The 70,212-nt window shown below is 54.4% G+C and overlaps 1 protein-coding gene and 1 pseudogene across 1 annotated transcript; one reads left to right on the top strand and one right to left on the bottom strand.

The window, feature by feature from the left end:
• The first annotated feature begins 18,032 nt into the window (after positions 1 to 18,032).
• Positions 18,033 to 37,617, top strand: LOC140912225 (RING finger protein 112-like). Its single transcript, XM_073346356.1, has 15 exons — positions 18,033 to 18,281; positions 23,645 to 23,860; positions 24,244 to 24,381; positions 24,648 to 24,752; positions 24,968 to 25,018; positions 26,115 to 26,171; positions 26,368 to 26,454; positions 27,426 to 27,555; positions 27,710 to 27,840; positions 28,047 to 28,100; positions 35,269 to 35,343; positions 35,649 to 35,924; positions 36,217 to 36,489; positions 36,774 to 37,046; positions 37,333 to 37,617. The coding sequence occupies exons 1-15, from the start codon at positions 18,033 to 18,035 to the stop codon at positions 37,615 to 37,617; spliced, it is 2,400 nt and encodes a 799-aa protein (XP_073202457.1).
• A 13,965-nt stretch (positions 37,618 to 51,582) lies between these two features.
• Positions 51,583 to 69,151, bottom strand: LOC140912305 (RING finger protein 112-like; annotated as a pseudogene).
• Between the last annotated feature and the right edge of the window lie 1,061 nt (positions 69,152 to 70,212).

Here is a 70,212-nt window from a genome sequence, read left to right as displayed (position 1 = left end):
TTCTGTGATTGTTCCTGTCTGCTGTATAATTAATTTTGCTGGGTGTAAACTAATTAAGGTGGTGGGATATAATTGGTAACATAATCATGTTACAATATGTTAGGATTGGTTAGTTAAATTTCAGGAAAATGATTGGTTAAGGTATAGCTAAGCAGAACTCAAGTTTTACTATATAATCTGTAGTCAATGAGGGTGTGGGTGTGGGAGATGGGAACAGGGAATGGGGGTAAGGAAATTGCAATCATGTTTTGCTAAAGGGGGAAATGGGAACAGGGAATGGGAGTAAGGAAGTTGGAATCATGTTTTGCTAAAGGGGGAAATGGGAACAGGGAATGGGAGTAAGGAAGTTGGAATCATGTTTGGCTAAGGGTAGGAATGGGAACAGGGACACAGGTGTAAGGCTCTGTGGTGTCAGAGCTGGGAAGGAGGATACTAAGGAAGGAAACTGGAATCATGCTTGCTGGAAGTTCACCCCAATAAACATCGAATTGTTTGCACCTTTGGACTTCGGGTATTGTTGCTCTCTGTTCATGCGAGAAGGACCAGGGAAGTAAGTGGGTGAAGGAATAAGCCCCCTAACAAACCTCAGGGATGAATGATGCCAGAACCTCCTTCAGCACGTTCATTCTTCTCTTCATCACTCTCCATATGTCACTGTGACCCCCCTTACATCTGTCCCTCTTCCATTCATCCAATAATGAAACTCCATTGTCTGGGGGCAGCGTGACATGACTACAGGAGAGGATCTGAGATCTACCAGCAATGCCCACAAGCCTGAGTCTGCAGAGAGCCTGAGCCAATTGCTCTGAGAAGGAGGAGCTGCTCTGTCATAAATATAAAGGGAAGGGAAAACCCCTTTAAAATCCCTCCTGGCCAGAGGAAAAATCCTCTTATCTGTAAAGGGTTAAGAAGCTAAAGGTAACCTCGCTGGCACCTGACCAAAATGACCAATGAGGAGACAAGATACTTTCAAAAGCTGGGAGGAGGGAGAAAAACAAAGGGTCTGTGGCTGTCTGTATGCTGCTTTGGCCGGGGACAGAACAGGAATGAAGTCTTAGAACTTTTAATAAGTAATCTAGCTAGGTATGTGTTAGATTATGATTTCTTTAAATGGCTGAGAAAAGAGCTGTGCTGAATAGAATGACTATTTCTGTCTGTGTGTCTTTTTTGTAACTTAAGGTTTTGCCTAGAGGGATTCTCTATGTTTTGAATCTAATTACCCTGTAAGGTATCTACCATCCTGATTGTACAGAGGTGATTCCTTTACTTCTATTAAAAGTCTTCTTGTAAGAAAACTGAATGGTTTTCCATTGTTCTAAGATCCAAGGGTTTGGGTCTCTGGTCACCTATGCAAATTGGTGAGGATTTTTACCAAACCTTCCCAGGAAGTGGGATGCAAGGGTTGGGAAGATTTTGGGGGGAAAGACGTGTCCAAACTACGTTACCCAGTAAACCCAGATAGAGTTTGGTGGTGGCAGTGGAAGTCCAAGGGCAAAGGGTAAAATAGTTTGTACCTTGGGGAAGTTTTAACCTAAGCTGGTAAAAGTAAGCTTAGGAGCGCCTGCACTCTGCCATCCCACAGCTAATGCCAAGCCGCGGAGCCCGTGGGAGGCTGTGGCCGTGGCAGGACTGGCCCTAGCGGGAGGAGGCACCGGCTGCTGCGGGGCAGGTCACGGTTGCCACCAGGAGGAGACAGAATTTGCAAGGCCGATTTATTGACGATCTTCAGAGCACAAGTCCTGAGATCAGAGTAACGACAGGGCCCTTCCCCATCGACTTCCCAGTCACCCAAGGGGGCGCTGCAGAGCTGCAGGAAGGGCTGGATATAACCCCCTGCCCCCTGCCCTCCCCACCCCTGTAGCACCCCTGTTCTTCCATCCACCAGCCTCTCCCAGCCACGTCCCGCAGACCCCAGCAACGTGGGGCCCACACCCAGTGCTAAGGGGGGGGGGGTCTATACACACCCCAGCTGGTGGGGGGCTGCCAGCTCTGCTTTCTCTGCAGCTCATGCTCAGGAGGGGGGTGCTGCTCCCATGCTATCTGTGCTGGGGGGGTTGGCAATGGGGCAGGTCACAGGCCCGTCAGCAGGAGCCCAGCAAAATGGGCACCTAGGCTCCCTGCTCTAACCCACCAGACCCCACTCCCCTCCCAGAGCTGGGGATAAAACCCGTTTCCCTCTCATGCCATGTCGTGCTGCAGTGCTGGGGCAGAGCTACCATCCTTGTTAGGTTTGTTTTCTCTGGCATTAAGCTCAGGTTAAGTTTAACCCTCTCAGTTCAGCAGGCCCAGAGCTCAGAGAGTCTCCCCCCATCCTAGGGTGATTTGTGAGATGTCCCAGAATGCACTGCTGTGGGGCGAGCTGCTTTCTCTATCAATGAGATGCGGAGGAAGATCAAATTAGAACATCACCCACGCGAGCCTTTTTTGAGAGTGGGGGAGGAAGGGCCAATATTTGCAAACAGAACAATGGGCCAGATAGTTTCTAGGAGCACCAGGGCTGCCCCCCTAAGCCAAGAAGCCTACCTGGCAGGGGCCACTAGGGTCACCTCTGGACCCAGGGCATAGCATGTCATTTTTGATCCAATGGCTGCATTTCCCAAAGCGTTCTCTGCAGGTCGGCACAGTGATGAGAGGAACCGGCAGCTCCTGAAGGGTCTTGGGCGGCTTCAGTGTATCTGGAAGGAGAGAGCCGGGGATGGAGCATAGTGGGAGGCCGAGGGAGCTGGAAAGGACAGGGGGGAGCTGGGAAAAATCTCTCCCAGTGTAACGGACTGGCCAAGCGCGTGAGCTACATCGCCGTCTAGGGGCTGCAACTCACAATGCACAGAAACGTCACAGATTCTTTGTGTGGGTGTGTGCTCTTGTGGCTACACAGCCTTGTGTGTTCAGAGCTCCAGGGAAGGCCTCTCCGACTCTGGAGGCATCAGCCACCCCCGGGAATACGGGCTGAATAGCAGCCCCCTCAATCACCCCTTAGATCCATCACACTCCCATCCCCCCTCACCATCACAGCCCCATCCAATGCGGCCCCAGCCCATGACCCAGACTTTTCCCCTGCTGGGAACGGGGTGGAGAGGCCCGGCAGGGCGATGGGGCGGATGGTGTCCGTGAAGGTGACAGGTTCCGTCAGCTGCACCAGGGCGATGTCGGCGACAGACGTCTTCTGGTTGTAGTCGCGGTGGACGACGATGCGACGCATGGGAGAGGCGCTCCCGGTTGGGAGGGAGAGCTGGTACTCTCCCAGGTGCATGCGATACGCAGAGTCAGGGAAAGAGCTGGGAGAGGAGGGGCAGAAAATACCGATCAACACCCCCTTCTGGCCCGGGCCCCTCCCTCACTCCACCTCTTCCCCTAAACCCCCACCCATCTCTTCCACCCCCTCCCACAAGCGACACCAGGAGCCGGCAGGATGGAGCAGAACGGGGTGGGGTGGGCTGCGGCTGGGTCGCTCACTTTTGCCAGCACCAGGCGCTCCGCTAACCCCCCAGGCCAACCTGGACCTCACATCCAGAAGCACGGGTCCCCCCAAAGCACAGGGCACGGGAAAGTTGCCCCACTCTATCCTATGGATGGGATGGCTCTGACTAACGTAACACAAGGTAGCTCACATCGACCTGACTCTGGAAGTGTCTTCCCTAACCTTTTGCTGCTGCCGATGTAAGGGCCCCACTGCGCCAACTTAATAACTCCACCTCCACGAGCGGCCTAGAGACAAGGTCGATGTAATTAGTTTGATACATGTCAATGGTGACACTGCGCTGCTTACGTCAACTGTTAATGGCTTTCACGAGCCTTCCCACAATGCCCCACACTGACAGTACAATCGATACAAGCCCTGCTGATAAGGACACACACCACCGACACAAGGAGCAAAGCGTAGCCACGCACAAGCGATGTAATTACTGCGGTGGCTGTATGCTGACGTAGGTTAACGTCAGTGATGCTGATGTCTTATCAGACCTGTATGTTTGCCTGAGATAGACTTTTTTGCCCTTTTGACTTTTGATACTTTTATATACTTACTAATGTAAGCGGAGTCTGAATGAGCTCTCCCCTGACATCTAGCGGTGAGCTGTGTGAAAGGACTTCAGGAGCTGATCTCATTTGCATGGACACACCCACCCTGCCTAAGTGCTCAGCATGATGGGATTGCTTGCCCAAATGATCACTTGTGTCTGGTGTTGGATCCCCAGTCTCCTTGTTATTGGGGCAGGAGTAATAAAGGGTTGTGTTACCCTTGTTGTGTGAACCGAGGGCAGCAGAACTGTACCTGGCATACCCTGATAGAAGGACTCACCCTCAACTGAATGGCACTTGCTAGGCTGGGGACATGGGTTCCAAAGTGCCATAAGAAGAAAGAGTTGGTGGTAGGTACTTGTACTTTGGTCTGGTAGACACACTATTTGACCTTTCTCTTTCCATGATATAATAAAAGACATAATTTAGACTCTATTGAGAGCCTTGTTACATGCTGCAGAGCTAAAATCACTGATAACCAGGTCTAAATAATAAACCTTCTTTGAGTCAGTGTCTCTATTGTAAGAGACTGCCCAGTGTACACTAGGAGTGAGGCTCCCTGACTAAGCTAAAATCACTGAAATCTGTGTGAAGTGGGGGACCCTGAAGACATCTTGGTGAGCGGCCAGCAGGGAAGTTGGCAGAGAGGGGTGTTAATCGGCCATTGGGGCAACTAGCGAGTGCTTGAGCAGCAGAGTGTTTGAGGTGCCTCCTTCTCCCCCCACTTCCATCCAGGGTGGGAGGTGAACTCGGCGGCTGAACCTCTGAACTCTGGGACTGCACTGGCCAAGGACAGCAACTGTGAGTGGGGTGCAGAGAAGGGACGGGCACGTTAAAGGGACTTTTGGGTTGCTGGACTTAAGAACCTGAGGGGAAAAGGACAGTGCCCAACTTACTTGGGGGTGGGTCTTTTGCTCATGGTTTATGTTTATGAATCCTAGTTGCGATGTTTCCACAAATTAATGCAGAGTTAAATCCCTCCTTTTATTAAAAGGTTTTACTACACTCAGACTCTGTGCTTACGAGAGGGGAAGTATTGCCTCTCAGAGACACCCAGGGGGTGGTGTGTAATTGTCCCAGGTTACTGGATGGGGGCTTGAGCCGGTTTTGTGTTGTATTGTTGAAAAGGAACCTCTAGCTATTAAACCAGGCCCTTGTCCTGCTGGCTCTACCTGGCAGAAGGGTGACACGAATCTGTGTGAACAAAGAACCAAGACGCTGTGTGTTGCTTCTGCCTAACTAGTTGGGGGTTTTAGCACAATGACAAAAGATAAGAAACAGAGTTAAAGTGTTACCAGGTATGGTGGGAGTGGAACTTCCCCAGGCCACTGGCTAAAGTGACCTCACTCCGTTCAGTCTCAAAGGGGGCAGAGATGTGACGAAGTGGGGATTTTCCCTTGTTATGTTGTATGTGAGTCTTACTGTTGAGCCGATGAGAGTTTTACTGTTTTGCATGAATACGGTGTGTGGCTCAGTTTCCCTGTGTGCTGCACCAGTTCCTCGGTGGTGGGAATAGAGGTGTGTGACTTTGGCTGAGACCTCTGGGGCAGGTGAGGCTGCTCCAGCGGCCTGCACCTATGCTGTGACCAGTGCCCTTCGTAACCTGAGACCCATGAGGGGGATGCAACCAGGTGATGACCAGGAAGTGAGGCAAAGACAAGGAGGAGGAGCAACGGGCGTGTTGGAGGTTGGGTCGCTGGAAGCTGGAAGTCTGTTTGGGGGGACTGGAAGATGGGGAGTCCAGGCTGCCTGGTCCAGGACTCCCCAAGATGGATTTGGCTGAAAGTCACTGATGTCTGTGCCACAAGTCCTCCTTTTCTTTTTGCGAATACAGACTAACATGGCTGTTACTCTGAAACCTGTGATATCAAGGTCTGTTCTATGCTGTGTTCCTGTCAACTTATAAACTTTTACCAGCTGGCTGAGAGTCACTTTTGACTGTGGAGTTGGAGTGCAGGGCCCTCTGTCTTCCCTAGAGCCCAGCCCGGGCAGATTCATTGCAGGAAGTGCACAGCATGGAAGGGGATGCTGAATGCTCTGAGGTCAGACCCAGGAAGGTCAAAGCTGTGTAAGCTTCTTGCCCTGGCACAGGATGCTCAGAGAGAGGAGGCATGCTTTCCCAGAGTCCTGACTGGCTTTGTATGGAGTAGTTCCAGAGCATTGGTCCAGTGACTCCATGAAAGTGGTTTGTCAGACAGAGCCCAGAAAACATAACCCTCTGGTCTCCCAGAGGATATGAACCGCCTTTGGGTTACGGGGTCCCACAATTAGGGTGTAATGTTACCATGTGTAATCATAATGGTACATCCATAAAGGAAAATCCCTGAGCTTGCTGTTATGTACATAGAATCATAGGACTGGGAGGGACCTCGAGAGGTCATCTTGTCCAGTCCCTGCACTCATGGGAAGACTATTCTCTAGACCATCCCTGACAGGTGTTTGTCTAATCTGCTCTTAAAAATCTCCAATGGTGGAGAATCTACAACCTCCCTAGGCAATTGATGCCAGTAGTTAATCACCCTTAGAGCTAGGAAGTGTTTCCTAATGTCCAACCTAAACCTCCCTTGCTGCAATTTAAGCCCACTTGTCCTATCCTCAGAGGTTATCAGTCTGGGCATAAAGTCTCCCCTGGGATGTTGGGTCGATGACATTTAACCACTTTGCAGAATGTAACCTACAGGTAATATGAATACCAAGCTAAAAAAAAAATACAAATTTAAGCTGGCCACAGCCAGGAGCTGGAAATACTCCCTGATGGGTGAATGTATGGAATCCTCTGTGGAAGCAAGTGCAACCCGCACTCTCCAATGTGTCCTTTCAGACCATTACATGGGTGGTGCACCCCAAAGAACGGTGGGTGGACTGAGTACATCCCAACTGCAGCACATACACAGAAGGGTTAAAGCAGTAATTTAGTTGGTGGGTGAGGGGACACACATGGAGTCGTCACCAGAGAAGGGATTCGCGGGCAGCAGGAAACACAGGGTTGGGTGCATGGACCCTGGGGGACAGCTGGGTACCCAAATAACTGATAAGCCAAAATGTGAAACTTCAACAACAAATCAATGAACTACTGGCTCAGCAAGTGTCTGCAATGGTGACAGGATGGAGAAGGGCAGCAGAGGTGAACTGGCAGTTAACTCAATGGACAGGAAACCTGGTAATTTTGGTGGGGGACGGTTTCAGAAGGCTAACCTGGCGGGAGGTGTATATGCTCAGCTAGCAATGTTAATGAATGTCATGAGGGACACATGGGTGGGACGATGTCCTTCAGCTTTAAATCGTGAAGCTAGTCCATAGTTATCCACACTTGCCCGACACACCCATCTGCATGGAAAATAACATCCTCCACCTGTGGGTTTAGCACCTGGGTAATAGTCACCATGATACTTTGGAACAGGACGGTAACAAAGGTGGTCCCCAGGAGCCCTGTGGGAGTAAGGAGAAAGGGATTAGCTCACTGGGAACCATTGGGGGATAGAGAGGGAGGGTTGAATGGTGTAAGTTGGACAATAATCAAGTAGAGCAATGTATGTCCATGAAAGATATTTGGATGTGCCCCTCCTCAGTGGCCACAGAAGAGGAGGATCAGTGGCCTGTTGCAAAAGGGGAGTGATTAGGGTGTTGTAGATGGGGTATGATGTGTTTTGCTGGGAATGTACACGATCCTGTAATATAACACTAGGGGACACAATTATACCAGCACATGATGAAATTACACACATCTACACACTGCCATCAGTGCATGAAAAGGGGTGGCTTTTGAGAGTGCTTGTGGTGATAATGTCGTATTCAGGCCTGTATATTTGCCTGAGATAGAGTTTTGCGTCTTGTTTGCCCATTTGACTTTTCATATTTTTATATCCTTCCTGATATGTGTGTGAACAAAGACACTGTGTGTTGCTTCTGCCCAACCAGATGGGTTTGCTAGTACAATGAGAAAAGATAAGGAATAGCGTTAAAGCATTGCTGGGTTTCGTGGGAGTTTAATATACGAGTGTACACTTGCAGGACAGTCCTGCCTCAACTCCTTTCCGGAGATAAGGTCAATCTACCAGTTGGGAGGGGCGAGTGGGATGGGAGGGGTGGGGTGGCATAAGAAACACTAAAAGCCAAACAAATGCCTAGCCTTGTCCAGTACACAACCTCACTCCTTACCTCTCCCATGGGATACAAAAAAGGTGGTACCAAAGCCCCCAGACTCAAGACCCTCCAGAACAGAATATGACCACAAATTGTAAGGGGGTGGGACCCAGGGCCTGCGCTACAGGTATAATTAAGCCTGCTAAGAAGGCGGAGGTGGGGAAAAAGGAGACAAGGGAAAAAGGCTCTGTCAGCAAGCAGAGCTATTGATATGCTTGCTTGATTAACCCCAATAAACATTGCCTTGCCTGCACTTCAGATGTTGAAATGCCAATCATGATCGTGGGAAACCCAGCCTACCCCTTCCTACCATGGCTCATGAAACTGTACACAAGCAGCCTGGAAAGCAGTAAGGAGCAGTTCAGCCATGGGCTGAACAAGCGCAGAATGGTGATGGAATGTGCCTTTGGACATTTAAAAGGTCGTGTGCGTTGTTTGCTTCCGAGGTTAGACCTCAGTGAAAGCAATATCTCCATTATTATTTCTGCCTGCTGTACGCTCCATAATATCTGTGAAACAAAGGAAGAAAAGTTTCTGCCAGGGTGTGGGGTTGCAGCAGATCACCTGGCAGCCGATTTTGAGCAGCCAGATACCAGGGGAAGAAGAAGAGCCCACCGAGCAGCTCTGCATCTCTGTGAGGCTTTGAAAACCAGTGTCAGCAATGAGCCAGAATAAGGTGACACTTATCTGTGTTGTTCCTTACCAATCTGTCTCATTCAGTGCATTTTCTCCCTTGTTGACTCCACCCCCACAAACCACCATGTGTGGAATGAATAAAGAGCTTTTTTCCCCCTCAGTCTATTTTGTTTTATTATGGACACAAACATACAGACAGCAAAGAAAAGTAAGAGAGTCTTGAGCAAAAGGGCTGATAACACTATGAATCAGTGACCTGTCCTCTTCATTATTTACCACGTCCCCAAATTTTGTGTCATCAGCAAACTTTCTCAGGGATGATTTTATGTTTTCTTCCAGATCATTGATAAAAATGTTAAATACTGTAGGGCCCAAACCAGATCCTTGTGGGATGCCACCTGAAATAGCCCAGCTCAATGATAATTCCCCTTTTACAGTTACATTTTGAGGCTTAACAGTAGCCCAATTTTTAATCCATTTAATGTGTGCCATGAGAATTTTTTAATCAGAATGTCATGTGGTATATTCATTACTATCACCTTCCCCTTTCTTCCAAATGTTAGATATTATTTTTATTATTATTTTTACAGGTGCCTTCACTTCCCCTCTAAACCGGGTCAGTTTGTTAACTAGTACAACCTTCTTCCTCAGTTGTGGTATTGTGGCTTTTTGGGAATCTAGTTAGGTCTTCTTAAACGATTCCCAATCATCATTCACATTTTTCTGATTAAATTTTTCTTCCCAGTTGATTTGGCTCATAATTTGTTTTAGCTTTGTGAAATTGGTCCTATTAAAACACTATTACTGTTCTGGACTTTATTCCGCTCGCACATTAGAAATGTGATCAAGTCATCAATAACCATTAACGTTTAGTTCTTGCGATCCATTCCTCTTTATCTGTTAGGACAAAGTCTAACATAGAATTCACCCATGCTGGCCACAACACTTTTTGAGTTAGGAAATCGTCTTCTGTTATGTTCAGACATTCCAAGGATGTTTTAGTCCTGGCAGTGGGAGACCTCCAGCATATGTCACTCACATTGAAGTCCCCCATGATCACACAGTGTTTTTTCCTACACATTCCTTCCCCATAAGGAAGCAGTTGTCCTGTTCCCTCGTGTGCTTTGGTGGCTGTAGAAGATGCCAACTAGTACCCTATCTTGTGCTTTTATCTATAAGGACTTTAATCCGTAAACATTCAAAATCATTTTCTTCTGAGTCATGAGTGATGCAGAAACAGATAATGCCATATTAAAGGTAGAGTGCTCCTCCCCCGCCCCTTTTCCCCATTTGCTTCTTCCTCAGTTGATTTTAGCATTACTATTGTGTCATTCATTCCAACGGCTTTCAGATAGAATTATAAATGAACAATTCCAATTCCTCTTGTTTATTATGCAGGCTCCTAGCATTGGGTCACAGGCAATTAAAGAATTTCTTCTCTTCAAGTCCTTTGGTTTCTTGTCCTTTGTTCTGAACATCTCAGTTTCAGAGCTAGCGGAGTGCTCTTGTCGTCCCTCTTTTTACCTTCCCTGTTTGCTAGTAGTTTAACCCCCCTCCTGACACTTCTAGCCAGTCTGTCCCAGAGCAGATTGGTCCCCCTTCTGCAGAGATGGAGGCCATCCAAACTGAATAGCCCCCTGTCACTATAGACGGTGGACCAATGTTCCACAAAACCAAACCCCTCCACCCTACACCACTTTCCTAGCCAGTGGTTCTGTTGTCTGCTTGTCCCTTTGTAGAATCTTCTTCCAATTCTTCTGAGAATTGATTCTCCAACAAGCATTGTCCATCTTGCTTGGACGGTTGGAGGACTCTTTGTGGGTGAGCTTGATTTCTTTACAGTTTGGGCCAAGCTGCCATTTGATACATCTCTCCATTTCCTCAGACCAGCTGGATCTTCAGAGGGATCTTCCCTAGTTTCAACATAGATGACCTAGAATTGATTGAAACTTCCAGCAGTGTGCAATTTCTCCCAGTTCTCTTCTCTGTGGTGGCCACAGCCTGCCCATCCTCATCTATCTCCAACGGTGTAGAAAGCCACCAAGACCTCCTGCCTGTGGTGGTTATGAGTCACCAGGCCTCTTCTCTGATTTCCTCTCTCTCAGATTCCTTGGTGGCCAGCTCCTTTCTTCCTTGAACCTGGGCTACTGGTGTTTCCCGAACACGGCTGTCTAGCTGCTCCTCAGTTTCTCTGACTCTTAGCATCTCAGTTTGTCCCTCAAATCCAAGATTCGTGTCCTCCAGCCACCAGCATGGACTCCATGCACATGTAAGCTGGGGATTTGTCCCAATGTAGTAGGGGGATTTCTCTACGTACACACATCCTGGCTGAACTGAGTGACGAAAGGATCTGTGTCCCTGACCAAAATCACTTCACCCTGATCCCTGCCCACCCTTGACTTTCCCTTTGGGCACCAGGTGAACAGGACTCGCATCACACAGGGAGATCTCAGCCCAGAAGATCCTGGGAGTTTATCTCAATCTCTCCATGGGCAACTCTGGCCAGGGACAAGGGTGCCCCTACTCCAGGACATTCCTAATTCACCCTTTCAACCCATAATCACTGCAGTTCACTTCAACATGGACAAAACATACTTACCGCTAAACCGTTTCTTTGGGGCTTGCAGGGTAAACCCCACGATGAAATGGCTTGGGTGAGGTTCAGTGAAGCAGTCTGTAAAGTGCAATGAACTTTACAGTTAAAACAAATTTATGAGTCTGGTTTCTTTTTCTGGGGGCTGGATGTGCTGCTCGGACATTGCTGGGGGGCACCCCCAGTCTACGGAGGCGGTGAAGCTGTGTGACTTAACCTGGAGGAAAAGTGAGACCCCCCAAGGGGGTCTGGTACGCTGACAGGTTCTTCCTAGAGATGGTTCCAAAACTGGGGCCAGAGCACAGATACTGGGGCTCCGTGACACGGCTGTCCTGGCAGGACCTCCCCCTGCACCCCAGCTGTGGCCTTTAGTGCCCTCTTGACCAGCCACATCCCCCTCAGAGGTGCAGAGCCATGGAGAATGAACTGCAGGGGACGATTCCACCCCCCGGAGGGTGGGACAGACAGGAACAGGCATGGGCAGTGTGCGCTGAGCAGGGGCTGGGTTTGCAACGTAGCCCAGTCAATCCCCAGTCAGGTGACGCAATGTCCAGCACCTGCAACGTGATGTGTAAAGGGGTACAGAGGAAGAGGTTTGCTGTGTGTGACGAAGTGGGAATGTTCTTAATGTTTTCTCTGAATACTGTGTGGGTGCCTCAGTTTCCCCCGGGCATTTCTTAAGTATCTAGGTGGTGGGATAAGGGGGTGTGATTGTTGCAGAGCCCTGGAGGGCAGATGTGAGGCCGTCTGCACAGAGACCCTGTCTCCTGGCGACTGATGGCCTGGCCCTTCCCCCCTGCAAGGTGCCAACTGAAGGTATTGGAGAACAAAGAGATCAGGTGGCCTCCTGGCCCGGGACAGAGAGAAAGGCCGGAGGAGGAGATGGAGAGGGTTGTCAGTTTCGAGATGGCTGGGGGGACGGGGGGAGGCCCAGAACCTGGGTGTGGGCTCCCCGCCCCCCAAGATGGACCTGACGGAGTGGTCCTGTTCTCTGCACCTACAAGCTCTGTTTGGGACTGTGTTCCTGTCGTCTAATAAACCTTCTGTGCTCCTGGCTGGCTGAGAGTCCCGGGGAATCGCAGGAAGTGGGGGTGCAGGGCCCTGACTCCCCCACACTCGCTGACACTGGGTGACCTGGGATGTCTCTGCATCTAAAGAAAAGCTCATGCTCTGTTCCTGACATGGAAATGGAGATAAATGGAAGGGGGCTGTTGTTCCCTCACGGAAGCTCAGGAGAAAGGGGCAGGGCTGAAGAGAACTCAGGATCCCGAGACTGACAGTCCCCAGGGCCAATGGGGTGATGCAAATGCTCCCGGTGAGCCTGATGGACAGGGCAGCAGGCCAATGAGGGAGTCAGGAGCCCAGGGACCCCTCCTCCGAGTGAGCTGGGGCTGCCTGGGGCAGAGAAGGGCAGAGTTAAGGGGACAGCAGCAGCCGAAGCTGGGCTGAGGGCAGTGCTGGGGAGCTGGAGCTGGGGCAGGGCAGACCAGCCGTGCTGGCAAGGAGCCAGGGCTGAGCTACAGCGGGAGCCGTGGGCCCAGAGCTGGGATCGGGGGGCAGAGCCATGCGACACCACACCAGAGCCAAGCAGCTGAGGAGAGCGAGGGGGGAAGGGAGCAGAAGGCCCGACTCGGGGGTGGGGGGCGTGACCCAGATCGGGGGCTGATGCTGGGGAGAAGGGTCCTGCCACCTGCAGCCTGCGGGGGTGTAGCCGGGGCCAGAGCCGTGTCTGACCCCGGTGTCACCGCAGTGCAGGAAGAGCGGGGAGGCCTGGGATGGGTGAGGAACAGACGCTGACCTTTCCTTACGCCCCAGAGACAGATGTGTGTGGTGTCCCCATGCCCACAGGGCGGGGCCCCTTGCTCCTTTAACCTGTCTCACTTTACCTGCTTTTCCTTATTGTTTCTTGCTGTTTTAATAAATTGTATTTGGTCTGAACTTACTGCAGGGACAGTGGGCCAGGGAAGTGGCTTTTGTGGAGCGAGCACCCTGGAGTGGGGACACCCTGGCCCTTGCCCTAAGTGACCGTGACAAGATTGGGGGTCGAGCCCCCCAGGACCTCTGGGCCCAGCTCTGTGGGGTTACGAGAACTCTGGCGCGTGGGAGAGGGGAAGGGGAGCCCTCGAGGGCAGGCAGGCCTCCGGTTGAAGGGATATAGGGTGAGGACTAGGATCCTTTCCCTGTCCGATTCCACCGGGGCCCTGCAGAAGCCAGGAAAGTTCTCCCCAATCGTGGGACCATTCCCCCGCTTACACAAGCGCCCCCTTGGCAAAGGGCTCTAGGGAAAGCCCTCAGTCATGCCCACGGTATCCAGTGACCGAACCCAGACGCTGAAAATGAAACTGAGTGGGGAGTGGCCAGCCCGTCACTCTGCAGAGAGACTTGCAGAGAGCCAGGGAGGCAGAGGGGAAAAGTCAGAGACAAACGGCGAATTAACCTCGGAGTCTGTGCTCGCGTCTGTTCACCAGGGTGAGATACAGGAACAGAGCTGGCTGAGGGGGAGCCCAGGGGTGGGCTAGCAGGGGGCTGTGGGTCAGGAGTGAGGGGCACCGGCAGAGGTTGGGGGGAGCCCGGGGCTGGGCTAGCGGGGGACCGTGGGTCGGGAGTGAGGGGCACCGGCAGAGGTTGGGGGGAGCCCAGGGCTGGGCTAGCAGGGGACCGTGGGTCGGGAGTGAGGGGCACTGGCAGAGGTTGGGGGGAGCCCAGGGCTGGGCTAGCAGGGGGCTGTGGGTCGGGAGTGAGGGGCACCGGCAGAGGTTGGGGGGAGCCCAGGGCTGGGCTAGCGGGGGGCTGTGGGTCAGGAGTGAGGGGCACCGGCAGAGGTTGGGGGGAGCCCGGGGCTGGGCTAGCGGGGGGGCTGTGGGTCGGGAGTGACGGGCACCGGCAGAGGTTGGGGGGAGCCCAGGGCTGGGCTAGCAGGGGGCCGTGGGTCGGGAGTGAAGGGCACCGGCAGAGGTTGGGGGGAGCCCGGGGCTGGGCTAGCGGGGGGCTGTGGGTCAGGAGTGAGGGGCACCGGCAGAGGTTGGGGGGAGCCCGGGGCTGGGCTAGCGGGGGGCTGTGGGTCGGGAGTGACGGGCACCGGCAGAGGTTGGGGGGGAGCCCAGGGCTGGGCTAGCAGGGGGCCGTGGGTCGGGAGTGAGGGGCACCGGCAGAGGTTGGGGGGAGCCCGGGGCTGGGCTAGCGGGGGGCTGTGGGTCGGGAGTGACGGGCACCGGCAGAGGTTGGGGGGAGCCCAGGGCTGGGCTAGCAGGGGGCCGTGGGTCGGGAGTGAGGGGCACCGGCAGAGGTTGGGGGGAGCCCAGGGCTGGGCTGGCAGGGGGCTGTGGGTCAGGAGTGAGGGGCACCGGCAGAGGTTGGGGGGAGCCCGGGGCTGGGCTAGCGGGGGGCTGTGGGTCGGGAGTGACGGGCACCGGCAGAGGTTGGGGGGAGCCCAGGGCTGGGCTGGCAGGGGGCTGTGGGTCAGGAGTGAGGGGCACCGGCAGAGGTTGGGGGGAGCCCAGGGCTGAGCTAGCAGGGGGCTGTGGGTCAGGAGTGAGGGGCACCGGCAGAGGTTGGGGGGAGCCCGGGGCTGGGCTAGCGGGGGGCTGTGGGTCGGGAGTGACGGGCACCGGCAGAGGTTGGGGGGAGCCCAGGGCTGGGCTAGCAGGGGGCCGTGGGTCGGGAGTGAGGGGCACCGGCAGAGGTTGGGGGGAGCCCGGGGCTGGGCTAGCGGGGGGCTGTGGGTCGGGAGTGACGGGCACCGGCAGAGGTTGGGGGGAGCCCAGGGCTGGGCTAGCAGGGGGCCGTGGGTCGGGAGTGAGGGGCACCGGCAGAGGTTGGGGGGAGCCCGGGGCTGGGCTAGCGGGGGGCTGTGGGTCGGGAGTGACGGGCACCGGCAGAGGTTGGGGGGAGCCCAGGGCTGGGCTAGCAGGGGGCCGTGGGTCGGGAGTGAGGGGCACCGGCAGAGGTTGGGGGGAGCCCAGGGCTGGGCTGGCAGGGGGCTGTGGGTCAGGAGTGAGGGGCACCGGCAGAGGTTGGGGGGAGCCCGGGGCTGGGCTAGCGGGGGGCTGTGGGTCGGGAGTGACGGGCACCGGCAGAGGTTGGGGGGAGCCCAGGGCTGGGCTAGCAGGGGGCTGTGGGTCAGGAGTGAGGGGCACCGGCAGAGGTTGGGGGGAGCCCGGGGCTGGGCTAGCGGGGGGCTGTGGGTCGGGAGTGACGGGCACCGGCAGAGGTTGGGGGGAGCCCAGGGCTGGGCTAGCGGGGGGCTGTGGGTCGGGAGTGAGGGGCACCGGCAGAGGTTGGGGGGAGCCCGGGGCTGGGCTAGCGGGGGGCCGTGGGTCGGGAGTGAGGGGCACCGGCAGAGGTTGGGGGGAGCCCGGGGCTGGGCTAGCGGGGGGCCGTGGGTCGGGAGTGACGGGCACCGGCAGAGGTTGGGGGGAGCCCAGGGCTGAGCTAGCAGGGGGCTGTGGGTCAGGAGTGAGGGGCACCGGCAGAGGTTGGGGGGAGCCCGGGGCTGGGCTGGCAGGGGGCTGTGGGTCAGGAGTGAGGGGCACCGGCAGAGGTTGGGGGGAGCCCAGGGCTGAGCTAGCGGGGGGCCGTGGGTCGGGAGTGACGGGCACCGGCAGAGGTTGGGGGGAGCCCAGGGCTGGGCTAGCAGGGGGCCGTGGGTCGGGAGTGAGGGGCACCGGCAGAGGTTGGGGGGAGCCCGGGGCTGGGCTAGCGGGGGGCTGTGGGTCGGGAGTGACGGGCACCGGCAGAGGTTGGGGGGAGCCCAGGGCTGGGCTAGCGGGGGGCCGTGGGTCGGGAGTGAGGGGCACCGGCAGAGGTTGGGGGGAGCCCGGGGCTGGGCTAGCGGGGGGCTGTGGGTCAGGAGTGAGGGGCACCGGCAGAGGTTGGGGGGAGCCCGGGGCTGGGCTAGCGGGGGGCTGTGGGTCGGGAGTGACGGGCACCGGCAGAGGTTGGGGGGAGCCCAGGGCTGGGCTGGCAGGGGGCTGTGGGTCAGGAGTGAGGGGCACCGGCAGAGGTTGGGGGGAGCCCGGGGCTGGGCTAGCGGGGGGCTGTGGGTCGGGAGTGACGGGCACCGGCAGAGGTTGGGGGGAGCCCAGGGCTGGGCTAGCGGGGGGCTGTGGGTCGGGAGTGAGGGGCACCGGCAGAGGTTGGGGGGAGCCCGGGGCTGGGCTAGCGGGGGGCTGTGGGTCAGGAGTGAGGGGCACCGGCAGAGGTTGGGGGGAGCCCGGGGCTGGGCTAGCGGGGGGCCGTGGGTCGGGAGTGACGGGCACCGGCAGAGGTTGGGGGGAGCCCGGGGCTGAGCTAGCAGGGGGCTGTGGGTCAGGAGTGAGGGGCACCGGCAGAGGTTGGGGGGAGCCCGGGGCTGGGCTAGCGGGGGGCCGTGGGTCGGGAGTGAGGGGCACCGGCAGAGGTTGGGGGGAGCCCAGGGCTGAGCTAGCGGGGGGCCGTGGGTCGGGAGTGAGGGGCACCGGCAGAGGTTGGGGGGAGCCCAGGGCTGGGCTAGCGGGGGGCTGTGGGTCAGGAGTGAGGGGCACCGGCAGAGGTTGGGGGGAGCCCGGGGCTGGGCTAGCGGGGGGCTGTGGGTCAGGAGTGAGGGGCACCGGCAGAGGTTGGGGGGAGCCCGGGGCTGGGCTAGCGGGGGGCTGTGGGTCAGGAGTGAGGGGCACCGGCAGAGGTTGGGGGGAGCCCAGGGCTGGGCTAGCAGGGGCCGTGGGTCGGGAGTGAGGGGCACCGGCAGAGGTTGGGGGGAGCCCGGGGCTGGGCTAGCAGGGGGCTGTGGGTCAGGAGTGAGGGGCACCGGCAGAGGTTGGGGGGAGCCCAGGGCTGGGCTAGCAGGGGGCTGTGGGTCGGGAGTGAGGGGCACCGGCAGAGGTTGGGGGGAGCCCAGGGCTGGCTAGCAGGGGGCTGTGGGTCGGGAGTGAGGGGCACCGGCAGAGGTTGGGGGGAGCCCAGGGCTGGGCTAGCAGGGGGCTGTGGGTCGGGAGTGACGGGCACCGGCAGAGGTTGGGGGGAGCCCGGGGCTGAGCTAGCAGGGGGCTGTGGGTCGGGAGTGACGGGCACCGGCAGAGGTTGGGGGGAGCCCAGGGCTGGGCTAGCAGGGGGCTGTGGGTCAGGAGTGAGGGGCACCGGCAGAGGTTGGGGGGAGCCCAGGGCTGAGCTAGCAGGGGGCTGTGGGTCGGGAGTGAGGGGCACCGGCAGAGGTTGGGGGGAGCCCGGGGCTGAGCTAGCAGGGGGCTGTGGGTCGGGAGTGAGGGGCACCGGCAGAGGTTGGGGGGAGCCCAGGGCTGGGCTAGCAGGCGGCTGTGGGTCGGGAGTGAGGGGCACCGGCAGAGAAGGGGGCAGGGCTGGGATAGTAGGGGGTTATGGGTTGGGAGTGAGGGGCATTTGCAGAGCTGGGAGGGGGACAGGGCTGCACTCCCGGGCTCCAGGTAACCCAAAACCCCATGAGCAGAGAGGCACTTGCCAGCCCTGCCCCAAAATGGGAGTGGCCAGCGCACAACCGTGATTGGAAACTTACCCAGCCAAGTGGTGAAAACTAACAGTAGAGCCCAGGAGTCCTGGCTCCCAGCCCCTCTGCGGTAGCATCTTAGCCCCGATGTTCCCATGTGCTAGCTCTTGACCCAGTGGATCTCCCCAGGCCTGCGGGATCAGGGGGATGGAACAACTCCGGGAGGACGTCACCTGCTCCATCTGCTTGGACGTCTTGAAAGACCCCCTCTCCATCGAGTGCGGCCACAACTTCTGCCGGGGCTGCCTCTCGACTCACTGGAGCCAGATCTCAGCCCAAGAGCACCGCTGCCCGGACTGCCGGGCTCCCTGCTCCGGGGATAGGATGATCCCAGACACACACGTCAAAAACCTAGCGGAGAAAATCGCGAAGCCTCTGCAGGAAGAGACTGAGTTGGTGAGACCAGACAGGCCGGATAAGGGGAAAAGGAGCTTTCTCTTGTAGGGGATGCTGGGCCCAATCCATCCGCAGGGCAGGGACTGGCTGACTCATGGGGGCAGGGGATGGGACACCAGGCCTTTCCCCTTTAGAGGGCACCAGCCCTGATCTGGGCCCAGGGTGTGGACTGGCTGTCTCAGAAGGGTGAGGAATGGGACACACAGACTCATAGACTGGTAGGCCAGAAGGGACCATCATGATCACCTAGTCTGAACTCCTGTACATTGCAGGCCACAGAACCTCATCTACCCGCTCCTATAATAGACCCCGAACCTCTGGCTGAATTACTGATGTCCTCAAATCATGATCGAAAGAATCCAAGTTACAGAGACTCCACCATTTACTCTAGTTCAAACCTGCAAGTAACCCGTGCCCCGTGCTGCAGGGGAAGGCAACCCCCGCACCCCAGGTCTCTGCCAATCCGACCTGTGGGCAAATTCCTTCCCAACCCCAAATATGACGATCAGCTAGACCCTGAGCATGTGGGTGAGACCCACCAGCCCGACACCTGGGAAAGAATTGCTTATAGTAACTCAGAGCCCTCCCCATCTAGTGTCCCATCACTGGCCCTTGGGGATATTTGGTACGAGCCTTCACACATGAGCCATATGCCTTTGTAGACAACCTCATCATACCATCCCCTCCATAAACTTGTCACGCTCAGTCTTGAATCCAGTTAGGTTTTTTGTTCCCCTTGGGAGGCTGTTCCAGAACTTCACTCCTCCGATGGTTGGAAACTGTTGTCTAATTTCAAGGCTAAACTTGTTGCTGGCCAATTTATAGCCATTTGTTCTTGTGTCAAGGTTGGTGCTTAACTTAAATCACTCCCCTCCCTCCCTGGTATTTATCCCTCTGTTGTGTTTCTAGAGTGCAATCATAGCTCCCCTCAGCTTTCTTTTGGTTCGGCTAAACAAGCCGAGCTCTTTGAGTCTCCTCTTCTAAGGCAGGTTTTCCAGTCGTTGAATGATCCTAGTAGCCCTTCTCTCTACCTGTTCCAGTTTGAATTCATCTTTCTTAAACGTGGGAGACCAGAACTGCACACTCTGCTCCAGATGGGGGCTCACCAGTGCCTTGTATCATGGCAATAACACTTCCTGTCTCTGATGGAAATACAGTACCTCACCTGGTACATCCTAGGGTTGCATCAGCCTTTTTCACGGCCACATCCCATTGGCGGCTCATAGTCATCCAGTCATCAGCCAATAAACCCAGGTCTTTCTCCTCCTCTGTCGCTTCCAACTGAGATGTCCCCACCTTGTAGCACAAATTCTTGTTGTTAGTCCCAAAATGCATGACCTTGCACTTTTCACTATTCAATTTCATCCCATTTTTATTATTCCAGTTTCAAGGTTGTCCAGATCGTCTGTACGATATTCCGGTCCTCCTCCGTACTGGCAATACCTCCCAGCTGTGGGTCATCCCAAAATTTGATCAGCACACTCCCACCCTTTGTGCCTAGGTCATTAATGAAAATGTTAATAAGATTGCTCCCAAGACCGATCCCCGAGGAACTCCACTAGTAACCTCCCACCAGCCTGACAGTTCACCGTTCAGTTTGACCCATTGTCGTCTCCCTTTTAACCTCTCCTTACCCACCTTTCGATTCTCATCTTAATTCCCATCTTCTCCAATTTAATTTTCCATGTGGCACTGTATCAAATGCCTTACTGAAATCCAGGCAGATTAGATCAACTGCGTTTCCTTTGTCTAGAAAATCAGTTATCTTCTCAAGGCAAGAGATCAGGTTGGTTTGGCATGATCTACCTTTTGGAAAGCCAGAATGTATTTTATGCCAATTACCATTTATCTCTATGTCCTTAACTCCTGTCTCTTTCAAACCTTCGTCCAAGACCGTGCATACAATTGAGGTCAAACTCATGGACCTGTGGTTTCCTGGATCACTTCTTTTCTCCCTTCTTAAATATATGTACTATATTAGCCATTCTCCCATCATGGGATACAAGCCCTGACTTTTACAGATTAATTACAAATCCTTGCTATTGGGCTTGCAATTTTGTGTGCCAGTTTCTTTAATATTCTTTGGTGGAGATGGTCCTGACCCCCCAGTTTGGTCCCATTAAGCTGTTTGAATTTGGCTTCCATTTCAGCCAATTCAGTGACAATTTCTACTCCCGTATTCTTGTTCTCATTAGCCATCTTGCCACAAGCATCTCTATAAGCTTATTAAAATCGGAGGCAAGATATTTGTTTAGCTGTTGGGCCAAACCCATGTAACCCTTCTTCCAGGTGGAGCCAGCAGCAACCAGGGCCGGGTTCAATATCTCGGGGTTTCTTTTCAACAATACAACACAGAACTGGCACGAGCCCCCACCCAGTGACCTGAGAAATTTACACACCACCCTTGGGAGCCTCTCAGAGGCAAAACTTCCCCACTTGCAAGCACAGAGTCTGAGTGTAGAAAAGAAACTTTGAATAAAAGGAGGGAAGTACCTCGGCATTAATTTGGGAAAACACCACAAACAGGGTTCATAAACATACACCATGAGCAAAAGACCCACCCCCAAGTAGGTTGGGCAGTGCCCTTTTCCTGCAGGGTCTTAAGCCAGCAACCCAAAATTCCCTTTAACGTGCCCGTCCCTTCTCTGCACCCCATTCACAGTTGCTGTCCTTGGCCAGTGCAGCCCCAGAGTTCACAGGTGCATCTGCAGGGTTCACCTCCCACCCTAGGTGAAAACGGGACGGGGGAGAGAAGGAGGCACATTACTCGCTCCGCGGCTCGGGCACTCGCTTGTCACCCCTATGGCCAATTGCCGTGCCTCCCTGTGGGGCTCTGCTCTCTGGCCCTCTCTTCCAGCCGCCCTGCTGGCCGCTTGCCACCCCTCTCCGCCAGCCGCCCTGCTGGCCACATCAAGCTGACTTCTGGGCCCCCCACTTCACACAGCTCTCAGTGATTTCAGCTGTTCGTGGGGGAGCCTGACGGCTGGGGCACACTGGGCAGGGTCTTGCATCAGAGACACTGTCCCAAAGCAGATCTAATACATTGACCTAGGTATCAGCGATTTCAGCTCTGCAGCCTGTAACAAGACTCTCAACTGAGTCTCACTTAGCTCTGTTATTACACAGTGGAGAGAGGAAGGGACAAGTGGTGTTTGGGACCCTTAGGCAAGGCCCACAACACACATACATGTGTGTGTGAGTATGAGTGTGAGTGTGTGTGTGTTCCATCGGGGTCGGCCAGGTACAGTTCTGCTGCCCTTCATGCCCCAATGACAAGGAGACTGGGGATCCAACACCAGCCAAAGGTGACCATTTGGGCAAGCAATCCCATCATGCTGAGCACCTAGGCAGGGTGGGTGTGCCCATCCAAAGGAGATCAGCTCCTGAAGTCCTTTTCCACAGCTCACCACCCGATGTCAGGGGAGACCTCATTCAACCTCTGCTTACACCTATATCTGTAATCTCCACCCCACCCTCAGTGCTTAGTGGTCCCACTTCTTCTTTCCTTGTTTTCTTTTTATTTATAAGGCTAATTAACCTTTTAGTGTTTGTTTCAATTCCCTTTGCACGGTCTAATTCTGCTAGGCCTTTGGCAGTTCTCAGTTTTCTCTCCACTTTCTGACCTCCAGAAGGCAGCTTTCCTTGCTGATCCATCCCATCTTCCATTCCTCGTAGGCTTTCTGCTTTCTCTTAATTTCTCTTTGAGATCCTGGTTCATCCAGTTTGGTCGGCAACCCTTTTTCTGGATGCAGACTCCAGAGAGTTTCTGCAATTTTGACTTAAAGTAATTCCAAGCCTCTTCCACATCCAGATCCTTGAGGTTTGCAGGCCATCCACTTCCCTAATTCCCTTAATGTTTTACAGTTTGGCCTTTTGAAATCCAGGACCCCTGGCTGCCAACCTGATTTCCTTTATCCTTCCATTTAATTTAACCTGAATAGCTCATGGTCACTCGAACCACGGCTATCCTTTACAGCCAGTTCTTCAGTGCGGTCCTCGCTACTTACCAATACTAAATCTAAACTGATCTCACTTCTTGTTGCTTCGGTGACTACTTGGTGAAGAAATCTGTCAGCCGTCACATACAAAAATATCCAAGCCCTACCATTATTAGTAGCTCTTCTCCCCCAATCTCTGTCTGGAAAACGAAAGTCTCCCATAATCACACAATTCCCAGTGGTATTTATTTCATTCAAACTATCCATGGGGTTTCTATCCACCCCCAAACCAGATTCTGGGGGTCTGTAGCAGACCCGAAGCACTGTCCCTGGGGGCCTCTGGTAGCTTTCTTCCCCACAGTGATTTTGACACAAACTGATTCTGTTTTATCCATTCCATCCCTTCTCGTTTCTTTCCACTCCACCTCGTCATGAGCAGACAATGCTACTCCACCACCTCTGCCTTTCTTCTTTCTTTCCTGTAATCCAGCCATGGCTGCTACTGCCCCATGGTTCTGCTCACCCGATAATATCTGTTTTCCCGTCCCGCACCCATAGTTCTACTTCCTCCATTTTGTCACCCAGGCTCCTGGCATTGCTGAGCAGACATCTTGCTGATTCTGCTTGGCTTTGCTCAGATTTCTCACGCGGGTAGGTACAGTCATTTTACTGCCAGTATCGGCCACCTGACTGTTAGTGTAGGTGCTCTTGGCACTATTGATCTTCTTCTCATGCGTTCTCCTTCTCTCTGTCGTTCCTTTCTCCATTGCTGCGCCCTCTCCTACTTGATTTGCCTCCCGCTCAGTGTGAGAATCAGGCCTGGAGGTTCCATGAGCATCTCCCAGGGTTCCTAGTTTAAAGCCCTTTTCCTCAGCTGTCCCAACCTCCACCCCAGAAGTCTATCTCCCTCCCCACGCAGGTGGCATTCGTCCCATAACCAGTCATCTGTCTGTGAACGCCTCCCAGTGGTTGAACATCCCCAAGCCCTCGTTAGTCCCAGTGCCTGAGCCATCTGTTGATTATCGGCATCTTGTCTAGGCTTCGCTCTCCTCCTCCAGGGACAGGTAGCATCCCACTGAAGATCACTTTAGCCTCCATTTCTTTATATGTCTTCCCTAGCCTGGCACAGTCTCCCTTGATGTGTTCCAGCAAGAATCTAGGGGCATTTCCCCTCCAGAGAGTTCTGGCTCTGATGCAGCCCCAGGGCAGGGGGACTGACTGGTTTGGGGGGGTGGGAATGGGGACCGGGGCTCTGATCTCGGGCACTGACTGGGTTGGGGCTTGGGAAGGGTCACGGGGCTTTGGTGCAGGGGACTGGCTAGCTCAAGGGGGTGGGAATGGAGCATGGGGCTCTTATCAGGGGGCCATGGGACAGTCTCTCTTGGAGGGCGGGGTCCCAGGTCTGACCCTGCTCTCTCCCTGCAGCAGGGGCCGGGGGCTCAGCCGGAGCCGGGGCACCCGGTGCAGCTGGTGCGTCTGGACGAGGAAGAGAACCTGATCCTGGATGAGGAGGCCCTGAGCCGCTGCCTGGAGCAGGGTGGGGTGGGGGATGCCCCCGTCTGCCTGGTGTCCATCATCGGGGAGCAGCGCCGGGGCAAATCCTTTCTTCTGAACTACCTGCTGCGCCGCCTCCGGAGCCCGGTGAGTGTGAACGGGGCAGGAGTGAGCTGTGGGTGTGAGCGGCCCTATCCTGCCCCCTGCTGGCAGGCTCAGAGCTGCACACGTGGTTGTGAGCAGCCCGCCCCCCACCATGTCCAGTTAGCTCGGGCCATGGCTGGACCCTAACGCGTCTGTCGGCCTGTCTGGAACACAGCGTGTCTCTCTCTCGTCTAGACAGCCGTGGGTCTGTTTGTCTATCAGATTACGATCACACCCGTCACCACGTATTCCTCCCTGCCCCACACTAGCACAATTAACCCCTGCCCCCCTCCCAGGGTTTGCAGCCCAGGGTAGGAGGGGGGTATCAGTCACTCTCCTCCCCCACGCTGCACTGACCTCTCCCCCACCATGTTCCCTCCCAGCAGGACGCGAGGGACGGGTCATGGATGGGCCGGGAGGATGAGCCCCTGGAGGGGTTCGAGTGGCGTGCGGACGAGGAGCGAGTCACCAACGGGGTGTGGGCGTGGAGTCAGCCCTTCTGGGTCCCGGCCAAGGCGGGGAAAGTAAGTGGGGGCATTGGGGGTGCACAGGGAAGGGGGAGGAGGCCATGCGGGGGCTGGGAGAAGGGAACCAGGTGGAGAGAGAACAGGGGGGAATGGAGAAGAGACAGAAGTAAGGAGCTAACCCTGGGGGACTTCTGGGGAAGTTGAGAAGGAGATGCCAGGGGCCATGGGGCCTGAGCAGGGGGCAGGCTCTGGGGGCAGAGGGGCCGTGGGTGGCTGAACAAAGCCGGGAGCTGACCTGGGGCTCTCACTCTTGGCCCCCCCAGGTGGCCGTGCTGCTGGTCGACACCGAGGGCTCCATGGACATTGAGAGCAACAAGGAGACCAGCATCAAACTCTCCGCCTTTTCCATGCTGCTCAGCTCCTACCAGGTTGGGGGGCTCCCCGGGGGGTGCTGTGCTGCAGGGAGCAGGGTGGAGGCTCAGTGGGGGGTGCTCTCCCCTGGGGGTCAGGGCCGGCCCCAATGCCCCAGTGAGGCGCTAGGGGGCGCTGTGCTGCAGGGAGCGGGTGACGTGGCTGGGAAGGGGCCTGGGGCGGCCGTCCCTGCTCGTTGCTGTAGCTCTGTCTGTCTCGTGATTATCTGCAGATACTGAACACTGGCTGTCGGGTGAAGGACCCGGATCTCGAATACCTGGAGGTGAGGCCGGGCAGTGCAGAACGTGGCCGGGCCAGGTTCTCCCCTTATGCCCACAGCGTTATTATCCCTCCCCATAGCTCCTGTGGGGAAACTGAGGCCCAGAGAGAGAAACCGACTCTCCCACGGTGACGTGGGCCTCTGGAGTCAGCACTGTCACCACACGGCCCAGCCTGGCTCTCTGCTCCCAGGTATCCGGCGTGGGCCACTGGGCCAAAGTTAGGACCCCTCCCTCCCCTCCAGCCCAGCTCTGCCATTGGTGGGAAGCTGCTGGGGCCAGGTCCTGGGGCGGTCGCTCTGTCCCCCTGCACTGCTTTTCTTTTCTCTCCAGCCTCTTACCCAGCCCCAGCCCCGCTGGGTCGAGCCTCTGTCAGTCGCACCCTTAGCAACATCACTGCCACCTGTGGTATATGGCGTGTCCTGCCCCTGTACTGAGCCCTGGGGGGATTCTCTGTTCAGGGGAGGGGTTGGCTTGGGAGGGTTTTATCTGTCCTCGCTGCCCCGGGTTCTGTCATTGGCAAAAAACTGGTTCACGCAGAGATATGGAGGCCTAGTCAGAGCTCAGGGAAATGCTACGTGCTGACATTGTTCAAGGCGTGAGCAGAGCCGTGGTTTGACCCCTGGGGCTGTGCAAAGGAAGTTGGAAGCGTCCATCAGCCCTAGGCAATGGGGTGTTTGTGGAGTGGAACCCCTTTGTAAAAGGACCCCAAATTTCGACCACTGACTCCCCCCCGCATTCCTCCCTCACCTCCATGGAGCACCTTGAGAGAAGGAGAAAGCCCTGAAACCGGATAGAGGAGGGGTTGTGCATTGACAGTCCTCCCCGCCCGTGCCAGACCCTCATGTCCCACAGCCTCCCTCTCACTCCCATGGCCGGGTGCAGCTTCTTTCTCTCTGACCCACTGAAATCGTCTCTGTCCATCTCACATTTTATTTTGCGCTCGCTGGGCCTCGCTCTCTGCCCTGGGCAGAGGAAGAAGCTCAGGTGTGGGGGTGGGGGGTGATCAGGCCCCTTTCTGTCCACAGGCAGGATCATTTCCCCCCAAACTAAACACCTCCCAGGTCCCAGACTCACCCCGCCCCTCTTTTCTCTCTGCAGATGTTTGTGCAGGTGGCCGAAGTGGTGGGAGAGGCCTATGGACTGGAGCCCATTCAGGTGAGACGGCTTTTCCCCCATCACCTGCTCTGCCCCATGTATCCCCACACTGCACCCCTCCTCCACTCCACAGCATGCTCCTGCCCCTTGCACCCCAGCCCCACTCCTGAGGGGTTGAGGTTTCCCCAGCAGACACTGTCCTTCTCCACGTCCCAGTGTCCCCCCACCCTCAACTCCCCTTCTGTCTCCCCTGCAGCACCTGGACCTACTGGTGCGGGACTGGAGCAGCTCCCGGGTCCTTGGAGCCCAGGGTGGGGAGCAGCATCTGAGACAAGTCAGACAGGTGAGTGTGGGGCTTGGGGGGGATGGGGAATGGGACCCAGGGCCTAGTTGTGATCCAGACCCAGTGTTGGGGACTGGCTGGCTCAGGGGTTGGGGAATGGGACACGGGGCCTTTCCCCTCTCAGGGGCTGGTAACCCCACCCTTTGTAATGGTTGTGTGACAAATCCCATTATAAGACCCCTTTAAAGTTGCTTATAACTTTGCCAAACTTTAACTGTTTGGGCTGAAATTTTCCATGCTTGTTCTCTGCCGCCAGCTCAATTCGCGGATGCTCCCTCCAGCTGTTTCTGAGAATGAGGCTAAAAAAAACTAATTGTTTGGCAATATTGAAAGAAAATTCTGATGTTCCTTTTTTTTTTTTAAACATCTCTATCCTCCCCGCCCTCCCCGCTGCAGAGTAAGGACTCTAAATTTGGTGGGGGGTGGGGTGGCCAGTGTGTCAGGCATAGGCAGAGTCCATCTACACAGACCATGCTCCACCCCTCCCAGCTCCACATGCCGCCCAGACTGAGCATGGCCCCGTCCCCACAGAGCGACCCAGCACGCTCCAGCCTCGGGCTGCAGGAGCAAAGCTGGACTTTCCCTGCAAGTGCTGCTCCAGGCCAGGCACCAGAACTGAGAGGGGACCTCCTGTCTCTCCCATGCTCTCAGTGAGCCCAGGTGGCGGGAGGAGGAAGCTGCTTGATTGCAGTGTGGAGGGGAGAAAAGCCAGAGCAGGAGGAGGGAAAGGAGCAGGGTGGGACAAGGCATCTGGATAGACTGGGAATGGGGTAGGGGGTGCGAGGAGGCTGAGCCCTGGGACTCACTCCTTTCTCTTCCTGCCGTCCCCTGCCTTGTTCACTGCACCCCTTCCAATTCCTACCGCAAACGAGGCCGGGCTCCTCCAGACCCTCTCTGACTGCCTGGCAGGTCTGGCTAATGTTAACACAGGTTTTTGTGTGTGAATGTAACGATTCCCCCTGTCTCGGCAGAAGCTGGAGGCGAGGTCCCCTTGCAAACACCCCAAGGCCCTGGAAGCACTGAAGAGAAGCAGCAGCTGCTGTTATCTGATGCCCTTTCCTGGCGAGCGGATCACGATGGGGAGCGAGGGAACTCTCAGAGGTAATGGACCCTGGTCATTGGCTCTAAGCCCCCTGCCATGTGCAGAGCAATGTGATTGGGGCGCTGATCATGCCTACATGTGGAAGGTAGAAAGTAGGGGCATCAGACAGGCCCTATATTCCACCACCATTGTCCATCTCTCTCCCCTTTGCAGACATGGGTGAGAATTTCCGGGAGAGCCTGAGGGACTACGTCACCACCCTGGTGAGCTCGGCCAGTCAACATGTCCAGACAGACCGGCATCGGGAGATGCTCACCGGGACACAGCTCGCTGCCAAGATAAAGGTGAGGACTGGCCAGCTGTGCTGGAGGGAGCAGGAAGGGGATGCTCTCCCCTTGCAGTCAGTAATGACCCCAATACCCCCAATTCCCCAGCTGCCCCACCCCAGAGGTGGCTGCATCTCAGCTCCAGGGGAGCCATCTCCATGTTCCCAACCTTTCTAAGCCTTGTGGAGTCTGTGACATGGTGATTTCTTTTGGTTCCTTTTCAGAATTTATCTGATGTGATGAAGAAACATCGCTTCGGCTTCTCCTCTCCCTGTCAGGTATTGTCTCTGCCTCTGACCTGATCGCAGGGTGTCTCCCCTCTGTCGTCCATGCCAGGGCTGGTGAGGTGCTTGGAACTGGGGCCATCCTACTGGAGGTGACTGGGAAAGGGTCTCGGGTTCTCGGACTCCAAGGTAGAAGAATTTGACTAGACTAGAAGGTGGCTGATGCTGATGCTGGTGGCTGATGCTGGAGGGTGTGACTGGTTCGGTCTCAGAGACCCCCTTGGGACTGTCACCTGACGTGCTGGAATTACCTCTGAGCCCATTTTCCACTGCCAGCCTGGGCCTCCAGAACCCTGCCTTCTTGAGCTAGACACACTAGCCTGCTGCAACACAGACCCAGGTCTGGGTCCATGCCCCCAAAGCTGCAGACTTTAACCAAAAACTGCTCAGCAAGTCACCTATCTCCAGCACCCAGACACCCAGCTCCCAAAGGGATCCAAACCCCAAATAAATCTGTTTTATTCTGTATAAAGCTTATACAGGGTAAACTCATGAATTGTCTGCCCTCTATAACACTGATAGAGAGGTATGCACAGCTGTTTGCTCCCCCAGGTATTAATCACTTACTCTGGGTTCATTAATAAAGAAAAGTGATTTTATTAAGTAAAAAAAGTAGGATTTAAGTGGTTTTAAGTAATAACAGACAGAACAAAGTAAGTTACCAAGCAAAATAAAACAAAACACACAAGTCTAAACCTAATACATGAAGAAACTGAATAAAGGTAAATCTCACCCTCAGAGATGTTCCAATAAGCTTCTTTCACAGACTAGACTCCTTCCTAGTCTGACACCAATCCTTTTCCCTGGTACAGTTCTCGTTAGTTCCAGCTCAGGTGGTAACTAGGGATTTCTCATGACTGGCAGCCCCCTTTGTTCTATTCCACCCCCTTTTATATCTTTGGCACAAGGTGGGAATCCTTTGTCTCTCTGGGTTCCCACCGTTCCTTCTAAATGGAAAAGCACCAGGTTTAAGATGGATTCCAGTATCATGTGACATGTTCACGTGTCCTGTGAGACTTCAAGCCTCCATTCTTCCCGGCCTGACTTATAGGAACACAGGAAGGCTTTCAAGTAAACAGAGCCATTTACAACCAATTGTCCTAGTTAATGGGAGCCATCAAGATTCCAAACCACCATTAATGGCCTGCCCTTTGCATAGTTACAATAGGACTTCAGAGTAAAACTTCATAATTCTAACTTCAGTTACAAGAATGATACGTTCATACAAATAGGATGACCACACTCAGTAGATTATAAGCTTTGTAATGATACCTTACAAGAGACCTTTTTGCATGAAGCATATTCCAGTTACATCATATTCACTCATAAGCATATTTCCATAAACATATGGGGTGCAATGTCACTAATACTGGAGGGGTTGCCCAGTCTACGGATATATCTCCAGTTCATGAGGCCCGTAACATCAACACGCCTGTCCCCAGGCATGGAGACACACCAGCCCTGTGTGTGTCGGCATGTGAATAACAGCAGTTTATCAGAGCTGGCCCAAAAGTGACGATTTTGGTTTGGTTTTTCATGCAGAAACCATTGAGGTGCCCACAAACCCCCCAAATGTTTCCATTTGGCAACGCTGCCAAGGTGGCTCCTGGGAACTGTTGTTCATGCTCCTCACATGCCCCATTCTCCTCTATGGGTTGGTGTGATGAAGGAATAGTCACCTCTCATGAGTGCCTCCTGCCAGCTGGGGCGATCCTGCATTCTTCCCATTTTCTGTTCCCGGTGCTCCCTGTTGGCAGTTGCCTTAGTCAGGGGTGGCTCAGCCCTCCGGCTAAGTCACACATAGTCTGAGATACACGAAGGAGCCCCTTTCAGGGTAACACAGTCCAACAAACGGCTGGCCCTCTGTGGGGGCTTGAGCCTCATCTCTGGGCCTGTTTACACTCTAGCATCTAGCCCCTTTCTCAGGCTCTAAAACGAAACTTGCCCCCTTTTCAGGGCTTTGGCCACTGCGCCAGTGGCCGGCTGGGGCCATAGGCTTGCTCACTACTCCAGGTCGCAACTCAGGAACCCTGCAAGTAGCAGCCACCTGCTGCTTTCATTACTAGTTGCTACTGCTGCGTTTCCTGGGGTGCTTCCCACTCTGTCCCATCACCTTCTTGGGTTCTCTCTCTGTTCCCTGTATGAGCAGGGTCTCCTCTAGGCCTCCTTGCCTGGAGAGTTTCTCCATCTCTGTCCTGAGTTCTCAGGGTCTTCTCTCAGGCCTCTTCACCTGCAGAGTTTCCCAGACCTATCCCTGCGTGAGCAGGGTTCCTTCCCCAGTCTCTTTCCCCGTGGAGTCTCACAGTCTTTTAGTCTTTCTTTACCCTTCTGGTCCCAGCCAGCGACAACCCAGCTCACCCCTGCAGCTCCTTTTAACTGAGCCTGCCACACCCTGATTGGCTGCTTCCCTGCAGCCTTTCTAGGCAGGCCTGAGGTTCCACACTGATTGCTCCTTTTCCTGGGGTGGAGTGTGCCAGGACTGCAGTCCTAACCTGGGCTTACAAATGCGTGTAGATGCTCCAACCTTAGGTTAACAACCCCAGGGGCTGCTAACTCAATTCCTACTAACTCTGGCCTTACATCGCAGTGGAGACTTACCCATAAGCACGGACTGCAAAGTGCTCTTGGGTTTCAGCCTCAGATCGCCTGGGACAGGTGCTACCCAGGCCCTCTTCTAGAGGAGAATTTGTGGTGAGAGGGGTGCAGTTTATGTCCTTGGGAGGGGGGATAGACCAGCCTAGCCATTCTGGAATGACTACTCCGCAATAGCCACTCCACAATAGTGCCACAGCAGAGACTGTTCCGGAGTCATTGTGTTCCCCGGTCGATTTAGGGCCCCCCCGCCTATACCCTAGCTAGGGTTCAAGGCGTGACCCAGTCAATTTAGGGCACCCTCGCCCTTTCTCTACTGAGGTCTCAGGGTGTAAGACACATAAGAACATAAGAACGGCCACACTGGGTCAGACCAAAGGTCCATCTAGCCCAGTGTCCCGTCTGCCGACAGTGGCCAATGCCAGGTGCCCGAGAGGGAATGAACAGAACAGGGAATCATCAAGTGATCCATCCCCTGTTGCCCATTCCCAGCCTCTGGCAAACCTATTGGTACCCACGGGGCTCAGGAAGAAACCGGGTCAATTTAAGTACCCACCCTTTCCCCTCGGGGCTCCGGGCTGTACGGGTCTGCGGTACCTTTTCCCAGCGAAAGTCTTACACAGTTGTGCTCTTTACATTCATTTATTAACAACACACACAGAATACATATACCAAGCAACTCTTATATGCTCACCACTCCCAATATATGGAGAAATTTCATCAATGGTGAGTCAGGATCCTCTCATGGGGGGTTCCCGGTGCCCATACATGTCACGGTCTTGCAGGGGGTAGGATGTTTTGCAGCTTGATGTTGTACTGCTCTCCAGAGTTGATTCCCAAAGAGCATTGTTTTTTCATTTACATCTATCGGTAAAATTAGCTCCCTCTTTCAAATTTACTAAATCTGTCACAATATCCCACACCCCTAAATAACAGAATTTTTAACCAATTACACCCTGGCACCTATGTGTCCTTCTTCCTGCCCAGGTTCTTTACATTTTCTCTTTCATGCCCAAATGGTAACTTAGGTGTGACCTTCTCTGTGCAGAGGGTCAGCATAAAAACATGGCTCACAGCTTATTTTACAAAAACGAGACAAGCCATTTACAACACACACTTTGCTTCTCTACAAAAGAAAAAGGACACTAAACTATCTAAACTACTACATGCCACAAGGGGCCACAACAGTGGTCCCCTTAACCCACCCAGCAATATTGTTAACCTATCCAACTATACTCTCAGCCCAGCAGAAGAATCTGTCCTATCTCGGGGCCTCTCCTTCTGTCCCTCCACCCCCATGAACATGATACAGTTCTGTGGTGACCTAGAATCCTATTTTCGAAGCCTCCGTCTCAAGGAATATTTCCAACACACCTCTGAACAACATACTAACCCACAGAGACCTTCCTACCAACACTACAAAAAGAAGGATTCTAGGTGGACTCCTCCTGAAGGTTGAAACAACAGACTGGACTTCTACATAGAGTGCTTCCGCCGACGTGCACGGGCTGAAATTGTGGAAAAGCAGCATCACTTGCCCCATAACCACAGCCGTGCAGAACACAATGCCATCCACAGCCTCAGAAACAACTCTGACATCATAATCAAAAAGGCTGACAAAGGAGGTGCTGTTGTCATCATGAATAGGTCGGAATATGAACAAGAGGCTGCTCAGCAGCTCTCCAACACCACTTTCTACAAGCCATTACCCTCTGATCCCACTGAGAGTTACCAAAAGAAACTACACCATCTGCTCAAGAAACTCCCTGAAAAAGCACAAGATCAAATCCACACAGACACACCCCTGGAACCCCGACCTGGGGTATTTAATCTGCTACCCAAGATCCATAAACCTGGAAATCCTGGACGCCCTATCATCTCAGGCATTGGCAAACTGACAGCAGATTGTCTGGCTATGTAGACTCCCTCCTCAGGCCCTATGCTACCAGCACTCCCAGCTATCTTCGAGACACCACTGACTTCCTGAGGAAACTACAATCCATCGGTGATCTTCCTGAAAACACCATCCTGGCCACTACGGATGTAGAAGCCCTCTACACCAACATTCCAAACAAAGATGGACGACAAGCCGTCAGGAACACTATCCCCAATAATGTCACGGCTAACCTGGTGGCTGAACTTTGTGACTTTGTCCTCACCCATAACTATTTCACATTCGGGGACAATATATACCTTCAGATCAGCGGCACTGCTATGGGTACCCGCATGGCCCCACAGGATGCCAACATTTTTATGGCTGATTTAGAACGCTTCCTCAGCTCTCGTCCCCTAATGCCCCTACTCTACTTGTGCTACATTGATGACATCTTCATCATCTGGACCCATGGAAAAGAAGCCTTTGAGGAATTCCACCATGATTTCAACAATTTCCATCCCACCATCAACCTCAGCCTGGACCAGTGCACACAAGAGATCCACTTCCTGGACACTACGGTGCTAATAAGGTGGGGGGAGGGATAGCTCAGTGGTTTGAGCATTGGTCTGCTAAACCCAGGGTTGTGAGTTCAATCCTTGAGGGGGCCATTTAAGGATCGGGGCAAAAATTGGAGATTGGTCCTGCTTTGAGCAGGGGATTGGACTAGATGACCTCCTGAGGTCCCTTCCAACCTGGATATTCTAAGATTCTATGATGGTCATATAAACACCACCCTATACCGGAAACCTACTGACTGCTATACTTACCTACATGCCTCCAGCTTTCACCCAGACCACACCACACAATCCATTGTCTACAGCCAAGCTCTGCGATACAACCGCATTTGCTCCAACCCCTCAGACAGAGACAAACACCTACAAGATCTCTATCAAGCGTTCTTACAACTACAATACCCACCTGCTGAAGTGAAGAAACACATTGACAGAGCCAGAAGAGTACCCAGAAGTTACCTACTAAAGGACAGGCCCAACAAAGAAAATAACAGAACGCTACTAGCCATTACTTCAGCCCCCAACTAAAACCTCTCCAACGCGTCATCAAGGATCTACAACCTATCCTGAAAAATGATCCCTCACTCTCACAGATCTTGGGAGACAGGCCAGTCCTTGCTTACAGGCAGCCCCCCAACCTGAAGCAAATACTCACCAGCAACCACACACAACGCAACAAAAACACTAACCCAGGAACCTATCCTTGCAACAAAGCCATTGCCAACTGTGTCCACATATCTATTCAGGGGACACCATCATAGTGCCTAATCACATTAGCCACACTATCAGAGGCTCGTTCACCTGCACATCTACCAATATGATATATGGCATCATGTGCCAGCAATGCCCCTCTGCCATGTACGTTGGCCAAACTGGATAGTCTCTACGTAAAAGAATAAATGGACACAAATCAGACGTCAAGAATTATAACATTCAAAAACCAGTCGGAGAACACTTCAATCTCTTTGGTCACTCAATTACAAACCTAAAAGTTGCAATTCTTCAACCAAAAAACTTCAGAAACGGACTCCAACGAGAGACTGGTGAATTGGAATTAATTTGCAAACTGGATACAATTAACTTAGGCTTGAATAAAGACTGGGAGTGGATGTGTCATTACACAAAATAAAACTATTTTCCCTTGTTTATTTCCCCCCAACTGTTCTTGTCAACTGCTGGAAATGGCCCACCTTGATTATCACTACAAAAGGTTCCCCCCGCCCCCCGCCGCTCTCCTGCTGGTAATAGCTCACCTTACCTGATCACTCTCATTACAGTCTGTCTGGTAACACCCATTGTTTCATGTTCTCTGTGTATATAAAATCTCCCCACTGTATTTTCCACTGAATGCATCCGATGACGTGAGCAGTCGCTCATGAAAGCTTATGCTCAAATAAATTTGTTAGTCTCTAAGGTGCCACAAGTACTCCTTTTCTTTTAGCTTATTTTATGTTTGTTGAGTCTCCTTCTCTATCCTCCCTAATTTCACAGCACCTGGCTGTTTCTACTTTACAACCTGGGTGGTTATAACTCTCGTTAGGGGCATTCCTGGGGAGGCAATACTTTGTCAGCAGCAGAAAATTCTCTTTTTTTTCACGTTTAGTGGTGAGATCTCTGAGTTTCGCCCAAAGCTGGTTTAATATGGGGGGTTGATCAGGTCTCAGACCAACAATTGCTCCTCCACAACAAGAGTTTACCCAGCCCAGAATAATACCCCTCCCCCCAGCAAAAAAGAGCTGAGATTCACACCCAAACCACCTGCCCCCTGATGATCAATAAAAGCCCCCACACACCACCAGACCCGTGAGAACCGGCGTCACTGATGTGCTCTCGGGCGTCAGCCTCAGGCCGAGCCCGGCTGGGACAGGGGTTTGCAAAGTCTTTGGCTAGAGGAAAGTGCTGCAAGGGCAAAATGCAGGTCGGGGCGGGGAAGGGAGCCGAGGCTGGGCTGCCGTTAGGGAACAAATTGGAGACCAGGGGCACCAGACGCCGAAAGCGGCCGCCATGCCACCTAGTGGCATCTCTCTGTTACGTGAGGCTGCTGCGGTGGAAGCTTCAGCCACTAAATGGAGTCGGGGCCCCATGAACTGCGGCTCACCCCGGTCTTGTCCCCCCGGCACAGATGGCCATCACCTTCCACAACCAGAGAGTCGTGGACAGCGCCCGCACAGACCACGCTGTGTTTCTGAGGGAGAAGGTGAGTTCAGGGGGCGGAAGGGTCTGCGCCCCCAGCCAGAGGAACCCCAGAGGGAAACATCCCGGCCAACCCCGTGGGCTTTGGGCTTTGGGGAGGAGACGGGAGCTCATATCTCCAGCTCCCAGGGTGCTTGTGGAGATTGGTGAATCCAACCCATGTACAGTGGAAGCCCTGATCTCAGTCACAGGAGTGAGGGGAAGTTTCTGTGCTGTAGCTGGGGGGTCCATGGGTGAGACAGGGTCACACACCCGCCCCTTCTAACAGCCTGGGCCCCTCCTCTCCCCCTCCTCTCCCGCTCCACGCAGGACGGCCTGTCCCGGCGCATGGTCGACTGTCTGACGATGGATCCGAGCGCAATGGCAGAGCAGTTCGAGGAGCAGCGCAGGTGGCTTCTGGGGCGGTGCCGGGAGGAGATGAGGGAGCCAGAGAAGGAGACCCTGCTGATGGCCCTAGAGGCGGAGATGACTCAGGAGGCCGAGACTTTCCTGGAGACCTACCGAAGGCGCTATCAGCATCACACCACCAACCAGAGAGCCATGGACAGAGCCCGCAGAGACCACGCTGACTTTCTGAGGGAGAAGGTGAGTGAGAGGGGTTGTGGCCCCATGCAGGGGAACCCCAGGGAACCTTCCCAGCCATCCCCATGGCCTATGTTTTTTTGGAAGGAGATGGGACCTCGTATCAGCTTCTGAGGTGGCTGCAGAGATGGGAGACCCCAACCCCAGTACAACAGGCATCCTGATCTCAGGCACGGAGTTCGGGGGAAGTGGCTCTCCTGTAGCCAGAGGGTCCATGGGTGAGATGGGGCCGCACACGCACACCTTGTAACAGCCTTGTGTCCCCCCTCTCCCACTTCTCTCCCGCTCAACGCAGGACGGCCTGTCCCAGCGCATGGCCGACTGTCTGACGGTGGATCCGAGCGCAATGGCGGAGCAGTTCATGGAGCAGCGCAGGTCGCTCCTGGAGCGGTGTCAGAAGGAGATGAAGGAGCCGGAGGAGACCCTGATGACGGCGCTAAAGGCGGAGTTGACTCGGGAGGCCGAGACCTTCCTTGGGACCTACCGAAGACGCTATCAGAGTCACAACATCAACCAGAGAGTCATGGACAGAGCCCGCCAAGACCACGCTGACTTTCTGAGGGAGAAGGTGAGACAGGGTGAAACTGTGCTCCAGCCCGGGGAACCCCAGGGAAACATCCCGGCCAGCCCCGTGGGTTGTGGGTTGTGGGGCAGGAGACAGGAGTTCATATCTCCAGCTCCCAGGGTGGCTGCAGAGATGGGAGACTCCAACCCATGCACGGGGGGGGCTCTGATCTCGGTCAGGGGGGTGGAGAGAAGTTGCTGAGCTGTAGCCAGAGGGTCCATGGGATAGACGGGGTTCAACCCCACCTTCTAACAGCCTTGGGCCCCCTCCTCTCCGGCTCCACACAGGACGGCCTGTCCCAGCGCATGGGCGAGTGTCTGACGGTGACGCCGAGTGCAATGGCGGAGCAGTTCATGGAGCAGCGCAGGTCGCTCCTGGAGCGGTGTCAGAAGGAGATGAAGGAGCCGGAGGAGACCCTGATGACGGCGCTAAAGGCGGAGTTGACTCGGGAGGCCGAGACCTTCCTTGGGACCTACCGAAGACACTATCAGAGTCACAACATCAACCAGAGAGTCATGGACAGAGCCCGCCAAGACCACGCTGACTTTCTGAGGGAGAAGGTGAGACAGGGTGAAACTGTGCTCCAGCCCGGGGAACCCCAGGGAAACATCCCGGCCAGCCCCATGGGTTGTGGGTTGTGGGGCAGGAGACAGGAGTTCATATCTCCAGCTCCCAGGGTGGCTGCAGAGATGGGAGACTCCAACCCATGCACGGGATGGGGCTCTGATCTCGGTCAGGGGGGTGGAGAGAAGTTGCTGTGCTGTAGCCAGAGGGTCCACGGGTGAGACGGGGTTCAACCCCCACCTTCTAACAGCCTTGGGCCCCCTCCTCTCCGGCTCCACACAGGACGGCCTGTCCCAGCGCATGGGCGAGTGTCTGACGGTGACGCCGAGTGCAATGGCGGAGCAGTTCGTGGAGAAGCGCAGGTCGCTGCTGGGGCGGTGCCGGGAGGAGATGAAGGAGCCGGAGGAGACCCTGCTGACGGCGGTGGAAGCGGAGCTGACTCGAGAGGCCGACATCTTCCTGGAGACCTCCAGAGAGCGCTATCTGTGTCACTTAACCAATCTGGGCCAGAAGTTGGGGCAGGGGCTGATATTGTTGTTGGCAGCGAAGTCAAGTTTTCGTCACTGAGGCTGCAGAGCTAAGCAGCAGCTGTTAGGGTGGGGCTGGGGGTGGGAGTGGGGTGGACACTACAGCCAGGATGTACATGTGCAGGGAGGTGGGTAGCAACATCGGGCAGCAGGAAACGGCGAGAGCTGCAGCTGCCCACATCGACAGGGCATCACCATCGACACAACAGTTGGACCGTGAGCCCCTGCTCTGTGATTTTCACTAAAACACCTTCCAGGGAGGCCTCCAGCCGGGATGGGAAGCCATCAAGGCACAGAAAATTCACATCTGCCCTCAGAAGTTAGTCCCAGTAGTTATCCTCCCACAGTCTGGATTACAGTGGGAAGGAAAAGAATGGCTTAAGACACACCTGTCAGCTATCACTTCAGAGCTTAGTTGAGCTGGGCGAACTATGGGGATTTTTGTTCTCTGGTATGAGGGAGTAGGGAGCATTAACCTTTTAATGTTGCATGGGAGTTTTACTAGTCTACTTGTAGGCATTTTACTAGCTGCTTGTAGGCATTGTGTGTATCCTCTTTGCAGCTGGTTGTGAACTTGAATGTTCTTTCCAGGTACCATAGTTTTGTATGAAACTTCTGAATTCTACTAGGTTAAAATATATAAAAGGAGAAGAATTTTTTCAATATTTTTATTAATCTTTTTCTAAAACAAAAAAGCAAATTCCTCCTGTGCTGGCTGAGGAAAGTCGTGGTTTCATTTACCTTCAGCTTTACATTTACAATGTTCTGAAGAGGTTTAGCGAATAGCTCAGTGGTTGGTGAGCCTGTCGGGAGGAGAGGCAAATTCATGCACAGGTATAGTGTGTGCACATGCTGTAAAAAGACATCAGCCTCTGCCCCCCTCCATCTCTGCCTTCCCCAGGATTGCTGGGCCTCCCCCAATCACCTGCTAACTGTAGTTTGTTCGACTTGAACAGTCCCTGTTTAGTAACCCCCTAAAGTTCGTTTCAACTCCTCATGCAAATAAAAATTAAATTAAATTAAATTGAAAAAAAACCAGTATCCCAGATAATGTCACAGCAAACCTGGTGGCTGAACTTTGTGACTTTGTCCTCAACCATAACTATTTCACATTTGGGGACAATGTATACCTTCAAATCAGCGGCACTGCTATGGGTACCGGCATGGCCCCACAGGATGCCAACATTTTTATGGCTGACTTAGAACAACGCTTCCTCAGCTCTCGTCCCCTAATGCCCCTACTCTACTTGCGCTACATTGATGACATCTTCATCATCTGGACCCGTGGAAAACAAGCCCTTGAGGAATTCCACCATGATTTCAACAATTTCCATCCCACCATTAACCTCAGCCTGGACCAGTCCACACAAAAGATCCACTTCCTGGACACTACTGTGCTATTAAGGGATGGTCACATAAACACCACCCTATACCGGAAACCTACTGACTGCTATGCCTACCTACATGCCTCCAGCTTCCATCCAGGACACACCACACGATCCATCATCTACAGCCAAGCTCTGTGATACAACCGCATTCGCTCCAACCCCTCATACAGAGACAAACACCTACAAGATCTCTATCAAGCGTTCTTAGAACTACAATACCCACCTGCTGAAGTAAAAAAACAGATTGACAGAGCCAGAAGACTCCCCAGAAGTCACCTACTAAAGGACAGGCCCAACAAAGAAAATAACAGAACGCCACTAGCCATCACCTTCAACCCCCAACTAAAACCTCTCCAACGCATCATCAGAGATCTACAACCTATCCTGAAAAATGATCCCTCGCTCTCACAGATCTTGGGAGACAGACCAGTCCTCACTTACAGACAGCTCCCCAACCTGAAGCAAATACTCTCCAGCAACCACACACCACACAACAGAACCACTAACCCAGGAACCTATCCTTGCAACAAAGCCAACTCTGTCCACATATTTATTCAAGTGACACCATCATAGGACCTAATCACATTACCCACACCATCAGGGGCTCGTTCACCAGCACATCTACCAATGTGATCTATGCCATCATGTGCCAGCAATGCCCCTCTGCCATGTACATTGGCCAAACCAGACAGTCCCTATGCAAAAGAATAAATGGACACAAATCTGATATCAGGAATCATAACAATCAAAAACCGGTAGGAGAGCACTTCAACCTCGCTGGCCACTCAGTAACAGACTTAAGGGTGGCAATTTTGCAACAGAAAAGCTTCAAAAACAGACTCCAATGAGAAACTGCTGAGCTTGAATTAATATGCAAACTAAATACCATTAACTTGGGTTTGAATAGAGACTGGGAGTGGCTGGGTCATTACACATATTGAATCTATTTCCCTATGTTAAATATCCTCCCACTTTCTTGTCAACTGTCTAAATGGGTCATCTTGATTATCACTACAAAAGTGTTTCAGTTTGGAGCTGTCTGGAGAGATAGAAGAAGGCCCAGAACCTGGGTCTGGGTTTCCCACCCCACCGCCTAAGATGGACCTGACTGTGGGGTCCTGTTTTCTGGACCTACAAGCTCTGTTTTAGACTGTGTTCCTGTCGTCTAATAAACCATTTGTTTTCCTGGCTGGCTGAGAGTCACAGTGAATCACAGGAAGTTGGGGGTGCAGGGCCCTGACTCCCCCACACTCTGTGACATCTGGCTGTTCTGAAAAATTGAAAAAAAAAATGGCAGATTGAGAAGTCGAAAAAATTCCATTTAGGATCAAATGAAACATTTTGTTTGAGCTGAAATTAAAGGGTTTTTTTTTTTCAGTTTCAAGCAGGGGTTTTTTGTTTTTATTTTTTTTCTTTAATTTTTAATTTTAAAAAAATGGAAGTAAATTTCAAAACTGAACATCATTTGGAACTGGAAAAATTGTAATGTTCCATTTTGAAAATGTCAACATGGGATTTTTGGAATTTTGGCTGTTATTTGTTTGTTTGTTGAACAAGTTGGCAAAACAGACAAAAAAAATCAACCTGTTTTGTTGTCTCTCGATCTACTTTTTCACTGGGGGTGGGGGGGGTAAGAAGGGGAGTTTGGGCCCAAAAGCTTCCGCCATCTCCAATGTTAAAGGGAGAGTTATTAGCTTTGGTTATCAAATCCAGAATTATTAGCTTTGGTTCTCATTCTGTTCTCCCTCCAACCTACAAAATTGTTTTAATTGGGAATGGCCAATGCCTGTGAATTCAGAAGAACAAAGGACCCCAGAAGGGTTTAAACGGGGCCCCACTCTTGGGGCGGGTGGGGAAGCAATGGGAGGCAACTAGACTCATGCACAGGAGGCTGCTGGAGAAGCCAGATGTTCCTGGGCTAACATCAGGGGATGGTAGGACTCTAGGTAGACAGACATGCAATAGGCTGTTGTTTTAACAACATTTTCTCTTATGCTACATTTCTGCAGCTAAATAAACAATGCTTCAGTGGTTTGGTCACTGGATACTGCTGGTTACAGACTCCTGAAGGGCAAGACAGCACATGCTAATCCCATTGGTTCCACTAGGACACAACTGTATATCCATGGGGGGCTCGGTCTGAGAGCAGGCCAAGGGCACGACTCCACCCCAGAGGTAATGGGGACAAAGCCTGCAGGGATGCACTGGGGTGCAGCTAGCCCTGTACCCCATATGTCCAAGGGAGGCTACCAGGTGGGGAACCCCATGGGGGAATCCTTCTTCCTCCTTCTCCTGATGGTTGCCCACCATGTCCATGCCTGAGCTGCTGGCATCAGCAGCTCCCCTCGCTCCATGAAGAGCTTTGGAATCTTCCATGACAAAAGGTCTCAGAAAGACCTTTGAATAGGCAGGTTCCCAGGGATGTGATGCTGGGTGTGACAGCCAGGATACTGGGAATAGGTTCCCAGGGAGATGCATGACCAGGCCACGAGGGATTAGCTGAGATCCACCTGTGCAATTTGCTAGAGCGAAGTCCCAGGCCCCTCTGGTGAGTGGAAACCCAGAGCTGTCCCTCCCAGGCAGTGAAAGGAAGGGCAGGCTGTGTGTCTGTCTGTGCTATGAATGGCAGGTGCCAGGGTGCACCCAGAGATGGTGTCAGAGCAGCAGCGAAAGCGAAACCATGACACTTGGGAAAACAAAGTCTTTCCCTCTCCTAGCCTTATTGTCGGCAACTCCTGGCCTATTTTAGTGGAAACTTTCTCCAAATTTCAGCTGGAGGCACATAACCCCAGGTCAATGTCTGCAACAGCAGTAGAGGATCCAGTCCCAGAGACCCAGACGGAACCAGTCCCAGAACCAGAACCAGCGGAATGACCAGCACCAGACCCATTGCCAGCACTGAATCGAGTACTTGCAACCTCAACACCACAGGGCCCCACCAAACCTGAACCGTCAGCAGCCCATAACCCTACACAAGAGGCTCAGCCGGAGCCTGAACCCCAACATAGTGTCCCAGCGGAGAGTGGTTCACAGTCAACGGAAACAGCCCCATCCCCTACATCGCTTCCAGAGGGACCAAGCATAGGTCCACAATTAAATGAGGAACTGATGTCTCCAGCATCAAGGGAAGAGTTCCAGACCAAACAGGAAGCAGATGAAACCCTCCAGAGAGCTTTCTCAGCTCTTCTCAGCTCTTCTAATCAATCCAGGTTTGTTGTAGAAAAAGGACTTTTTTACAAGGAAACTCTTTCTGGTGGACACCAGGAAGACTGGCATCCTCAGAGACAGTTGGTAGTTCCAACTAAATACCGGGCCAAGCTCTTCAGCTTAGCCCACAATCACCCTAGTGGCCATGCTGGGGTGAACAGGACCAAAGACCTTTTGGGGGGAGTCATTCTACTGGGAGGTAATGGGCAAGGATGTTTCTACCTATGTCCGGTTTTGTGAAGTATGCCAAAGAGTGGGAAAACCCCAAGACCAGGTCAAAGCCCCTCTCCAGCCACTCCCCATCATTGAAGTTCCATTTCAGTGAGTAGCTGTGGATATTCTGAGTCCTTTTCTAAAAAACTTTCATGGATTTTGCCAGCCGATGGCCGGAAGCACTAGCTCAAAGCAACACCAGGGCTAAAAGTGCGTGCCGGGCACTAGCAGACATTTTTGCCAGGGTAGGTTGGCCCTCCGACATCCTCACAGATGCAGGGACTAATTTCCTGACAGGAACTATGGAAAACCTTTGGGAAGCTCATGGGGTAAATCACTTGGTTGCCACTCCTTACCACCATCAAACAAATGGCATGGAACTTTGGGGGCCATGATACATAAATTCGTAAATGAGCACTCCAATGATTGGGACCTAGTGTTCCAGCAGTTGCTGTTTGCCTACAGAGCTGTACCACATCCCAGTTTAGGGTTTTCCCCATTTGAACTTGTATATGGCCGTGAGGTTAAGGGGACATTACAGTTGGTGAAGCAGCAATGGGAGGGATTTACACCTTCTCCAGGAACCAACATTCTGGACTTTGTAACCAACCTACAAAACACCCTCCAAACCTCTTTAGCTCTTGCTTCAGAAAAATTACAGGTTGCTCAAAAAGAGCAAAAAGCCTGGTATGATAAACATGCCAGAGAGCGTTGTTTCAAGGTTGGGGACCAGGTCATGGTCTTAAAGGCGCTCCAGGCCCGTAAAATGGAAGCCTCGTGGGAAGGGCCATTCACAGTCCAGGAGCGCCTGGGAGCTGTTAATTATCTCATAGCATTCCCCACCTCCAACTGAAAGCCTAAGGTGTACCATATTAATTCTCTAAAGCCCTTTTATTCCAGAGAATTCAAGGTTTGTCAGTTTACAGCCCAGGGAGGAGACGACGCTAAGTGGCCTGAAGGTGTCTACTATGAAGGGAAAAGTGCTGGTAGTGTGGAAGAGGTGAACCTCTCCATGACCCTTGGGCATATGCAGTGACAACAGATCAAGGAGATCTGCACTAGCTACGAGCTAATGTTCTCAGTCACTCCAGTCACCCCAGGACTGACTGAACGGGCATACCACTCCATTGACACAGGTAATGCTCACCCAATTAAAGTACAACCTTACCGGGTGTCTCCTCAAGCTAAAACTGCTATAGAACGGGAGATCCAGGATATGTTACAGATGGGTGTAATCCGCCCCTCTGAAAGTGCATGGGCATCTCCAGTGGTTCTAGTTCCCAAACCAGATGGGGAAATACGTTTTTGCGTGGACTACCGTAAGCTAAATGCTGCAACTCGCCCAGACAACTATCCAATGCCATGCACAGATGAACTATTAGAGAAACTGGGACGGGCCCAGTTCATCTCTACCTTGGACTTAACCAAGGGGTACTGGCAGGTACCGCTAGATGAATCCGCCAAGGAAAGGTCAGCCTTCATCACACATCTCGGGCTGTATGAATTTAATGTACTCCCTTTCAGGCTGCAAAATGCACCCGCCACCTTCCAAAGACTTGTAGGTGGTCTCCTAGCGGGATTAGGAGAATATGCAGTCGCCTACCTTGACGATGTGGCCATATTTTCGGATTCCTGGGCAGACCACCTGGAACATCTACAAAAAGTCCTTGAGCGCATAAGGGAGGCAGGACTAACTGTTAAGGCTAAGAAGTGTCAAATAGGCCTAAACAGAGTGACTTACCTTGGACACCAGGTGGGTCAAGGAATTATCAACCCCCTACAGGCCAAAGTGGATGCTATCCAAAAGTGGCCTGTCCCAAAGTCAAAGAAACAGGTTCAATTCTTCTTAGGCTTGGCCGGTTATTACAGACGATTCGTACCGCAATACAGCCAAATCGCCGCCCCACTGACAGACCTAACCAAAAAGAAACAGCCAAATGCCGTTCAGTGGACCGAAGAGTGTCAGAAGGACTTTAACCACCTTAAAGCAACACTCATGTCTGACCCTGTTCTAAGGGCCCCAGACTTTGACAAACCGTTCCTAGTAACCACAGATGCGTCCGAGCGAGGTGTGGGAGCAGTTTAAATGCAGAAAAGACCTGATCAAAAATTCCACCCTGTAGTGTTTCTCAGCAAAAAACTGTCTGAGAGGGAAAGCAACTGGTCAGTCAGTTAAAAAGAATGTTGCGTCATTGTCTATGCCCTGGAAAAGCTACGCCCATATGTTTGGGGACGGCGTTTCCACCTGCCAACCTACGATGCCACGTTACAGTGGCTTCACACCACCACGGGAAATAACAAAAAACTTATTCGGTGGAGTTTAGCTCTCCAAGATTTTGATTTCAACATCCAACACATCTCAGGAGCTTCTAACAAAGTGGCTGATGCACTCTCCCATGAAAGTTTCCCAGAATCAACTGGTTAAAATCGTCCTTGAGATGTGGAAAATATTGTTAGTCTTTATGTACTTGTTAGTATATTTAGAGGTGCATGTGTCTTATTAACTCTGTTTTTTTCCTAGAGCTCCAGAAAGAAATCCCTGCCAGTGTTTCACCCTAGCTGAGATTTGGGGGGCGTGTCATAAATATAAATGGAAGTTTAAAGCCCTTTAAAATCCCTCCTGGCCAGAGGAAAAATCCTCTTACCTGTAAAGGGTTAAGAAGCTAAAGGTAACCTCGCTGGCACCTGACCAAAATGGCCAATGAGGAGACAAGATACTTTCAAAAGCTGGGAGGAGGGAGAAAAACAAAGGGTCTGTGTCTGGCTGTATGCTGCTTTTGCCGGGGCAGAACAGGAATTGTATCTTAGAACTTTTAGTAAGTAATCTAGCTAGGTATGTGTTAGATTGTGATTTCTTTAAATGGCTGAGAAAAGAGCTGTGCTGAATAGAATGACTAACCCTGTCTGTGTGTCTTTTTTGTAACTTAAGGTTTTGCCTAGAGGAATTCTCTATGTTTTGAATCTAATTACCCTGTAAGGTATCTACCATCCTGATTTTACAGAGGTGATTCTTTTTTTACTTCTATTAAAAGTCTTCTTGTAAGGAAACTGAATGCTTTTTCATTGTTCTAAGATCCAAGGGTTTGGGTCTGTGGTCACCTATGCAAATTGGTGAGGATTTTTACCAAATCTTCCCCAGGAAGTGGGGTGCAAGGGTTGGGAGGATTTTGGGGGGAAAGACATGTCCAAACTACATTTCCCAGTAAACTCAGATAAAGTTTGGTGGTGGCAGTGGAAATGCAAGGGCAAAGGGTAAAATTAATTTGTCCCTTGGGGAAGTTTTAACCTAAGCTGGTAAAAGTAAGCTGAGGAGGCTTTAATGCAGGTCCCCACATCTGTACCCTAGAGTTCAGAGTGGGGAAGGAACCTTGACAGCTCCAATCTCCCCTGCCTCAATTACAGTTCTGGGCTTCCCATCTAGAATGTATCTTTCTATTTCCTCAGGAACACCCTCTAAGAACTGAGCCATTTGCATTAGGAAGGGCAAATCTTCTGGAGATTTAACACTTGCTCCTGATATCCAGGCATCCCAATGTTTCACAATGTGGTAGGCATGTCGGATAAATGACACCTCTGGTTTCCACCTTAGAGCTCTGAACCATCGACGGGAATGCTTGGGTGTTAGCCCCATTCTGACTCTTGCCTTGGTTTTAAACAGTTCATACTTGTTCATGTGTTCCTTAGGCATTTCATCCGCCACCTCAGCGAAGGGTCCACTGAGCTGCGGTCTCAGCTCTACCATGTATTGGTCGGTAGAGATGCTGTACCCAAGGCAGGCCCTTTCGAAGTTTTCTAAGAAGGCCTCGGTATCATCGCTTGCCTTGTAAGTGGGGAACTTTCTGGGATGGGAAGTGGTACCTGGAGAAGGATTGCTAGGGTTTGTTGGTATATTCTGCTGAGCCTTTGCCTTCTCCATCTCCAGTGCATGCTTCCTCTCTTTTTCCTTCTCCTCCTCCACATGCTTCCTCTCTTTTTCCTTCTCTTCCAGTTCTTTGTCCCTTGCCTCCACAGCTCTCCTGTGGGCAGCCTCTTGGGTTTTTTTCTGCCTCTTTCGCTGCCTCCATATCTTTGTCCTTTGCCTCCATTTCTTTGTCCTTTACCTCCATAGCTCTCCTGTGGGCAGCTTCTAGGGCTTTTTCTGCCTCTTTCACTGCCTCCAGTCTGATTCATTCCAATTTGTGTTGTGTCTTGGTTTCTGCCATCTTTGCCTCTCTGGTTTTAACTAACTTTACACCCAAGAGAGAGAAATAAAAGAAACAAACAAAAAAACCTTGGCTTGTAAAATTTTGCTGTGCTGTAATATGATACCTATATTCTCTGATAGTGATTGTCAGCCTACAGAAAAATCCTAACACCTTTGTCTCCAGGCAAATAGACAGAAAACTCCTCTAGTTGCTCTTAGGTAAAAAAAAAAAAAAACTTCTTCAGGTCTGTGAAGACTAATGAATTTCCCTGCAGGAGGTTAACTGCCCTGCTTTTAGGTAGAGAAAACTCCAGCTCAAAAAAGACAATTCCCTTTTGTCTCTGCTCTGGCCCCCAAGCAGAGACAACAAAAAAAACCCAACAACTCTAACTGCTTTCAGTTTAAAACCTGGTTTCAAGCAGCCCAAAGGAAAAAAATATTTCCTTTCAAAATCTGTGCTTCTGGTTCAAAAAATCTCAAATTGATCTCAAAATGATTTCAAGTTAATCCCACCGCTCTGCCACCATGTCAAGGTTCCTTCCCCACTCTGAACTCTAGGGTACAGATGTGGGGACCTGCATGAAAACGCCCTAAGCTTATTTTTACCAGCTTAGGTTAAAATTTCCCCATGGTACAAACTATTTTACCTTTTGCTCTTGGACTTTTTTTGGTGCCACCACCAAGCGTGTAACAAATATATAACAGGGAAAGAGCCCACTTGGAAATGTCTTTCCCCGCAAAATCCTCCCCAAACCCTACACCCCCTTTCCTGGGGAAGGCTTGATAAAAATCCTCACCATTTACATAGGTGAACACAGACCCAAACCCTTGCATCTTAAAAACAATGAAAAAAGCAATCAGGTTCTTAAAAGAAGAATTTTAATTGAACAAAAAGTAAAAGAATCACCTCTGTAAAATCAGGATGGTAAATACCTTACAGTGTAATCAGATTCAAAACATAGAGAATCCCTCTAGGCGAAACCTTAAGTTACAATAAGACACAAAAACAGGAATATCCAATCCATTCAGCACAGCTTATTTTCTCAGCCATTTAAAGAAATCAGAATCTAACGCATCTCTAGCTAGATTACTTACTATGTTCTAAGATTCCATTCCTGTTCTGTCCCCGGAAAAACCATCACACAGACAGAGAGAGCCTTTGTTTCTCCCCCACTCCAGCTTTGAAAGTATCTTGTCTCCTCATTGGTCATTGTGATCAGTTGCCAGCAAGGTTATCCTAGCTTCTTAACCCTTTACAGGTGAAAGGGTCTTTCCTCTGGCCAGGAGGGATTTTAAAGGTGTTTACCCTTCCCTTGATATTTATGACAGTCCCTGTGGGACAGCACACCTGGTAGTTCTGTGCGTGTCCAGTGGATCGGGGCTGGATGCTCCAGGGGGACACTCAGAGAACACTGGGGGTCAAGGGCTACCTGTGGGGCCCAGGCAGGCAGTGCTTGTGAGGGTGGAGGCTGGTGGTTTTGAGGAGCTGATCCACACTAGCCCCAGACAAAAATGCTTAGGTGGTGGGAGATGTTAGCACGAGAAAGTTAGGAAAAACTGACAGAAGCACAATCCCGGTTTTTTTTGGCAACTGAATCACATTCTTGAACCATATTCAATTTGTCATCTACTGTAGCTCCTGATCCTTTCCAGCCGTATGATCACCTAGCCAGTTATACCCCAGTCTGTAGCCCTGCCTTTGATTTTTCCTTCCTAAGTGCGGCACTTGGCCCGCGTCTTTATGGAATTTCATGTCGTTCATTTCAGACCAATTGTTCCATGTGTCAAGATCACCTTGAATTCAAATCCTGCCCTCCACATAGCTAAGAAGAAATCAGCCACCACTGAGAGCTGGAATGGCCTAACAAGGCAGCTTGAGGATGGGTGTGATATAACACCTACCTAACTAGTTAGAGCTACCTATGGACTATGCTCTGTCCAGCTATCCAACCATGTCCCCTCTCTACAATCCCTGTCTCCAGTTACCCTATAAGCTCTATCTCGACCTCTATATGCTTTATCTCTATCTCTTTATAGGTGAGGGTGGTAGAGATGCCACTAGCCAAGGCTGCCCAACACTTTCTATTTTAAGACCTTGGTTTCAGTTGCCTGTAACTTTGCCGAACTGTAACCGCTGGGGCTGAAATTTCCAGGCCGGGCGTCTGCCTCCATCCAAAGTTTTGGGGAAAGTTTCTCTAAAATGGGTCAACAGTTGCTGAGAATGAGGCTAGGAGGGGGAACGACTTTGTTTTGCCATGTGTCATGGTTATAGGGCTCTCACTGCTCCTCTGACACTGTCTCTGGGTGCGTCCCATTACATGGCATTAGCAGACACACATAGCCTGCCCTTCCTTTCACTGGCTGGGAGTGGGAGGGACAGCTCTGGGTTTCCACTCACCAGAGGGGCCTGGCACTTTGCTCTAGCTCTTCCCCAAGGTGGATCCCAGCTGATCTCTCATGGCCTGGTCATTCACCTCACAGGAACCTGCCCCCCAGTATCCTGGCTGACATGTCCAGCATCATATCCTTGGGAACTTGTACATTTCATGGCCTTTCTGGAACCTTTTGCCCTGGAAGATCCCAAAGCCCTTTATGGAGCGAGGGGAGCTGCTGGTGCCAGCTGCTCAGCCAGGGACATGGTAGGCAACCGTCAGAAGAAGGCGGAAGAGGGATTTCCCCATGGGGTTCCCCACCTGGTAACCTCCCCTGGACATGTGGGCTACAGGGCTGGGTGCACCCTCAGTGCAGCCCTGCAGGCATCATCCCCATTACCTCTCATGGGCTGGAGTCGTGCCCTTGGCCTGCTCTCAGACCGAGCCCCCCATGGCTGGGTAAGTTTCCATTGGGCTGCTGTGAGTTGGCCACTCCAATTCTCTGGCGAGTGCCAAGGAGAAGGCACTTCCTGCTGCACCCTCTGCTGGTGGGGTTTTGGGTTCCCTGGGGGCCCGGGAGGGCAGCACCCCAAACTCTAATGGGAATGATACAGCGGTTACTGAGCTCAGCCCACTGGAAACACCCGACCCGCCGGGCAGTCTCAGAAATGCCCGCTGCCATTGCTCCTGTTCTTATTGCAGGCGGGCTGCCTTAGGCATCCTGAATCTCTCCCCCAGCTCACAGGGCCCCGGGGCTCCTGGACAAAGCGCAGCCGGCCAGAGCACACCACCCCGGCCAGGCATTAGCCACAGGAAGGGAGAGGGGATTGACGGAACGTCACTGGAGCAGACCTGGGCACCGAGCCTGGCAGTTCTGACGGCCAGAGCCAGCTCTGCTCCGCCTCCTGGCAGGTCTCGGACTGTCCTGCTGCTGAGATACCCTCAGCCATGGATCTTAGCTCTGCCAGTGCCCCTCAAACCCAACCCCCAGCCCCCTGCTAGCCCAGCCCTGGGCTTCTCCTTTCCCCACCACAGCTCTGCTGCTGTAGCTCAACCTGGAGAGCAGACTCAAGCGCAGACCCGTTTGTCTCTGATGTTTTCCCTGCCTCCCTCGCTCTCTGCATCTCTCTCTGCACAGAGTAACGGGCTGGCTGCTCCCGCCTCAGTTTTTATTTCAGGCTCTGGCTTTGGTCACTGGATGCCCTGGACGTGGCTGAGGAATCTTGGTTCGTCTCCCTTGAAATATTTTTGGAGGGGACAGTTGGAGCAAGGGTGGAGCCCTGGGCAGGTTCCCTGGACCCTTGGCTGGGGCCTGGACCCTCAGCACTGGTGAGGGACATTGGGGTATACTGGGACTAAGGTTTGTACTTGGGGTCCATATTTTTGAGCTTACCCTGCGGGCAACCCGCCTGGACAAGAACCAGGTGTGGGGTCACTCTGATGACGTGGATGTTGGCCAAGGCGGGGTGAGAGCCCTGGACAGAGATGGGGGGCAAAGATGGAGGGGCTTCACAGCCGTGGCGGGAATAACTCTTTGGGTGGTAGAGACATGGCTGGTACATAAAAACCCACAACCCCCTTGCATCTAGAAGAGTTGAGTGAAGAGCTGGAATTGCCTTGGCTAGGCAGAGCTCACCACAAAGGCCAGTTTTCCGGCCCGGGACAAGTAGACTGAATGGCAGAGCAAAGCAGCAGCTGGATTCAGCCATAGCCCAACAGGGTTCGGTGGGGGAACCGCCATGGGAAAGCGTACTACAGCGGGAGCAGAGGAGTTCACGGCAGCCATCCATGGCAGCCTAGCGACTCCCGTGAGGCCTCCCTGTCCTAGCTGCTGGAACCGCGATTGCTGGGCAGGCGATAGACCCCCACAGCTGCTCATGGGCCAGAGGCCCTGATTTTCCTGAACTCCCAGAAACTCAAACTGTGAACGAAGAAGTTGGGGAGCCATGAGCTGAGGGTGGGTGCAGAACAAACTGCGTTCAGGGTCCAACTGCTGGGACTGTGACTGATGCGCCCTGAGGTACACAATGGTGGAAGGCGTTAAACTGTAAATATACGTCCCCAGTTCAACCCGGCCCTTCCCTTCCCTTTGCTGCCCCCAGCAAAGTTCATTTCTTCAAACCTCTGCAATGGAGAGTGGGTAGAGACTTGCCTGGCAAAGGTGCCCAGAGTTGTTACAGATTCCCAGATGACTGGGGGCAGAGAGAGGAAGGGCTCGACCTCGACCTGGCCCTGGTAGCTGCCGATGCCGCTGGCAGAAGGGTGGCACATACAGCAAAATTGTAACGTGCTTCCTTGAGTCCAAATGGAACAGGCTAAAGCAGGTTACCCCACCTAAACCAAGCTCCTTGCATCTCGGACCAGCACTGCTGGGCCCCCTCTTGCCGAATCGCTGCCCCTTTGCTTCAGCGGTGAAGGATACAGGGGCATCCATTTACCTTCTCCTTCTACCCACCGAAAGTTTGTTCAGCCTGAAAGTCAGGAGTATGTTCCCCTCCCGCCGTGGTTTATTCTCCAGCATGATGACCCCATAGCTTTGTGTTACCTTCCTATGTCCATGGGGCATGCATGAGGCTGGCTTACAAAGTTTAATTGACGTCAACTGAGGTGGACTGACAAATGTACGTCCTACATCTGGCAGAAACTTGTCTGCTGACCCTGCCTTTATTCAGACTTGAAAACGTGTTTTCCATATGCACATATGCACGTAGCTCCTCACCTCATGACAGGGCCTACATTTCACACAGATATCAATACCGTGTGCTCCTGGGATGCATTTGAAGCATTACAAGACACTATTTGTGGATAAATACCATGACAGCGGTGTGTTAGGTGCAGCGAGTTTGTCCGGCCTGTTAGGAGTTGCTGACACAGGGCACTGAACCCGCTACCAGCAGGTACCGATGGGCCTGGGTGTCACACAGTCATTGGAAGTTTTCAGGAGCGGGTTGGATCAATGTCCCCTCTTAGAATCTGTGGGCGATGGCTGCCCCGCTGTGGAGTGGTTTGTGGTTGACATGTCTGGGCCACGCTATAGCCCTGTCACTGTATTCATCAACCGCAGATAGGGTCGGGGGGGCACTGTTCAGATCAGGGGGGCCGTATCAGACAGCTCCTCAGTGCCGTCCTCCTCCTCCCCTTTAATGGCACTAGTGGCAATTCCCGCCGCAGCAGCTCCACGCACCAGTGCCAGGACCAGCCACCCCATGCCAAGGCATGGCAACTGTCATGGCAAATGTCCTGAAGCGCTTCCTGTAGGTCTCCAGGAAGGTCTCGGCCTCCCGCATCAGCTCCTTCTCCAGCTGCTGCAGCTGAGTTTCTTTCTTCTGCGTCAGCTTCTTCTCCAGCTCCGTCCCCAGGGCCTCTTTCTTCGGCAGCATGTCTCTCAGGCACTGCCCCAGCAAGTCCCCACGCCGCTCTGCGAACTGCTTGGCCACCTTGCCCGGCCTCACCTTCAGGCATTTAAGTGGGTTCCTGGAATCGGTGTCCTGCAGTAGCAGGGAGAGGAGACAGCCAAGAGTTTTAGACGTGGCAAGTGCTGCTTAGACCCTGTGATGAAGTGGGACTGTTCTTAATGTTTCCTCTGAATAGTGTGGGGGTGCCTCAGTTTCCACTAGGCAGTTCTTAAGTATCTAGGCGGTGGGGTAAGGGTGTATGATCATTGCAGAGCCCTAGAGGGCAGGTGTGTGCAGGGGTCTGGACACAGAGAATGGCCGACACCCTGTTTCCTGGCCACTGATGGCCTGGGCCCTTCCCCCCTGCAAGGTGAGAGCTGAAGGGTTGGAGAACAAAGGAATCAGGTGCCCTCCTGGTCTGGGAAAGGGACAAAGCCCAGAGGAAGAGGGGGCTGGAGGGAGTTTCAGTTTGGGGCTGGCTGGGGACATGCAGTGAAGTGCAGATGGGGATGTCTGGCTCACTGCCCCCCAGAATGGACCCGGCTGAGGGGTCCCGTTCTCTGCACCTACAAGCTTTGTGTTAGACCATGTTCCTGTCATCTAATAAACCTTCTGTTTTACTGGCTGGCTGAGAGTCACGTCTGACTGTGGAATTGCGGGGGCAGGACCCTCTGGCTTCCCCAGGACCCGGCATGGGGGGACTCGCTGTGGGAAGCTCACGGAGGGGCAGAGAGGATGCTGAATGCTCTGAGGTCAGACCCAGGAAGGTGGAAGCTGTGTGAGCTGTGTGTCCTGAAGACAGGCTGCTCACAGAAAGGCGACTGCCCCAGAGTCCTGACTGGCTTCATAGGGAGCAGTTCCAGAGCATTGCGCAGGGACTCCGTGACAACTGGTGGCAGCGGTGGGATGTACTGCACCCCGTGGATGGCGCTTTCTGCAGTAAGTGACTGGGGAGCAGTAAAACGAAGGGGGATTGACGAGGACCAGGCCTGCTGAAGGCTCAGAGAGGAGCGGTTTCGGGGGGCGGTTAACCCCTGGGAGTGTGTGACCAGCGTGAAGGACTGTGCAGTAATGGGGTCCCCCTAGGGACTGCAGTGAGCAGTCTCGGGGGCGGAGGAGCCTGCAGCTTGGCCCGGGGAGAGAGAAGGACTTTTGCAGTAACAGGGTCCCCCAGGGGATTGCAGTGAGCACTCCAAGGGGCGGAGGAGTCTGCAGCTCGACCCTGGCAAAGAGGGGGTGACCTCGAGAAGGGCTGGCACACTAGGGGTTCTCCCTGGAAACCGTGGGGAGCTGAGAGTACACAGGCCTGTGAGTCCACAACAACTTGGGAAGAGCGGAGTGAGGGCCTGTCACCGTCTCCTTAAGAAGGACATTGTAACCCTGTGCAGAAAGAGAGGGTCGCGCATTGGAAAGTTCACCAAAGCACAGTTCATCCTGCGGCTGGAGGAGGATGACCGCTCTAAGGGACAGATTCCTGACCCCCAATGGGGCTATAGCAGGATCTGGGAGCAGCTGGAGTGGTAGCCGGCATCCCCAAGACTCCTGTCCCTGACCAGACGAGGGTCTTCACGATCGGGTTCCCCACCGGGGGATCGAGATGGACGGGATTGGAGCTGAGTCCGAGAGAGCAAGAGGACTGTGAGAGACAGCGAGAGCCCGAGAAAGAGCTGCAGAAGCAGCAGCAGCATGAACTGGCGGTGGGGGAGCGGAGAGGCCTAGGGGACCCCCCAGGGGTGAGTGGGGATAGACCCCGGGGGGCCAGTTCCACAGGGAGCCTCGAGACTAAATCGCTGCCCCTGGTTAAGGAGGGGGGGGATGTGGATGCCACCTCACTGCCTTTGAGCAGGCTGGAGATTTGAACCAGGGGGACCCTGCGGAAAAGCCCCGGTGTCTAGCTCCCTTGCTGGGTCCCAAGGCCACAGACTCCGTCAGCCAGATGGGTGGGGAGGTGGACAGGCTCCCACTCCTGGTCCCAACCTATATGTCTGTGTGGAGTTTCCTGGGGTCAGGCCCCTTGACCACCGGGAGCGGAAGGTGATGGTCAATGGGGAGACATTCCTGGGGTGGCGAGATCCTGGGACAGAGAGAACTGGTGTCAGGCCCTGGGTGGTGCAGCTTCAGATGCTGAGGGGCTGTGTGAGCTGGGTGAGGGTCCCAGGGACGAAGCCCCTCGCCCTGCCTATGGCCCAGATCCCTGTGCAGACCCAGGAGGGGTGGGGCTGGCTGGTCGTTTGGGTTCTCCAGGATACGAGCTGCGAGACCCTGTTGTTGGTGACTGTGTCTCTTTGGACAGGATCTAGGCCCTGCTCCAGTAACTGCCGAGGTTTTGAATTTGAATCCAGGGAACCAATCGGCGGAGAGGGAAATGGTCAGTGAAAATGCAGATGACCTGGTTGGCAGTGGGGAGGAGCTGGTAGGCTCAGGCTACCTGCCTGCCTGTAACCAGACCCCTGGGGCTGGATGGGACAGAGAGATGCTCCCCGCCGTCTTGCACACCGGAGAGGGGGCTCAGGCTGGCTCTGATGCAGTGAGGAAAGCAGGGAGCTCGCTGCCTACCCCCACTGGGACAGCAAGGGCAGTGCTGAGCACAGTGGGAGCTGAGACCCCAGCTGAGTGGGGGAGACACAGGCAGGGCAGGGGATCTGTGGGGAGTGGCAAGGTGCTTGGTAAGGAGCCTGGATGAGCCTAGGCAGCCTTGTGAGCTGATGGCTGTGTCTAGTCAGCAGGGTGGGAAGGCGAGGAGAGTGGAAGATGAGAGTCCCTGGACCTAACCTGTTAGCTGGGTAGAGAATTGGGACAGGGAAGGAAACGTGTCTGTGTCTGTCAGGGGTATTGACTTGCCTGTGGAGGGAGCTACCCTGGTCTCCAAGCAGTTGTCTGTGACCAGCCTTGTGTGCTGGGACAAGGGGAATGAGATCCCAAGCTGTGTGTCTGGGAAAGGAGAAAGTGTGTCCAGCTCTTCTTCGTCTGTGGAGCAGACAGAAGGGGCCTTTCAGCCTGTGCTGGTTGAGGGTAGTGCAGTTGTCTCAGAGCTGGTTCTGGATTCAGCTAAAGCCCAGGAAGGGAAGGGTCCTAAGTTTGTGTCTGCTCGGGAGAATGGCCCTGTAACTAGGTCGCATCCAGTTAGTGTCTATGTAAAATCCCAGAGCCCAGACAATTCTGGTGCTTGTATTTTGCCCGTTGCTAGTGTGTGGCTGGGAAAGGGTGCAGCAACTCTGTCTAATCAGGGTGAGGTCCTAGCCAGGGCACAAGGAGAGCAGAAAGATTATTTGACTGTGTTACCTACGGAGGGTGTGGAAACCTGCAGCAAGAAGGAAAAGATTCCTGAACTTATGTGTGGCAAAGGGAAGGAGAATGCTTCTGACCTTTTATCTAGGGAGTCAGTAAGTTTGCCTGAAAGAGGATTGTGTAGGAATCCGCCGGATGGGCCAGAGGTAATTCTGGATGTAAGGGAGACCCAGAAAGAGTCTGTTGTTGCTCAGGAAAGTGTTCCTCTAGAGCAAGCCCTAGGTGAAGAGGGTAAGGGCAGAATTTCTGTGAAGGGTGAATTGTTGCATAGAAAAGCCCTAGGGAAAGGAATCCTCCTGGAGTCTTTGCAAGCAGTTTACTGCCACTGAAGGGGGTGAACGTGATTTAATCAAGAAAGTTTCAGTTCCTAACAGCCAGAAATTTTCTGTTGTGAATGTGGCCCAGGTCAAGATGGGGGCTCTTAACCAAGAGAGCCCGAATTGCAGGCCTCCAGACTGGAGCACTGGGAGAAGACCCGATCCCAGTTTGATGCCCGGGAGTTTTGGGGTGGCAAAAGGACCACATAAACCTTCGCACATGCGGCATGAGAGTACTATTGACCACCGCAACCTAAGGGAGAGCATGAAACTGGAAGGGCCTGGTGTAACTCCCACCAAGGAATGGGAGAGATGCTGGGGCATCCACTGGAATGTTGGTGGCTTCGAACTTCCCCAGGTCACCGGCTAAAGTGACCCCGCTCAGTTCGATCTCGAAGGGGGGAGAGATGTGACGAAGTGGGACTGTTCTTAATGTTTCCTCTGAATAGTGTGGGGGTGCCTCAGTTTCCCCCATGCAGTTCTTAAGTCTCTAGGTGGCGGGATAAGGGTGTATGATCATTGCAGAGCCCTAGAGGGCAGGTGTGTGCAGGGGCCTGGACACAGAGAATGGCCGACACCCTGTTTCCTGGCAACTGATGGCCTGGGCCCTTCTCCCCTGCAAGGTGAGAGCTGAAGGGTTGGAGAACAAAGGAATCAGGTGACCTCCTGGCCCGGGAAAGGAACAAAGCCCAGAGGAGGAGGGGCTGGAGGGAGTTTCAGTTTGGGGCTGGCTGGGGACATGCAGTGAAGTGCAGATGGGGATGTCTGGCTCACTGCCCCCCAGAATGGACCCGGCTGAGGGGTCCCGTTCTCTGCACCTACAAGCTCCGTGTTAGACCATGTTCCTGTCGTCTAATAAACCTTCTGTTTTCCTGGCTGGCTGAGAATCACATCTGACTGCGGAGTTGGGGGGGCAGGTCCCCCTGGCTTCCCCAGGACCCGGCATGGGGGGACTCGCTGTTGGAAGCTCACGGAGGGGCAGAGAGGATGCTGAATGCTCCGAGGTCAGACCCAGGAAGGTGGAAGCTGTGTGAGCTGTGTGTCCTGAAGACAGGCTGCTCCCTGAGAGGAGACTTCCCCAGAGTCTTGCCTGGCTGCATAGGGAGCAGTTCCCGAGCATCGCCCGGGGACTCCGTGACAGAACCCGACCAAGATGGGGGCCTTGTTGTACAAACACCCTCCAACTGAGATCAGGGCTGCCATCGTGCCAGGATCCCACAACTCAAATTGGACCCCCCGTCATGCCAGCTGCTACACAGACCAACCCCCCAAGTCAGATCGGGGCCCCAGGTGTGCGAGGTGCTGCACACCCCTCTCCCCATGACTGAGACTGGGCCCCCATTATGTTGGGTGAGGCACAGTTCTCTGGACTGAGATCGGGGCTGCCATCATGCCAGGTGCTGCCCAGAACCCCCAAAACTGAGTTCCCCCCCCAAGGTTTGGGATTGGAGTCTCTCATCTCTTCAGCCACCCTGGGAGCTGGAAATCTGAACTCCCACCTCATCCCCAAAGCCCACAGCCCGGGGGGCTGCCCAGGATGGTTCCCTGAGGTTCCCCGGGTGGGAGGCAGAGCCCTCCTGCCCCAGATTCACCTTCTCCTTCAGAAACTCAGCGTGGGCTGCGCGGGCCCTGGCCAGGGCTCTCTGGTTCGTGTGATGCTGATAGCGCCTTCGGTAGGTCTCCAGGAAGGTCTCGGCCTCCCGAGTCAGCTCCGCCTCTAGGGCCGTCAGCAGCGTCTCCTCCTTCAGCTCCTTCACCTCCTTCCGGCACCGCTCCAGCAGTGCCCTGCGCTGCTCCATGAACTGATGCGCCATTGCGCTCGGATCCACCGTCAGACAGTCGTCCATGCACCGGGACAGGCCGTCCTGCGTTGGGCCGGAGAGGAGGGGACAATAGTGGGGTGCAAGGGGCTAGAAGGGGCGGGTGTGCGACCCCATCTCACCAATAGACCCTCTGGCTACAGCACAGCACCTTCCTCCACCCTCCTGACCGAGATCCAGGCCACTGCTGTGCCGGGGTTGCAGTCTCCCGTCTCCGCAGCCCCTTGAAAGTGAATATGAGGTCTCCTCTCCTGCCACAAAGCCCATAACCCACGGGGTTGGCTGGGATGTTTCCCTGGGGTTCCCCTGGCTGGGGGCACAGCGACACCCCTGAACTCACCTTTTCCTTCAGAAACACAGCGTGGTCTGCGCGGGCCCTGTCCAGGACTCTCTGGTTGTGGAAGGTGATGGCCATCTGTGCCGGGAGGACAAGGCTGGGGTGAGCCGCAGTTTATGGGGCCCCGACTCCACCTAGGGGCTGCAGCTTCCACCGCAGCAACCTCATGAAACAAAGCGAGATCGCCAGCCCGTGTGGAAGCTGCTTGGGGCTGCTGGTGCCACCACTTTTCAATTCGATCCCCGCAGCAGCCCAGCCTCGGCTCCCTTTCTTGCCCCGACCTGCACTTTGCCCTTGTGGCACTTTCCTGGAGCCGAGGACTTTGAAAACCCCTGTCCCAGCCGGGCTCGGCCTGAGGCTCATGCCCAAGAGAGCATCAGTGACAGCGGCTCTCGTAGGTCTGGTGGGATTTCGGGTTTTATTATTGATTTCCAGGAGCCAGGTGAATCTCAGCTCTCCTTTGGGGTTGAGGGCTGGGTTAAATCTTCTTGTGGACTCTGGAATAGGCTCTTCTGTGCAGCTGTTGTGGAGTAGTTATTCTGTTCTAGCTGGGCCGGTCTATTTTCCCCGGGCAGAGAAGCTTCCCGCATCTGATTCTCCTCACGTAGCTCCTATCGCAGCCCATCTGAGGCTGACGCCCAAGAGAACTTGACAGACGATGTCAAAGGGTCTGTCTACCCTGGGTCCTGCCCGGCTGCGGGGGAAGGTGGCATGACTCGGACGTGGAGGGCTCGGTGAGGGCTGTGCTGGGACGCTGCCCGGCTGGCAGATCAGACCGAAGGAGCCAGGGCAGAAGTTCTGCTCAGCCGGCCCAATTCCCAGCTCCCCAGAGGCCCCGTGACGCTGGGTGGAAAGGTCCGTGCTGCCGGACCCAGCACAGGGGGTGGGCTGGGGGCATGGCTGGAGCACGCTGTGCCGTGGTTACGCCCCACTTCCCAGAGAGGCCAGCGAACAGAGCCCCTGAATCCACCTTGTCCTGCCCCCTTCCCCTGCCACTGCATGTGCCTCCCATGATGCACCAGGGCCATGATACATGCACCAGGAGAGGAGATGCTGATGCGTTGTGGTTCATGAGATGCCTGAATCTCCTCTCTACCCCCAGCACTCAGGTCAGTCTACACCTCCCATGGTGCCCTGCAGCTTTGATGCACTGCACCCTCACCAGGAAAGGATACCATGGCGCTTGGTGGGAGATGTAGTTTGGTTGCCTTAACCTCCCATTCTCCTCTGTGGGCTGGTCTCATGGGAGGTGCGGTGCAAGCTGCAAGACCAATCCACAGAGGAGAATGATTATCTCTTGCGGAGGGGAGTGATGGTGTCTGGTACCTGCAGTGCATCATGGGATGAGTAGTTCCACCAGGTGCCCAACCCGTAGAGGAGAATGGAGAGCGTGAGGCACAAGACCTACAATTCCCAAGAGCTGTGGCAATGGCCTTTCCACACAAGAGATATTTTGGGGTTTTGCTGGAAACTCCAAGTTTTCTGCAGGAAAAACACCCCCATTTTCAGACCTGCTCTAAAAAACTCCTCTCATTTAAACACCAACAGGAGCTGCCTGGGGAAAAACAGGGTTTGGTGCTATGGGTCTCAAGGATTGGAGACGTGTCTGTAGGTGGGATGAACACTCCAGTACCAGCAGCTCTCCAGGCTAGTGAAATTCTTCTACCCTGGAGTCCAAGAAAATAAGATTTCACCCAGACTCTTTCCCAGTCACCTCCCGCAGCATGGACCCAGATCCCAACATTGCCCCAACCCTGACGTGGACGGGTGAGGGGACACACCCCATGATCAGGTCAGAGACAGAGACGGTACCTGACAGGGAGAGGAGAAGCCGGAGCGATGGTTCTTCATCACATCAGATAAATTCTGCAAAGGAACCAAAAGAAATCATCATGTCACAGACTCCACAGGGCTTAGAAAGGCTGGGAACATGGGGACAGCTCACCTGGAGCTGAGATGCAACCACCTCTGGGGTGGGGCAGCTGGGGAATAGGGGGTATTGGGGTCATCACTGACTGCAGGAGAGAGCATCCCCTTCCTGCTCCCTCCAGCACAGCTGGCCAGTCCCCACCTTTATCTTGGCAGCGAGCTGTGTCCCAGTGAGCATCTCCCCATGCTGGTCCATCCGGATGTGTTGACCAGCCGAGCTCACCAGGGCGGTGACGTAGTCCCTCAGGCTCCCCCGGAAATCATCATCCATGTCTGCAAAGGGGAGAGAGATGGACGATGGTGGGGGAATACAGGGCCTGTCTGATCCCCCTTCTCTCTACCTACCACGCACGGGCATGATCAGCGCCCCAGTCACATTGCTCTGCACAGGGCAGGGGGCTTAGAGCCGCTGTCCTGGGTCCGTTACCTCTCAGCCTTCCCTCGCTCCCCATCGTGATCCCTCTGCCAGGGAAGGGCATCAGGTAACAGCGGCTGCTGCTTCTCTTCAGCGCTTCCAGGGCCTTGGGGTGTTTGCAAGGGTTCCTCGCCTCCAGAATCTGCCAGAGCCAGGGGCAATGGTTACATTGACACACAAACACCTGTGTTAACATTAGCCAGACCTGCCAGGCAGTCAGAGAGGGTTTGGAGGGGCCCGGCCTCATTTGTGGTAGATGTTGGAAGGGGGGCAGTGAACAAGGCAGGGGATGGCAGGAAGCGAAAGGAGTGTCCGTCAGTCCCAGTCTCCCTGCTCCAAGCCCCTGTCTCCCCACCCCAGGTCCCAGTCTCTGCAGACTTCTTGTCCCACCCTGCTCCTTTCACTCCCCCTGGCCTGGTTTTTCTCCTCTCCCCTTTGCAATCAAGCTGCTTCCCCCTCCACGCTGCCTGGGCTCATTGAGCGTAGGGCAGCAACAGGTGCCCGGCCTGGAGAAGCAATTGCAGGGAAAGTCCAGCTTTGCATCTGCAGCCCCCGGCTGGAGGTTGCTCCGTGCGGATGGATTCTTTGGAGACGTCATCAGCTAAACTCACGCCCAGTGTTTCTCAGCCTGGTTGTGCTGGTGACTCCCTTTGGCCTTAATAGACAATCTGGACCCCTGTACTTGAAAAAAAATGGTGACTTCCACCTTAAACTTGGACTTCAACTTCAGCTCCGGCCGCTGTGGGCTGAAGCTGATGCCTGAGGCCCGGACATCCAGGGCTGAAGCAAGTAATTTAGCTTTGCAGGGTCCCCTATGGTGCAGGGCCCTGGACAAATATTCTGCTTGCCACACCCTAACTCCAGCCCTGCACTTGGGACCCCCCCCCCCACCACCCTTCACACAACCTCCCTGCGGTCCCACCTCCCCCAGGTTGGAAACACTGGAGCCATCATCCCTTCGAGGGGAAAGGCCCCATGTCCCATTCCTCCATTCTCTGAGTCCCACAGTCACCTCTTGGATGTATCTCAGATGCTGCTCCCCACCCTCGGCTCCAAGGTCCGGGGAGCTGCTCCAATCCCGCACCAGCAGGTCTAGATGCTGCAGGGGAGACAGGAGGGGAGTGAGGGTCTCTGGGGGTGGGGGGACGCTGGGTTGGGGAGAAGGTTGATGTCTGGAGGGAAGACCTCAGCCCCGAGGGAATGGGGCAGGGGGTGCATGGGGCAGGAGCAGGCTGTGGAGTGGGGGAGGGGTCTTCAGCATATGCTCAAAGTCCCCAGCCATCTGACAGCATAGTCATCAGCCAGGTGCAGAGCCAGTAGCCCACCCTCGAAGTCCGTGGGCACTCGTCAAGGATATGCGACATAGGCTGAAGTTGACCACAGCTACATCCCTGGTCATCAGAGAAACCCCATCTGAAGAGACGGGCTGCACAATTGCCCTGTCCTGTTAGGAACCAGCCCAGGTGCCTTGGCAGCTCGAAATGTGGTGGACCAATGGTGGGGTCAGTGATTAATGACGGTCATCGCTGACCACTCGTTGCACCGAGGCGATTGCACTGTCATGTCCTGTAGTGGCGGAAATGACCCTGAAGGGCGTCTACAAGACAGGGGGGCTGGCAGGGAGCTGAAGAGGCCTGCGTACAAAGGCAGGTCGCTGTTCTCACGGATCTTGGCCAGCGGCATGACGGAGGCCCCCTCACGGTGAATACGGGGTGGTGCTGTGTCTATAAGTATTGTCAGCCGCAGCAGCGGAGTTACCCATAACGTCCCTATCCCAATGCCCGCAGGGGAGGGGGTGCCGTGTGGGGATACATGGGGCAGGGCGGGTGATGATGGCGGAAGCCGTCTCACCTGAATGGGCTCCAGTCCGTACGCTTTTCCCACCTCTTCGGCCACACGCACAAACATCTGTAGAGCAAAGAGAAGAGGGGTGGGGGACGAGTCTGGGGCATGGGAGGCATTTACACTGCGGGGTCATCCTGCAGGTGAACAGAAAGGGGCCTGATCACTGCCCCCCATCCCCATCTGAGCCGCTCCCTCCGCCCATCGCAGAGAGCGAGGCCCAGCGAGTGCAAAACGAAGCTGGAGAGAGATGGAGATATTTTCCACGGGGTGGAAAGAGAAGTGGGATGCCCCCGGCCAAGAGGGTGGTGGGGGCGGCTGTGGGATCCTATGCCCCACAGAGGAGCCAGTCTTGTTCCAGGGTTCCCTCCTTCACTCCAGGGCACCACGTGGCGGTGGGGGGGGGGTCAGTGAGCCCAATGTGAGGTCTTTTCCCTGAGGGGTTCCTGAGATGAACCCTCCAACCCACAGAGCCCCATTGCCTCCGGCTGACAGACGCCACCAGCACTGTTTGCCCAGCCCCGGGGGTGACACCACGGCTCTGCTCGCGCCTCCAACAATCTCGGCCACGTGGCGATTACTCGAGCTCTCCCTGGACTGCTCTAGCTCCACGTTAACCAGGTTTCTGCCCCCCACTGGACCCAGGGCCGTGTGGACAGATAAAAACCCTCCCAGAGCCAACCCCTCCCCCGCACAGAGAATCCCCCCTGGGGTGCAGTAAAGGGGCAGGACACGCAGTATGTCGCAGGTGGCAGAGATGTCACTAAGGGTGTGACGGCCAGGGGCTCGACCCGGCGGGGCTGGGGCTGGGTAAGAGCAGAGCAGATCAGGGGGCAGAGCAACCGCCCAAGGACTTGGCCCCAGCAGACTTCCCACTGACTGTGGAGCTGGGCTGGAGGGGAGGGAGGGGTCCTAACTTTGACCCAGGGGCCCACGCCGGACACCTGGAAGCAGACAGCCAGGCTAGGCTAAGGGTGACAGTGCTGAATCCAGAATCCCACGTGACCGTGGGAGAGTCGGTTTCTTTATCTGGGCCTCAGTTTCCCCACAGGAGCTATGGGGAGGGATAATAACCCTGTGGGGCTAATGGGAGAACCTGGCCCAGCCACGTTCTGTGTCAGGCTGCCTGGCCTCACCTCCAGGTATTCAAGATCCGTGTCGTTCACCTTATTCGAAATATTCAGTATCTGCAAATAGTCAGGAGACAGACAGAGCTACAGCAACGAGCAGGGCCGACCGCCCCAGGCCCCTTCCCAGCCACGTCACCCGCCCCGAGCACAGCGCCCCCTAGTGCTGCAGGGGGCATCGGGGCCGGCCCTGCCTGCCAGGGGAGAGCGCCCCCTACTGAGCCCCTGCCCCGCTCCCTGCAGCACAGCGCCCCCTAGTGCCCCAGTGAGACATTGGGGCCAGCCCGGACTGCTGGGGGAAATGTCCCCTGCGGAGCCCCCAGACTGTGCTCTGCAGCACAGCGCCCCCCCGGGGACCCCCAACCTGATAGGAGCTGAGCAGCATGGAGAAGGCGGAGAGTTTGATGCTGGTCTCCTTCTCCATTGCAATGTCCATGGAGCCCTCGGTGTCCACCAGCAGCACGGCCACCTGGGGGCCAAGAGGGAGAGCCCCAGGTCAGCTCCCGGCTTTGTCCAGCCACCCATGGCCCCTCCGCCCCCAGAGCCTGCCCCCTGCTCCACCCCCATGGCCCCTGGCATCTCATTTTTGCCCACCCCAGTGTTAGCTCCCTCCTCTCGCTCCTCTCCATTCCCCCCGTTATGTCTCCATCAGGTTCCCCTGGGGCCTCCTTCCCCATGTCTCCATCCTTCCCTATTTCCCCATTGCCTGTGTTCCCAGCCCTTTCCCCCATTTCCCTTCTCCTAGTGTCCCCATGTCTCCTTCCCCCTTTCCTATGCACCCCCAATGCCCCCACTCACCTTCCCGCCCTGGGTGGGAACCCAGAAGGGTTGACTCCACGCCCACACCCCGTTGGTGACTCGCTCCTCGTCCGCGCGCCACTCGAACCCCTCCAGGATCTCATCCTCCCGGCCCATCCACGACCCGTCCCTCGCGTCCTGCCGGAAAGGAACATGCAGGGAGAGGGGTCAGTGCAGGGTGGGGGAGAAGAGTGACTGGTCCCTGCACACTCCAGACTGTAAGCCCTGGGAAGGGGCTGGGGGTTAATTTACTAGGGTGGGGCGGGGAGGAACACAGGGCGATGGGCGTGCTCAGATTCTGACAGATAAACAGTCAGAGACACACAGACACGCTGCATTCCAGACAGACACACAGACAGAAAGACAGACTTGCTCGGGTTCAGACAGATAGACAGACAGACAGACAATATTACCAGACAGAGTACCAGGCAGACAGGCTGACAGACATGCAATGAGGTGTGTGTACTCACACACACGTGTGCAACTCTGAGCCCTCCAGCAGGGGGCAGGATGGGGCCGCTCACACCCCATCTCACTCCTGTTCCCGTTCACACTCACCGGGCTCCGGAGCCGGCGCAGCAGGTAGTTCAGCAGGAAGGATTTGCCCCGGCGCTGCCCCCCGACGATGGACACCACGCAGACGGGGGCGTCCCCCGCCCCACCCTGCTCCAGGCAGCGGCTCAGGGCCTTCTTGTCCAGGATCAGGTTCTCTTCCTCATCCAGACGCGCCAGCTGCACCGGGCGCCCCAGCTCCAGCTGAGACCCCGGCCCCTGCTGCAGGGAGAGAGCAGGGTCAGATCTGCGACCCCACCCCTGAGCCAGCCAGTCCCCTGCTCCCTGCTGGATCAGAGCCCTGTGCCCCATTCTACCCCCTGAGCCAGCCAGTCCCCTGCCCTGGGGCTGGATCAGGGGCAGCACTCCCTGGAGGGGATCTTCAGTGGGATTCTACCTGTCCCTGGAGAAGAGCGAAGGTGAGACAAGACGCTGATGATCAACAAGTGGTCAGGCAGTGGGGCTAAGGTGGGCGTGGGGATGTTCGGCCACGGGGAGGCGTTCACGGACAGAGGACTGGTCTCCTGGGACGGACGCCACCTGAACAGGGTGGGGGATAGACTTCCGGGGTGGAGGTTGGCACAGCTGATGAAAAGGGCTTTAAACTAGGAACTCTGGGAGATGCTCATGGAACCTCCAGGCCTGATTCTCACACCGAGCGGGAGGCAGGAGGAGAGGGTAGGAGCAACGGAGAAAGGAACGACAGAGGGCAGGAGAAGAGATGAGAAGAGGAACGATAGTGCCAAGAGCACCGACGCTGAGAGTCAGGTGGCCGATACCGGCAGCAAAGCCAAGTGGAAGCAGTGAGGTGTCTGCCCAGCAACGCGATGAGCCCGGGTGACAAAAGGGAAGGAACTAAAACTACGGGTATGGGACAGGAAACCAGACACATGGTGCAATAGCAGCCATGACCGGGGTACAGGGAAGAAAGACAAAAGGCAGAGGTTGCGGAGTAGCGTTGTGTGTTAATGAAGAGGTGGAGTGGAAAGAAATGAGAAGGGATGAAATGGGTGAAACAGAATCTTTTTGGGTCAAGATCACTGTGGGGAAGAAAGGTACCAGGGGCTCCCCTGGGAGAGTGTCTTGGGTCTGCTACAGACCTCCAGGATCTGGTTTGGATATGGATGGAGACCCCTTTCATAGCTTGAATGAAATAAATACCACTGGGAATTGTGTGATCATGGGAGACTTTAATTTTTGTGACAGAGATTGGAGAAGTGCTGCTCATCATGGCAGGGCCCAGATAATCCTGGAGGTGAGACAGCTGAGAGGTTTTTTCATCAGTGACCAAAGCAACAAGAGGTGATGCCAGTTTAGATTTAGTATCGGTAAGTAGCGAGGACCGCACTGAAGAACTGGCTGTAGAGGACAGCCTTGGTTCAAGTGGCCATGAGCTAATTCCATTTAACTAAATGGAAGGATAAACCAAAACAGGTCAGCAGCTGGGGATCCTGGATTTCAAAAAATTAAGGGAATTAGGCAGGGAAGTGACCTGGCCTGCACATCTGGATGTGGACAGGGTTTGTCAAAGATGCAGGAACTCTCTGCAGTCTGCATCCAGGAAAAAGCCCATAGGGAAGGGTTGCTGAGCAAACTGGGTGAACCAGGATTTCAAAGAGGTGATTAAGAGAAAGCAGAAAGCCTCTGAGGAATGGAAACTGGGAGGAATCCATGTCGGGATAAAATGAGAACTGCCAAAGGCCAAGCAGAATTTGAACTTGCAAAAAAATTAAAACCAACAGGAAAAAGTTCTTTAGCCTCATAAAGAAAAAGAAAACAAGGAAAGAAGAAGTGGGACCGATAAGCGCTGAGGATGGGGTGGAGATAAAAGATACAGGCTGCATGGGCCAACACCTAAAGATATGGGCATGGCCTCAGTTTTTAAGAAGCACAAGGAGAAGCTTGTGGCCAGATAGCTAATGAGAACAAGAATACGGGAGTAGAAATTGTCACTGAATTGGTTGAAATGGAAACCAGACTCAAACAACTTAATGGGAGCAAACTGGGGGGCCTGGATCATTTCCATCCTCGAATATTAAGGAAATTAGCACATGAAATTGCAAGCCCAATAGCAAGGATTTCTAATTAATCTGCAAAAGTCAAGGGTAATATCTAGGGTCCTACCAAATTCACAGCCATGAAAAATGCCTCCCAGATGGTGAAATCTGGTCTTCACCTGGGAAATCTGTTATTTTGTGTGCTTTTACCCTAAACTATACAGATTTCATGGGCAAAACAGCATTTCCCAAATTGGGAGTCCTAACCCAAAAGGGAGTTGCAGGGGGAGGAGCGGGGTCTCAAGGTTATTTTCGGTGGGTCACAGTATTGCCACCCTTAATTCTGCACTGCCTCCAGAGCTGGGCGGCTGGAGAGCGGCGGCTGGTGGCTGGGATCCCAGCTCTGAAGGCGGCATCCCGCCAGCAGCAGCGTGGAAGTAGGGGTGGAAATACCGTACCAGGCCACCCTTATTCTGCGCTGCTGCTGGCGGTGGCTCTGCCTTCAGAGCTGGGATCCTGGCCAGCAGCCGCCGCTCTCCAGCCACCCGGCTCTGGAGGCTTCTCGACTGAGTTTGGTAAGTTTATGGAGGGGATGGTCTGATGAGACTGCCTACCATGGCATGTAGCCCAAATGCGAGTGCCAGTAGCAAATATCCCACAACGGGCGGTGATGGGACACTAGATGGGAAGGGCTCTGTGTTACTAGAGACACCCAGGTGTCCGGCTGGTGGGTCTTGCCCACATGCTGAGGGTCTAACTGATCCTCATAGTTGAGGTTGGGAAGGAATTTCCCCCAGCTCAGACTGGCAGAGACCTGGGGGGTTTTCGCCTTCCTCTGCAGCATGGGGCACGGGTCATTTGCAGGTTTGATCTAGTATAAATGGTGGAGTCTCTGTAACTTGAAGTCCTTTAACCACGACTGGATGATGTCAGTGACTAGCCAGAGGTTCTGGGTCTATTACAGGAGAGGATGAGTGAGGTTCTGTGCCCTGCAGCTTGCAGGAGGTCAGACTAGATGATCATGATGGTCCCTTCTGGCCTACAAGTCTGAGTCTGTGTGTCCCCTTCCCCACCCCCTGAGCCAGCCAGTCCCCACTCTGGGGCCAGATCAGGACTGGCTCCCTCTAAAGGGGACAGGCCCTATGTCCCATTCCCTGCTCCCCTGAGCCAGGCAGTCCCTGCCCTGGGGCTGGATTGGGCCCAGAATCCCCTACAAGAGAAAGCTCCTTTTCCCCTTATCCGGCCCGTCTGGTCTCACCGGCTCCGGCTCTTCCTGCTGAGGCTTGGTGATTTTCTCCACCAGGTTTCTGACACGTGTGTCTGGGATCATCCTGTCCCTGGAGAAGGGAGCCCGGCACTCCGGGCAGCGGTGCCCCTGGGCTGAGATCTGGCTCCAGTGAGTCGAGAGGCAGCCCCGGCAGAAGTTGTGGCCGCACTCGATGGAGACGGGGTCGCTGAACACGTTCCAGCAGATGGAGCAGGTGACGTCCTCCCGGAGTTGCTCCATCCCCCTGACCCCACAGGCCTGGGGAGATCCACTGGGTCAAGAGCTAGCACATGGGAACACCGGGGCTAAGATGCTACCGCAGAGGGGCTGGGAGCCAGGACTCCTGGGCTCTATTGTTAGTTTTCACCACTTGGCTGGGTAAGTTTCCATTCGGCTGTTGTGCGCTGGCCACTCCCATTTTGGGGCAGGGCTGGCAAGTGTCTCTCTGCTTCTGGGGTTTTGGGATTCCTGGGGGCCCTGGGAGTTCAGGGAATGATACAGCCATTGCTGCCCCCCCACCTCCCAGTTCAGCCCGCTAGAAGCACCCGACCCGCCAGGATGTGGGTTCAGCTGTGGGGTGAGATTGTACGAGCCGGCCAAGGGGCCTCGGAAACGCCAGCTGCAGTTGGTCCAGTTCTTATTAGAGGGGGGCTGTTTTGGGCCTCCTGAATCTGCCCCCCACCCCTGCTTACAGGGCACTGGGGCTTCTGGATAAATGGCATCTGGCCAGAGCAAACCATGCCAGTGCCCCTGATGTCTGACCCACAGCCTCTGCTAGCCCAGCCCTGCCCCCCCACCCCAGCTCTGCCGGTGCCCCTCACTCCCGACCTGCAGCCCCCTGCTAGCCCAGCCCTGCCCCCCAGCTCTGCCGGTGCCCCTCACTCCCGACCCCTAGCCCCCTGTGAGCCCAGCCCTGCCCCCCCCAGCCCTGCCGGTGCCCCTCACTCCCGACCCGCAGCCCCCACCTAGCCCAGCCCTGGGCTCCCTCTTGCCCTGTAGCTCACCCTGGTGAGCAGACTCCAGCGCAGACCCTGCGGTTAATTCAATTTCTCCGGTTGTCTCTGGGTGTCCCCCACCACCTCCCTGGCTCTCTGCGTGTCTGGCTCTGCACAGAGCCCGGCTGGCCGCTGCCTGCTCAGTTCCACTTTCACTCTCTAGTTTTGTCACCCGGAGCCATGAGCGAGGCCGGGCTCTTGGGGCGGCTCCCTAGACCGGTTTGGTTCTGCAGGCCCCCAGTAGCACTGGACGGCGAATGGATCTGAGTCCTGGCACCAGTTCCCTTGACCCAGAGGGGAAAATGGGCACAGTTCAAGGAACAAGGGGCCCCACCCAAAGGGCCCCGGGAGACTAGAAACAACCATCTATGGGGCTGGAAGGAAAGTTCACAGTCTGCTCCTCACATGTCCCAGGCCTCCTGCCCAGGCCCTGGTTGCGCTGCAGTCTTACCACGGGTCAGACCTTTGCTCTGGTGGCGCCCACACGCCCTCAGGCTTAGGCACCCGCCAGCAGCCCCCCAGCAGCTCCTCTCCCTCCTCCCAGCGCCTCCTGCCTCCCAGCAGCTCCCCCTGCCACGGATCAGCTGTTCCGTGGCACTGGGGGGAGGCACGAGGGCCCAGCGCACTCAGGGGAGGGGCAGGAAGAAGGGGCAGGGGCAGAGCAGGAGTGGGAAAAAGCAGGGCAGGGATGGGACATTGGGGGAAGGGGTGGAGTGGGGGTGGGACATGGGCAGAGCCCCCCTTGGCAGATTAGAAATTCGGCACCTATGCCCTCAGGCTCTAGGGGGGCAGGAACCCTTCTCCCCAGCATTGGTCCGCCTGGTGAGTTCATGTCCTCCGAGTATGGCCAGTGAGGCCCCTCATCAGGCGACGTCTCCCTGCCCAGCCCCCCACCACCCCGCTCTCCCCAGCCACTCACCAGGCTCAGCTGCAGTGTTACATGGGGCACGGCCAGCGTCCGGTATCCCGACTCTGGCCCCACGGCTCCTCCTGCAGGTCGACCCAGTATCCCTGGTCTCCGCTGTCCCAGCTCCCAGCTCTGCACAGCCACAGCTCAGCCTCCAGCCCAGCTCAGGCTGCTGCTTTCCCCTTAACTCTGCCCTCTTCTGGCTCAGGCAGCTCCAGCTCACACAGAGAACAGGCCTCTGGGCTCCTGACTCCCTCATTGGCCCGCCTGCCCTGTCAATCAGGCT

Source organism: Lepidochelys kempii, chromosome 6 (assembly GCF_965140265.1).
Source record: "Lepidochelys kempii isolate rLepKem1 chromosome 6, rLepKem1.hap2, whole genome shotgun sequence".
Lineage (NCBI taxonomy): Eukaryota > Metazoa > Chordata > Testudines > Cheloniidae > Lepidochelys > Lepidochelys kempii.
Note: the sequence above shows the minus strand (reverse complement) of the source record. Positions and strands in the feature narration are given on the sequence as shown.

What these genes read in the sequence shown, in the direction of transcription:
- LOC140912225 (XM_073346356.1), top strand. Translation starts at nt 18,033, where the DNA reads ATGGAACAACTCCGGGAGGACGTCACCTGCTCCATCTGCTTGGACGTC. An exon ending in TGCGCCGCCTCCGGAGCCCG is followed by an intron (nt 23,861 to 24,243) that starts GTGAGTGTGAAC and finishes CCCTCCCAGCAG; the next exon opens with GACGCGAGGGACGGGTCATG. An exon ending in CGGATCTCGAATACCTGGAG is followed by an intron (nt 25,019 to 26,114) that starts GTGAGGCCGGGC and finishes TTCTCTCTGCAG; the next exon opens with ATGTTTGTGCAGGTGGCCGA.